At 39.5% G+C, this 72,089-nt stretch overlaps 2 protein-coding genes across 2 annotated transcripts; one reads left to right on the top strand and one right to left on the bottom strand.

The window, feature by feature from the left end:
- Window positions 1-4,519: 4,519 nt before the first annotated feature.
- Window positions 4,520-30,413, top strand: LOC139709474 (uncharacterized). The gene is made up of 12 exons (XM_071621435.1): window positions 4,520-4,748; window positions 9,879-9,958; window positions 10,505-10,559; window positions 11,796-11,905; window positions 12,470-12,573; window positions 13,149-13,242; window positions 13,895-15,068; window positions 22,317-22,422; window positions 23,167-23,258; window positions 27,811-28,085; window positions 28,693-29,224; window positions 30,163-30,413. Exons 1-12 carry the CDS (start codon window positions 4,634-4,636, stop codon window positions 30,411-30,413), a joined length of 2,988 nt encoding a protein of 995 aa, XP_071477536.1. The 5' UTR covers window positions 4,520-4,633.
- A 25,223-nt stretch (window positions 30,414-55,636) lies between these two features.
- LOC139709476 (dnaJ homolog subfamily C member 1-like) lies at window positions 55,637-71,679 on the bottom strand. The gene is made up of 10 exons (XM_071621436.1): window positions 71,482-71,679; window positions 68,175-68,276; window positions 67,606-67,652; window positions 65,215-65,386; window positions 63,170-63,628; window positions 62,428-62,547; window positions 59,899-59,965; window positions 58,766-59,035; window positions 58,241-58,383; window positions 55,637-55,736 (listed from the first exon to the last, which is right to left on the bottom strand). Exons 1-10 carry the CDS (start codon window positions 71,677-71,679, stop codon window positions 55,662-55,664), a joined length of 1,653 nt encoding a protein of 550 aa, XP_071477537.1. The 3' UTR covers window positions 55,637-55,661.
- Window positions 71,680-72,089: the final 410 nt, after the last annotated feature.

Genomic DNA, 72,089 nt, shown 5'->3' on the forward strand with positions numbered 1-72,089 from the left:
TAATGATAATAATGATAAAATAATATTAATAATGATAATAATAATAATAATAATAATAATAATAATAATAATGATAATAATGATAAAATAATATTAATAATGATAATAATAATAATAATAATAATAATAATAATAATGATAATAATGATGATGATAATAATAATGATAATAATAATGATGATAATGATGATGATAATAATGATAATAATAATGATGATAATAATAATGATAATAGTAATGATTATAATAATGATAATGATAATAATAATGATAAAATGGTAATACTACTACTACTACTTCTAATATTATCATTATTATTATTATTGATGATATCTTATGATGAACAATAATGCATCATGTAATTAGTGATATTTGATGTCATGTCTGCTAACTCTTGATGCAGTTATCACAACAGTCAATGCAAGAGACAAAAGAGTACTCTATGCATGCCACTTCCATGAAAATTTAATACCCCATTAAAAAAAAACAACAACAACAACAAACCAACCCAATTTATGTCTATAGCACATCACATGCAGCTCACATTATGAGCAGATACATATATCTGTGATAACAGCGATGATAATCATAGTTAGGTGAAGAGGAATAAAAAGATGAGTACAACTGTATTTCGTAGTACATGTATCTGAGAATAAAGACCAAATGTTTGTTCTGAAAGCCATTCATAAATATTATGCAATGTGTATGTCTGTTGTCATAGATTCTTATCGATGTGCTTTCACAAACCGTGTAAAAGGATGGAGTCAAATGTAAAGTCAGGTTTGTAGATTTATATTATTTTCTGAAATCAATCAAAGTGAAATAATTATATTGATTAGTACTAAAGATGAAATCACACTTTATTAATGAAGATAGTGAGATGTGTCGTTTTTCTGGACTCGGCGGTTTCATGTTTTTTGTTTTTGTGTGTGTGTGTGTGTTTGTATGTAAGTTTTGGTAGGTTGCCTGCATCAGTAATTGCTTGTGTGTGGGTGTGTATGTGTATGTTCAGGATAAAATGGATTGTTGGACGCCAGGAAGGCATGATGTTGTGATTTCATGTGTAGCGGTAACATATACAGTGGCGGATCTAGAGGGGGGCACACTGGGCATGCCCCCCCCCCTCTCTATTTGTTGTTAAAACAAAAGAAATAAAAAGAACTTAATGAGATGAAACCCGGAAGTAGCAACACAAATATTATTTGCACCCCCCCCCCTTTACAGAGTTCCTGGATCCGCCCCTGATATAGGCCTATCCAAGAGTGTTTGAGCCTGTGTCATGTCAAGTATGGATCCCCTCATCGATCAGCTCCTCCAAAACACATGTATTTGGGTTGTAATACATTGTAGTTCATTATTTGATGTGATTATGATTATGAATGTGAGCACATGGTTCATCAGTTGTCTTAATTCCCACATGTCAATACTATAGTACTGTATTTGCAAACCCCTTCAAGTTCATAAACTTTACTTTGCAAGGGCTGCGGAATGTTTTTGAGAATGGGGGGGAGGGGGTTTCAAGGACAATAGAATCTAAGGAAGGGACCCTTGGAAATTCATGGGAGTTTTGATATTTTTTTTTTTCACCTGACAAGCCCAAAACGGGGGGGGGGGGGGGGGGCGAGGGGGGGAGATCAGGGCTGCAGCCCCAACTGCCCCACTCCCCCCCCCCCCCCCCCCCACCCAGTTCCGCTGCCACTGCTTTGATAACTCGCAATGACCTTTGCAGGAATTGTATACCCTTCGACAATGGCAGCTGTATACCTATCGGACATTTTGAGGCAAACATAAAAAGATGTGACTCATAACAAATCACCAAATTTAATATAATCAAATTCTACAGCTATAGCATTGCAGCAGATAACAAATGATTCCATGTCGGGTGTTTTATATCCAGGGCCCATTTGTGTTCTGAATGAAAGAATCAATGAATGGGTAAAATGAATAGATTAAATTGATGTGACATTGTAGAAGGTGTAGAAACTCCTTCGTGATGTGTCTACTGGAGCACTTTTTTTGTTTTATGACAGCGTATTTCTTCATCTTTGTCTTCATCTTTAGCTTCACCCCCTTTCCTTGTCATAATTATTCAAGAACCACGGAACGGGGCTGAAGTTCCCAGTCCCTCCCCCCCCCCCCCCCTCCCCCCTGCACACACACGTCTTACTCATTCTCACACTGCAATTCGGCTCTTTAAAACAGAAATGAAAAAAAAATGAAAAAAAAACAAAAAAAAAACCCCTTTGATATTAAAAGACTGCACCTCGGATTATTCGTACAAGGGACCAGGTGGGGGGAAGGGGGTTGACCAACCAACCATACCACCCCCCCTCCCCTATACACTTTCAAGAAACATTCTGCGTTCGATACCGTGTTATTGTACGGCCTGTGTAATACGAGTATTAAAGAAGAAAATAATCCACCCAAAAAATAAATAAACTTCAAAAGAAAGAAAAATATAATTATTTTCTACAGAATGATACAAAAATGACGAAAATCGGATAAGAAATTAGGCATTTGGAAATTAGGCATAAGAAAATATTGGCATTTGGAAATTCAGATTTTTTTTTTGTGTGGAAAACATTTAATGACCAGTCCTTGTGAATATTCAAACGAGTGAGTTGATAATGCCATACCCTTACAATTTTCATACATAGATATAGGCCTAATATGTTATGTGTGAAATTCAGAAAAATATATTTCTAGCTAATACAAGTAAAAGCATGTTCCCATACCAAGATACATCAGAGTTAACGTTTGTTCTTCTTTATTTTGGGTGGATTTAAGACAAGTTTTATATTTATATAGCTGAAATATGAGATTTTTGTCATTTCTGTATATGAAATGAATAAGAAATTGTGAGAGCTTGACATCGTCAACTTGCTGATTTGTATAAGGACTGGTCCAGAAATGTTTTCCGAAAAAATGTGAAAGTTTAGAATGTCATATCTTCCTTATTTCATGTCCGATTTTTGTCATTTTTGTATCGTTCTGTAGGGAATATTTTTTCTCTTTCTTTTGAAGTTTATTTATTCTTTTGGTGGATTTTTGTCTTTAGGGCATATTCTCCCGCTGCTATACTCTTCTTCTTCCTTTCCTTCTTTTGATCCTCTTCTTCCTCCTCGCTCTCCCTCCTCTTCCTTTTCAACCTTCTTCTTCTCATCATCATCCTTCTGTGTCATATATTTTCATTATTTTTGCTTTTCATTGCATTTACGGATCTGCCCCAGAGTACAATGTTAATCTGCTGACACTCTATAATCCTCCCAGATGTTTAAGATCATCCGATTGTTGATTGTTTTCTGTTCCATAAAACGAAGAAATCATGGTGGATCGGTTATTTGCACACGGTTGTGCTGGACCTTATACAGGTCTGTGGAATCAGTTGCCTCAAGCCACCCGTTACATTTTGAATGTTGACTGCTTATCTTTAAAGTTGCCCTCAAAACGCATTTTGTTTACAACGGCTTTCCCTCAGAATTGTACATTATGTAATTTCTTATTTTTCATTATTATTGTTTCATTTATTTCCATGTACGGGTGTGTATAATGATTTTTGTATTTCATAATTCACTTTTCCAACTGCGCCTTGAGCACATTAGTCATGTAGAATAGGCGCATTGTAAGTACCCTGTTATAATTTTAGTTTAGGTCCTATCTGGTCGAATGCCATTTACTGACCATTGCAAGTCGAATAGAGCCAGTCATATCGTGGGAATTAATAGTGCACATGAGTGGGCAGAAATAATAATAAAGATTTCTCTCCCTATACGTTTTCCCATATTAGGAAATAGGAATCAACGTACGTCTCCACTATATGCCCTGTTTGATCGAACTTTAGTGAAAATACTGGACTTGAAAGGCGAGAAAAGGGAATGGACACAACAACTTTTTCATTTCTTTTTATTCTCACGTGCATTACCGCGGTACGAAGCAGAAGGATCCTCTAAACCGTTTATTCGTGTGTGTGTTTCCCCCCCCCCCCCCCTCTCTCTCTCCCATCAACTCCATCATTATGCACGGGAAAATGTTAATGGTTATTCTAGCAATGGAATCGGGAAATGTAGAATCTCTTAACATTCTATGTCAGGAGGGAGGTTGTCGACGAGGCTGTTACAAAATCTAACAGAGAGGAGAAAAAGCTCTGCTCCAAACATGGTCCATGCTCCAAACTAATAACACACAAGATGATCGCCGGAAGAACCGTGGCTTTGTGTTTGGAAAGTTCTCCTTTCACTGTCTTCCTGTGATGCCCTCAGGTTGAAATGATGTCAGTGTTGGTGTCATATTCGCATGCATGTTTAGTTAAAGTATTTTTTTCTTTTCGAAGATTATGGCGAGCAAGTTCAACAACACTCGGCGACTTTCAAGATCGCGAGCTCATTCCCAGGATCGAGCGTGCGGATGTTGCAGTTGTACAAAGTTCATTGACCCCGCTTCCCTGGCGGCGTTGAATTTCTATCCCATCATGCAATTCTAGGCCATTGCGCATGCGAAGTGAGTGGCGCAAGCACAAAATAGGAAAATCCCTGAGCTTGAAGTCGAAAGAAGGCATCAAATTATGAAGTTACAGGGGCCTGAAGGGTAGCCAGGCCTTACTGGTCTGTCCTCCATATTCTGCCCCGTCTAACAGATGAAAATGAAGGAGATGGTTGGTGGTTGCTGCGTTTGTGGCGACGAGCGCGGATGGACTGAAAACCCGCTAGTTTACTGCGACGGACATGGTTGTAATGTTGCTGTACACCAAGGTAGGTGATTCCCATTGGTTTCGCACGCTCACGTACTGGAAGCTTCAATACATGCATGACCGACGCGATACAAGTGTGACTGGTGTGACTGATACGAATGTTTGTGTATGGGACCCTGGTGGTGTGTAGACACTGAGATTCAAAGACTGCAAAGGGCCAGTCTCATGATGAGAACAACGTTGTAAAGTACTGTAGGCAACTGTTTCAATGGAATACTACTGTTGAGTGTTGGCTGAAGACATCACACATGTCCTCAAAGTGTAATCTCTCAAGTTAACTCAGCTTAGTCCGTTTAGACTGCTGTTTCAAAATTGAAGTTTGAACAGTTTGTTGAGTTACGTTACCCTCGAACAAATTCTTGCCTGGGCCTGGGTGTCTGTCTGAAACTGTTTTGCCTGAGTCAGGCTGCCTCCTGGTGGTGGTGGTGGTGGTGCAGGTGACGTGGGTTGAAGGCGGTCTGTAGACTGCTCTATCTAGCAGAGAGAGAGTTAGCTTCGGAGCAAATTGTCAAGTTACAATTGTAGACCCTACTGTACTAGTGTGAGTACAGGCTACATTTTTTGTAGTCTACAATGTAGCTACAAATTGGACACACTGTACACTGTGGCCTGTAACGTTAGACTGTTGTCTGTAGTATGTGCTGTGCTCTGTATATTTTTGTTTTAAGTTTTACATTCTGGCTGTATCAACATCAGATTATGTTCAATCATGTAATGTTACACATACCACAACAGTAACAACACTAACAGTTACAACCGTACACACAGAATCACAGTGTACGTGTAACAGGAGGGCCATTCTCATTGCAAAATTTTGTGAGTGAAACTCTGCAAAATTAACACCATGGCATTAGGATCTATAACTTAGTGCTCATTCCCACTGACTGTGCAACAAAACTTTGCACGATTTTGCACCCGGGGAATAACAACTAAAATTTTGCAACAAACTGTACCTGCGTGAAGGGTAATCGAAAAGCTGGCATGCAGTTCGGTTTGCACAGGTTTGACACAACAGAAAAAAACTTTCAGTTGTACTTGCACATGTACAGCTGTAACGTTAGGTATTCTACATTTGTACACATGCACCGCGACTAGTCCGTTCCTGATCACATGCATTTGTTTTTGTGTTTATTCCAATACATCAGATCATAGGTGTACATGTACATGTACTTCTACTCTGCACACACTCTAAAGTCTCTTCCTCTGTTGTTCTGTTACTATGTTAGTTGTAACTATGGGAAGGTTATGCAAATCTTTGTTAATTCACAGTGACTCTATGGGATCATCAGATTCCACTTTACCCACGAAGAGAATGAATGTCAATTAAGATTTTCTTTAGGTACTTGCTGGCAAGATCAAGGCTGTGTTAATACACTTGATGCCATTGCTAGTCCCACTCGGGAGTACACAGGCAAATGTCCGATGATTGGTGTGGTCAGTACACTGATTTTGTTCGTGTCCTTGTATTCTCCACTTGTAGATTTTCTCCCTCCACTTAGCTACAATGTAGTACACTTGTTCTCTCTCTTGCTTTCGTTGTCAAAGTTGTCAAAATTTTGAGAGATGAACAGGAAATGTGCGGAAGTCACATGACAAACTTCCCAAATTTATCTGTGGTACTTGTGCATTTAGGAATTTTCAAAACAATTCACTGCAGCAAACTGCGTAAAGTGTGAAATTTTGCAATCCTGCTTGTAAATTTTTCTGGGGAAGTTTCGGGAGGTGTGTTGTAAAGTTGCTAAGTAACCTTCAAACCCAAACTTTTCAAAATTTTTAGAATAACTTTTATTATAAAAACCAATTCCTGTAGGAAATTTTTGCGGTGTTGAAATTTTCGTGCATTTCGTGCAACGAGAAACTACCGCGAAAATAAAAGCGCGCGAATGTATATATTTGCTTGCCATATGTTCCAGTAGTTGATGTCTTGATTGCACAGAATGAAAAACATGCAAGAGTCTTCTTAACCGGTCGCGCGCGAAAATATCCACTTTGACAGTATAGGTTATGTGGTACAAATATTTAGCTGCATGCCTCTAAAGACTGATGGTGGCAATAAAAAAGAAATTTAAAGTGAATGCCATGATGCTCAATGCTCAAGCAAGTCTTTGTTGAGGATGTTTCACCGAAATCTAAAACTCCAGGCATGTTTTCTACCTGTTCTCTGTCTTGGGAAGGTGTATGATTACAAATATAGGTGCAAACTGGAAATGTAGGATGCAACTGAAGTTAACCTAAACTTCCACATCATAGCATAAACTCTGGTCCTGTAGTAATGATACTGTCCATGTACAGAAAAAAAAAAAACCCTAAAAAACCTCCCCAAAACAAACCCACCGTATTACCTGACTAGAGTTCTACGTAAGTCAAATTTTTGTAGAATTATCATTGTTCTTGTACAACTGTAGGCAACAGTTCAAGTACATGTAATGTGCAGTTTAAAGTTTCCAGGTTAGCATGCCTATGGGTACAGTGACTGGGCGATCGTTAACGGCCAGTTAACAATCGCCCCGTCACTGTACAGTACACTTTTGTACTCTTAAATGAATCCCACAAGGATTGTAACAATCATCTCCCAGCATTCCCACTGATTCCCACTGATCAGTTACTAGCCATGCCTTTAATAACACTGGCACTGGCTGGCATTCCCAGACCAGTGAAAATCACTGGCAGTAACTTTTCAGGAATTGCCAAAAAATCTGGTCCGACATGACCAGTTTAAAAAAGGGATAGTATCATTGTCAGGGCAAGTCAAAAGAAGGATCGGGACCGGTAAATCTTTCATCGCAACTGATTGGCAAATTGCCCTACAACTGTATATCAATGTACACGTGTAAATGAGCACTGTATTGCATTTGTAATTGGCATTAATCAACTCCATGAAGAACTTCTTGAATTTGAAGGACCAGCAAATTGTAGGTTTGGACCTGTACAAAATGGAAAACTACATACCACATCCACACTGTACATGTAGGTTTCTTCTGGTCCGACAGGGACAAGTCGCACCAGTACAAATGTAGGGGAAAAAATGGTTAGTGTGCAGCCCTGCTGCATCTGTACTGTAGGTGTCAAAAAGTTTCAAAGGCAGAGTAGTGTACATGTAGTATTCCTTGTAGAACCATTCTGCAGCTGTAGTCTGACAGCCACACACAGTGTAGGAGAATCTTTCATTCCAAATCCACAGGTTCCCTTGAATGATTTGATAGCTTCTTCAGTACTAACAGTACCCACCCAAATGTCGTGGAACAGAGGGTACACTGTAGTCTAGAGATGTGACAGTATCATGAGTGCTTTGTTACACTTGTACATGGCAGTGTACAGGTACATTTATGCCAAAGTGGCCCCACATTTCCGTCAAAAACTGCACCATTGCATTTTAAACAATTCGGGTTAAACATAGCAATATATGTGACCGTGCACCTCAAAACGAACATAAAGTCGCACACACTGATTTTGCGTGAGGACTGAAAATAAGTGAAATGGGTCAACCTAGCCGAACTTGACTTTTTCATATTTTCTGAAAGAGCGGGTCTTCTTTTACATTATGCTAAAATTTGGTATCATAAAACGGGCAGGAAAGTGTGTGTTTTTAGCAGTTTATCTCAAACATTTTTGTTAGAATAGTGTGATTAGGTGTGTCTTTAGAATCCCTTTTTCATTTCTGAAAAACCTTGTCCGCACTCTTCTCATTCAACTCTAATAACTTTTGAAAGGATAGTGCTACTGCTTTGAAAGTTGGCATTGATTATGGACAGAATGTGTTAATGAGGCACGCTTAATTTCAGTTTAATCAAATAATCCCTTCATTTTTGTTACTCTGGTGGTTTACTTCCTGTTTTTTGTCCCATCCTTCGCACAGCCAGCACGGTTTGGTAAAGATTAGGCGCTTGAATAGACACTGTACTTCAGAGCCTCTTTTCTCAGTTCACACTTTTCCTGAGTTTGTGCTTTCTTTCCAATATCTAGATACACACACATTTAGGTTAGGAGAGTCCATTTGATTTGAGTTATATATCATTTTAAAGCTTAAAGTCTGCTCTTTCAGAACATGGTCTTAACTAAAAATTCATGTCTGGCGACTTTGTGTTTGTTTTGAGGTGCAGGGTCACATATTGACCTACAAGTTTGTACATGTAGTTTTACAATCTAAATAAAAAGAAAAGACAGAATGTCAATAACAACTGATGCTGTGTGAAATTCCTCTTCCCCAACCCCACCCCTCCCTATGATTTGAAGATGGCAGAGTTTCACACAGGTAATTGGTGTTGGTTGAAAATACACACAATAACATAACAATACGCCTTCACGAAGTTCCATTAATCAGTGCCTATGGAACAATGTGATGGTGTATTTGTGTGTTATACTTGCTCAAGAAGTTTAGTCTAGGAAGATGATACAGCTGTAGTACATCTTGTATTTCAGGTACAGTTGAACCTCTCGTATCCGGACAAGTCGGGACCGGGGCTCATCCGGATAAGGGATTTGGCCGGATACGGGAGACTCAATGCTTTATACATGTACATATACATACACATGTACTGATGTAGCCCATTGTAGTACCACATGTAGTAATGTGTATACTGCAACCTTTTCATTGTTACATTTGGGGATGTTTCGGGATGTTGAAATGTCTGAAGGTAAGCAATTTGGAAGGAAATTTGATGCAATGTATGTTAATCATATTGGAAGTAATATGTAATTCATGTGTGTTTGGGTAGGAGTTCTCAAGGAGTTAGGAATCCCCTTTTCTTCCCGTAATTATTTTTTTAAAAAAATCACGGCGAGATTGCGTCCGGATAATAGAGAGATCCGGATAAAGGGAGGCCGGATAATAGAGGTTCAACTGTACAATGTTTGTATGCTTTTCTGTAGAAATAATGTATTTGGGATGATGTCTCACATTATGGACAAAAATGAGATATAAGATATGAACTTTTCATTTGATGAATTTTGAGTATTAAAGTTCTCAATCCCTTTAGTGAAACAAGTCCCTGCAATTGCTCAGAACTCTTGATAAGTACAATATACAGTAACCTGTTACAGGAATAGATGTACATTTAAAGTTTAAAAAGTTATGTTTGTACACTGTATTTCATAATTCTTTTGTTTTTTTTTTTTTATTTTGGATTCACAGCATGCTATGGCATTGTATCAGTGCCGACAGGGCCTTGGTTTTGCCGTAAATGTGAATCTCAGGAAAGGGCAGCCCGTGTGGTAAGTTGTTTTGCCTCGAATTGTTCTCTGTAAGTTTCCGTTAAAAAAGGGGGAAAATATAAATTTTATAAAGAAAAGTGTATACTGTCTGTTTATCTATCTTCTTCTTCTTCTTCTTCTTTTTTTTGGTATTTCTAAGTAGGAAGTTTTGATTTCTTTCACTATCCCCCTTTCACTGTATTATGTCATTCATGTACATGTATGTGTAAATGATTTCTTGCAAGATAAAACATCAAATTTTAGTGCTCGTTGATTGATAGTAGAAAAAAAAAAGAAATCAAATTGGCCACAAGTGCAGTTGAATATATTGTGTGTTGTAATGTACATGTACATTGTACTACAGTGGTTGCTTGGTCGCTTGTTTAGCAAAGTACACTGTACACATATCAGTCTGCTCCCCAATTGTCCCCCAAACAGTATTCCTTGTTTCTGAGATGATTACACTGTACCTTGCTGTCAGTAACTGTAGGTAAGGGACAATTGAATATTACTCACAACTCTTCTCTTTCCGTGCCCTTGCTCCCCCCCCCCCCCCTTCATCTCCAGAGATGCGAACTATGTCCACAGAGGGAAGGTGCATTAAAGAGGACAGACAATGGAGGTAAGCGGAGATGACAATTTTTAATAGATGAATAGAACAATACTCCACACTGAATGTCATAGTGTTGGTTACAACATATTATTAGCCAGTCAAACAGACTGCCCAATTAAGAGACTGAAGGATTGGATTTACACTCATAAGAAAATGTTAAACTTTTTCCTAATCAGTAGATGTGCCACATTATTGTGGAGACTTTTGTTCTGTGAGGTGATGAGAAAGCCTTGAAAGTTTGTACTCCAAATACATTGATGTCTTTCTGATAAAGAAAAATATTGAAGAAGACAAGGTGTGACTGTAACTGTACTCTGTTGGCATATCATTGCATGCAGCTGAATTTTGTTTATAAATACACTGCTTTTAGAAGTGCTACGACTTGTAAGTGTAGGCAGCTTGCATTGTGTCTTGCATGTGTGCATACGTGTACAGCGTACACTGGCTGTACGTACATATTTGTACATGCGACTGGTGCTCATCCTTGCTTCAAGGTAGAGCATGGATATCAGCTTTTGAGCCAGGTCCAACTGTCTTGCTTATTTTTGTTATCAAGTGACCTGACATTGTTTATGTAAGACAGATAGTCCAGCGATCTGTCTTTCAATGCCAAACATGACTAGATGGTAATCTGGGCATTTGTTATGGGAACACCAGAGAATTACTTTTGGTTCCTTGTTTGTATTTTTTTGTTTTGTTTTTAATGGGGTTGCCGAGGATGATATTCTTCTTTCAAAAGTAATGAAGATTTGCCAAGAGAATTCTCATTTTCTGTGTTTATTTGGGTTTTGTTTCATGTTTTCGGAAGTTCATAATGTTTTGATGACATGAGAAGCAGAAAGGGAGGTTGGGTTGCATATACGCTGTAGATCATGATATATTTCGAATGTTGTTTTTCTTTTGTACAGTATCAGCTTTGAGACTTTAATGCCTGTCCTAGGTCATGATGCTTAAGATGCTGAGATGAAGCATAAAGCATTCAATAATGATGGTTAGATTACAGCGGGTTGGAATTATATCAAGTCTTGTCTACTCTGTGTTTGTTTGGTTGTCTAGTTTTGTTTGCAATCCTAGTAGTACTGTACATTGTTGCAGAGCCAGGATATAAAGTGTAAATATCAAAAAGTATAATAATCAATCCTAGTTTTATCACCTAGTAAATTCTCTGTTGCTGTAGGCTGTGGGTGTGCTTTAATGATTAATGCCTTGTGTTATATTCATTAATCTTTGTATGATTCCTTTCAGGTTGGGCTCATGTGGTTTGTGCACTGTATATACCTGAGGTGTGCTTTGGAAACGTCTCCACGATGGAACCCATTTTGCTGAATATGGTACCCCACGAGAGATACAATAAGGTACCAATGTTGATAGAAACTGATTTTTTTTTTTTTCTGATCAATTCTTACACTATTTTTTTCATTCTATTAGTGTCATAGTGAGATCATGAGATGAACCCCCTTTTCATTGTAACTGAATGTCCTGATTCTGGACGAATGACCCGGAAGTAGTGTGCTTGATATTTTGTTTGTTTGCAATGGAATCTGTACTTGGACTGAGATTGTGTGTAGTCTTGAATGTAGATAATTGTGAACTTCACTAAAATGAATGACCAAATAAAAAGTTCTGAATTTAGATGGTTATACACATGTACTTGTACTTGTAAGTAAAGGGATTTTGTCTTCGTACAATATGTGATTGCAGAAATGATACAGTTGATTATTATACAAATCAGTTGCATTACTTATTAAGGAAACGTTAATGTCATGGATATTCAGGAAACATAATATTTCTTTCTTTCTGTTTTTAGTCTGCTTGTTTACCATTTCCTATCAATATTTTGAAAAGTCTTGTAAATCTGATCTCTCTTCATCTCCCATCCCTTACACAAAAACAAACAAACGACCCCTTTCCATGTCCAGTCATGCTTCCTCTGTGAAACGAAGGGAAGAGAATCGAAGGCAACGTCTGGCTGCTGCATGACTTGCAATCGCAACGGCTGTCGACAGTCTTTCCACGTCACATGGTGAGACCCCACCCCGTCCTGCAGTTGACCATTTTATTTAAAGAAAACCTTTGGGTGACGATGAGATATAAATTACAAAAGGGGAGATGCTACAGACTACTTGATGGTGCATACATCGAGAAAATTATTTTGAGAAGTACCAATTTGTATCTGCTCAGTCCAAATCTGTCACTTGTTCCAAATTATCTATCATGAGGTTTTTACTACGGCATTGCATACAAAAATGTGTTCTAATGATAATGCAAAAGGTAGGTATTTGATGAGGTATTCTTTGCCATTAGTTTACATGAACTATTTTGTGAGAATGCATGGGTATAACAAAATTCTTTGCCCGTAACAAAACATTAAAAAACCTTCCACAATCATACAATCATGTTTTATCCTATTGCTGACTGACATTTGACCAGCCCGTGTGATATTAAAGCATGTGACACAACTTGTACAGTGTAATTTTCTGAGGACTTAACACTTACAGTACTAGGACTTGTTGTGGTTGATCAAACTGGATGTTGCGAAATGTGGCCAGTGAGATTGTTATACTCGTCAAATTACTCTCATTCTAACCGTTCTTGCAGTGCTCAGCAAGAGGGGCTTCTGTGCGAAGAAGCCGGCCAGCACAATGACAATGTCAAGTACACTGGCTACTGCAACTACCACTACCAGAAGCTGGTGAGAAAAGCCTTCTCTTTCATGTTGTGTTTGATGGTGGCATTGCCTTAGTTGATGTTTCTTGATGCCTATATGTGTGTGCGCGTGTATGTGCATGTTTGGGAGGGTCTGTGTGTGTAAGTGTGCCTGTATGCATGTTTGGGATTGGGAGGGTGATGTGTTTTATTACTAACCTAATTGACATTACAACGGTGTTTAAGTAATAGTTTGTGAGTTCGCCAGACATCCAAGAGCCCATACAAGAAGTACCACAATTTGACATGGAGCAGTTCAGGGATGAGTACTTGCAGGTGTGATGGGGAATAGAGATACGGGATGGGGGTGGGGGTGGGAGCTGAGAGGTGTGAGAATCACTCTGTGGTACCTCTCAACAGAAACACCAGCTTAACCAAAAAGAAAGAAAGGAAAAAAACAACACAAGAACAGTGTGTCACAGAGAAGTGTGTGCGAAAGTGTTATTTGAAAACCAATGAAAAAAGTTCAGAGAAAAAACAAACAGTATTTCATGATATGCAAAGAATTGTTAATATAATCGCAATTAATTCTGAAAAAAAAAAAATTGTTTTTTACTGATGTTTTGCAGTTTTATCAACAGTATTTAATCATTTTCATGTCTTTCCTTTTATTTGTTGGTTTTCCCATTTTTCTCTAGAAGAAGGATAAAGACATCAAGACAATCCCTCCTTTCAGGCCATTTGGAAGCAACTACAGCACTCCAGAGAAGGAGAAAGGGCAAGCCGACAGGCCCTCAGACAAAACCAAAGCAGACCTGAAGGAGAGGCACCGTACCAAGTCTGAGAAGAAGGTTCGAACATTTGAGGTGTGCCCTGTTTATAATGCCAAAGACAGTAATGACAGTGGAGCACAAACCACGGTCGGCAACTTGTCCTCCGGACACAGTGCAAAATTCACCAATGCAAACTTCACGGAAACCATGATTGTCCCCTCGACGGCAATATCAGAGGAGACAACGAGTAATGCTGGTGGTGGGGACAGCTCACTCATCCTGAAATTCAGGAGAAACACAGTGACTTCTGGAAATGGACAGAAGAGTAAAAAAGGCGGCTCAGGAAAAAGTGGTAGTGCTGAAATGGTGGCGGGGGCGGGGAGCAACGCTGCTGCACCGGAGGAGGAGTGTAGTAGCGAGGGTGGGGAACACAACTCTGTGACCGAGGAGGGGACCCAATCCCCAGCCCCCTCGGTGGAGAATGTTCCGAGCAATGCCAAAAGCGGGAAGGGGAGGAAGGCGGCTTCGCGGGAGCCCTCCCGCACCCCAACTCCGTCGTCGGTGTCCACGACGCCGATGGTCATCACGGAAACCGTCATGGTCAAGGATCTGCCGCCAGTGGCAGAGCCAGAAGCCATGGTCGTCGATCCCGACCGCGTGACGCCGGTCAGCAACAGTTCAGCATCAGGCGCGACGGGCAGTGGCAATACACCAGTGGATGTGGAGAAGGTGGGTTCGCCGTCCACCTCGCCACCCCCAGACATCAAGGGTGAGGATACGAAAAAAGCCGTGGAGGAGGACCGCAAGGACAAGCAGATGATCCTCGGCAGCGGGAGCGAGAAGCACGAAAAGAAGAAGCACAGGAGACAGAACAAAGAGAGCAAGATGAACTCGCGGAGCCGCAGGGACCACAACGGCGACGAGGACTACGGCAGCAAGAAGCGCCGGCGGTCCAGCAGCGGTGCCGCACTGGCCAGCCCGCTGACGCGCGAGGTCAGTCTCTATTCCTTCGGTCAGCGTGGAGTGATGTCTCAGGGATTGGCGCCCTCTCTTGGTGCTGATGGGTCGGGCAACTCAAATAACTCGTCCACAAATCCAGGTGAGCCACTTACCCTGGTGCGATTGTCATTTATCATGCAGAATGACTTTATTGGACCCGGATTTCATTTTGATGTCATGGTATTTTGCCTCTGCTTCCAATGGTTTTTAATCTAAAATGGTTGTTCAGAGAACAAGGGCCACATTGTGTAAAATATATCCTGTAATGTGTGATACTAGTAATAACAGGAATTACATGGCAACAAGTACAAAATGTAAGATCTCATTGCTGATGGATTTGATACTTGGTTTTTACCTGAAAGTACTTAAAGCTCCAGATTCATGTTGCATGTGCACTTCAAGTGTTTAGGAATTGATTTTGTGCCACTCTTCCGTTTCAACAGCTACAGTACGCGCAATAGAAAACGCCCGACGAAAGTGCGTCCAAATTTCGTCCCAACGCTTTTTTCGTTGTTGATTTCGTCGGGGACGTTTTCAACGCTTTTTGCGTCCAGACTTCATGGACGGATTTTGGACGAATTCGACGAATTCAACGAAATCCCCGAACGCTTTTCCGAAGCTGTGGACGCTTTCAACGCTTTCGACGCTTTCAACCCTTTCAACGCTTTCAACCCTCTGTACACATCACACACACAGCTACACTGTATACAAAGTTAGCTCGAATCGCGAATCGCTAGCTCTCCCTTCGTCGAAGTTGTCTAGGTTTCCCGTCCATTTCTCTCATTTTCTCTCTTTTGCTTTCGTATCAATGTATCCCTTTCTTTTCAGAGTACAATCATACTTCTGAGAGTTTAGTTTTCTCATTTTTATTAAGTGATTACCTTGTTTGCAACAATTTGGGGTGAGTTTTTGTTCGAGTGTTTGTTGAGTTTTTCGATTGAACGATTTGTCGATTATCTTCGTGTGTGCGAGGACATCGTACCCACTCGTTTGTTTCCGTGTAAGTATTTTTACCGTAAAGTGTCTTCATCGTTCGTCTTCACGCATCGGGTTTTCACCTAGTTTTCCTCATCGTAGTTTTCCACATCCATTTTTTTTTTTCCGGTGTAAGATACTCTGTGTATTTTCTGCTACGGTAAAATGCCATCGTCAATAGTTTTTGTGTATTCATCGTAGTTTTCCACCTCCATTTCATTTTTGTGTGCCAGATGTGTAGCTAGGTCTGCGATGTCTGAATCGTTTACAGGTTTGTTTTGAGAGGGATTTTGAGGGTTTCGCGGTGGATGAGATTGACTGGAATGATAGTGATAATAATAATGATTCTACTATCTAGTGGTGTTGATATACGAGCTCTTTTGATGATGCAATTTATTTCGTGTGACCGACCATCATGACGTTGGCGATGACGAGTACGAAACGAGTAGCCTACACATGTACAATGTAGGCCTGTAAGACGAGAGTGACACTGACGACATGGCCTGGCCCTGGGGGGCGGTTTTAGTGTTGGCTCGCTCGATCGTGCACTGGAGTGGTCTAGAGACCTGCATTTTATTTTTTCATTTAATTGTATCCTTTTGCCTTTTTCACTCTGGTTTACTGCTACCAAAATGTATGTCTCTGAAGAAACTCAACCAGAAGTTAGACAATATGTTTGCACATCAAGCCCAAGTCTGTCAATTGCGATGTTCCTACTCCTTTTTAACTCGAAATCCCATTTTCTTTGCTCATTTTTCCACTGATAAATTATTTAGAACTGTACTGCATTTCTGATGAATTGCTTTTGTGTTATATCAAGAGCCTGCTGAGTAGGTGTTTCATTCTATCCTTTCAATTATCTTTCTATCACTTTCTTCTTTGACCCTGGATGGAAAAGAAAAACCCTATCTTGCCATGTAAAGACAGAACACATACCATCATGAAATATCATGACATTACTAAAGTAATAAAAGAAATAGGAAAGCGATGAAAATTCTTGTTTGTAAAATCATAAATCAAAGGTGATTTCATATGAACCAGCTCTTTGAAACGTATTTAATTTGCCTATTGATACTTGCTTTGCAAGTACACTGCATACGTTTTCTCTCCCATGGACTTTGTTTCCCCCCTTTTTTATGTGCTTTAATGATTATTATTCTAGTTTGTTTTGTCAATATCATCATTATTGCTGTATCATTATTACCATACTTTGATATGGTTAATTGCATTTGTTGATTGACTCTCACTTTCATTTCGTTGCCTCCTCTTTGTACTTGTGCAGATCCTTTCTAGGGCTTGCTGTTTGCTCACCCCCCCCCCCCCCCTTTGCTGTTGCTATTTCACTCTTTACCTTTCTTTATCTCTCTGTTGTTCCTTATCTTGTTTGATGTTGCCTCCATATTCATCCTTTTCCTTCAATGGTTGCCCCCTGGCCCTCACGACTATTACTAACCTTCCCCTGCCTTTTGTCTGTCCATCCTCCTGCTCTAATCCCCCTCCCTTTACCTGTTGGGCTCCTTGCCCATGACATCCTACCCTCTCCTTTTGTTTTCTTTGTTTCGTGTCCCTTGCCTGTTCCTGACTGTTCTTGTTGTGTGAAGTCGCTTTACATGTATGTGGTTGCTTTTTCTGCCTATTTGCCATTTTGCTTCTGACGAAGATTCTGCTATGATCGAAAGCTTAGGTCCCTTTTGACTCTATCCTAAAAACATTCATGTACACTCCCAAAACTTGCTGGGCTGTAGTAATGGAAACTTCATTATCTAGCATGGGAGGGGAATGCGTTCATTTTCTCAAGAGAGCATTTGTGTGAGAGAATGCAAAACTTGATTGAGTGTTGCCAAGTTGTTTTCAAGCTTCTTCATTTTATTTGATCTTAAGCATAATCACTTTCGTAAGTACATGTACAGTATTACGATTTCTTCTCCCCTGACTGTAATCGGAAAGTTCGCCATAACGATGATCGCTAATGTGTTTGGATGTGCCGATATGGGAAACACGTGGTTCAAAGGAATGCACCATGTGCTACTGCAAGTTTAATGGATAGAATGCGCCATAGGCTTAGTTACGGTAAACAGTTTACGTTCGATGCGAATGATTATTACGTCTTTCAGGATCGAGGAATAATACACACAAAACATGCAAACAAACAAATCCACGAACGAGTGTTGATAACCAAAATTCATATAATGAAAAGTAATAGGCAGTTTTGATGAGCGTGAAATTAATTGTCATAATTTTGCTGTTTAATCGGGTGGTGGCTGCATCACATAGGACATCGCAGTGAATTTGTCTAGGCATATGAGACATTTCATATATTTCTGTGATTGCATTTTTGAGTGATTAATCAATTCCTTTTAACAGTTCGGGAACATATAAATGCATTGTACTTAGATCAAGTACACAATAATCGACGGTTCGATGTATGCGCCTAAAGAAAGGCGAAAGAATCAGAACATCTTTGCAATGATTCCTTTAACTCAACTCACCAGCGAGTTCTTCGATCGATATTAGACCAGTGCGCGCATTCTCTTCGACTGGCACCTGGGGTCTGGCACGCACCTGGTTTTGTGGAAATTTCCACAAAGGGAGAGGGTGGGGTTTTTCCAATCCCAAGAGACCGCATTACACAAGAAGACAATCTCGTCGCTTCTATTATTTTCCGTCGCTTGTGTTTCCCCCTTATTCTTTGCTAATAATGAACATTTAGGTTGAACTTGATGATGGTTGTTCACACGTGGTTCCTTTTGTTGTGAGGTGTAGGTATTTTCTTTTTTATCATTCTTGGGAGGGGAAAGAAGAGTAAAAGAGGGAAAACTCATTTAAATAAACGAAGGGCACGTACGCTCAGCATCCACGGCAAGCCGTCTTTTACATCAGCATCGTTGATTATCATCACCATCATCAGGCATCACTCCGATAATTTTGTCCTTTTCTTATAAACATTTAGAAACACGATCACCATCACTCGAGATAAACACGTAGCAGTGGCAGATCCAGAGGGGGCGCATGAGGCGCACGCCCCCTTTATTTATCGTTAAAAGAAAAGAAAAAAAAAAAAAGAAGTGAAACCCGGAAGTGGCACCAGAAATATTACAGAATTCCTGGATCCGCCCCTGCCTGTACGAAAATAAATGATAACAAAGTATCGACAACCTCCCCGACAACTACATAAACATTACCACAGAGCACACCGAAGCGGCTGGGGTCAAACACCCTTCGAAATACTGCAGCAAAGCGGGAAATCGCCGTTACTAAAATGCATATGTACACAGTGCGAGGCAATTGAAAGAATTACCTTTAAATAAGATTATTTCAGAATATAAAGGGAACAAATTAAGTGATATGAAACGAAAGAAATCGTATACCAAACGAGAGGTATGAGAAACGACCTCCAATATTATAGGCCCTTAGCCGCAGCATATCAACAAACATGAGTAGGCACACGGAATATGCGTGTTTGGGATTCCTCCCTTCTATATTTCTTTCCTGAACTACTAGTATTCCCAATGCCCGAATAAAATAATGACTAGTTTGTTACTCTGATTTCTTCTTCTGAGGTAAGAAGTTTGTTCATCCGAAAACGAAAGGATTGACACTCCGAAAGTTTGCTAATCGGACAATGCCCCCCCCCCCCAAAAAAAAAAAAACAGCCCACAAAATGCTCGTTAATCAAATTATTGGTTAATAATAGTGAAAGACGATAATAATGATAATAATAATAATAATGATAATAGTAATAATAATAATAATAATATAACAAAAGACAGAAATAAAACAATATATGGCCCTATAGCAATTACCCGCAGCATGATTACATTTTCGAATCAACAAACATGGATAGGCACAAGGAATATGCGTGTTTCGGATTCGAAATAACGCCGTAACCATCGGAATAGCGCACCCGTTTTCTTTTTAGGAATAATGAGCACCAAGGAAATAAATGAATTATTTCAAACTATAAGAATCCAACGTAATTCTTGCCTTAATGATTTTCCTCCCTTCTATATTTCTTTCCTGAACTATTCCCAATGCCCGAATAAAATAATGACTAGTTTGTTACTCTGAAAGTGGTGTTGTGAGTAAAGGAAGTTCGTTTATCCGAAAACGAAAGGATTGACACTCCGAAGGTTTGCTAATCGAACAATGACAAAAAAAAATAATAATAATAGATTTTATTTTCACACTAGGTACGAACGTCTGCAAGGTGTAGGGAATTTGCGTGTTACGGAACATTTTATCAGTTTCGCATCAGCGAACTTTACGTGGGTACTACAAAAATGCCTCCCCCCCCCCTAAAAAAAAAAAAAAAAAAGTATTACACCAACACTTGAGCATAACAACAAACAAGAAAGCTAACAAACAAATAAACAACTTAAGATTTAATCTCATTTAGCTGCTTTGAATATTTCACGTTCCGTCTGTATATTATACTTCTTTTCAGAATTATCTCTCGCTTCCCGCTTCACAACTAGGAAATAAACGATGTCATGCTACAAGTATATAAGAATTAAACTTATTGTCTTGCTCTAATATAGAATTCATTATTCCAAAAGTTCGTTTATCCGTGAATACAAAAGGCTCGATACTACAGTACTACGAAGGTTTGCTTATCCGACAATAACGCACCTACCCAATCACAAACATTCATGCATTTTCGGATTATGAATCATAATATAATTTGACTATCACATTTACGAACATCTATACTAGTATTTCGTGTAGGGAAGTCGCGTGTATCTGAACGTTTCATTTTCGTACTAACGAACCTTTATATGGGTGCATGGGTACAACGAACATGACCCTCACCCCCCCCCCCCAAAAAAAAAAGAAAGAAAGAAAGAAAGAAAGAGCTTAGTCAAACTAAGAATCAGTCAGAATTAGTCGCTTTGAAAATTCCACGTACCGTCTGAATTATCTCTCTGTCCAATAAAGAAATAAACGATATGAAACTAAGAATTAAACTTATTGTCTTGTTTTAAATATTTTTTTTTTGCTTTTCTGATTCAATAAAAAAACGGGCAATGTAACGCGCAATTGCTGAAGAAAGAAAATATATTTAATGACCAAATAACGGCGAACAAATCCTAATTTCTTTTTTCCTCTTTTGGGGGTTAATTTTCTTTCTAATACTCAAATGGATTTTACGTACACGCAATTTTAGTGAAACCATTTTCTTTTTGGTCGGCATTCTACGATAAGGTTCCTGTGGGTTCCCGCTCGCCAAAATTGCGTGATTTCTCTTAAATACTATGATCCCGAATGATCTCTGATTGGTAATTTAGTCTATTTCATGATCAACAGTTGTTTATTTTCTGCTTGTAAAAAAAAAAAAAAAAAAAACCACCACATGAACTACTCGTACTAGTACATCGTACATATCTCTGTTTCGTTCAGCCAGTCTCACCTGCCTGGTTCAGCCCACAGAACGTGGTTCAGGCGAGCGAGCCATGCCATAGCAATGGCGACGCACACACGGCGCACTCGCCTTTCCCACCACGTGCACTTTCCCTGGTTAATACGGTTACATGCAGCCAGCAGCATGAAATGTGATGTATCAGGTGACTTACTAAATGCAGTGATAACGGTACCGTACTTACAGCTAGGGTAAGGGAAACTAAAACTTTTACAAATTGCTTCAATGAAAACGGCATCGATATATGTATACATGTTACCATTTTAATATTATCATGTGTATCAGGTGAATTCCACGCCTGTCTACAGTTCTCATTCCGACCGCTGTGCTACTTGCTGAGTCTTGCAGTGTGATTCTTGCCGGCTGGCTAGTGGATGTGGCCACTACACACACGTGTATTCCATGTGCGCCTTGGATCACGGACGCTTCTAACGAAATTTGGACGAAACTGCCGAGCTCCGAACACGCATTTTCCGAACGAGCAACGCATTTGCCGAACGGAATTGAGCGGGCGGTCGTGCGTGAAATGCGTCCACAAAGCGTCCACAAAGCGTCAGAATCGTTGCTACTGGATCGATAACGAAAGTTCGTCCAAATTTCGTCCAGATTTCGTTGCTACTGGATCGATAACGAACTTTCGTTGGAAAACGAAATTGACGGAGGCGTTTCTTATTGCGCGTACTGTACTGTATTGTGTGTTGCAGCCCTTTGTATCGCTTTAAGAGTTGGAAGGGTTCTATACTGTATGATATTACGCGAAGAAGAATAGCATGACATGAATTGTGATAAGTGTTCCATCTTTACTGGTCAGGAATAATGTGGAATGCCATAGTACTATTTCGCAAACTACTAGTGATGTTTCAAGAGAGAGTGTTGCCTTACTTGCTGTTCATTTCAAAGTCCATAACCTTCAGTTTGCTACAGATCCTGATCAAACCTCTCCCTTTTTAATCCCAGATGAGCTGGCAATTCACGATGTCTTCAGCACAGCTGGCCAGAGTGGTCTACTCATCGGTCCCCCAAGACCTGGGTCTGTCAGACAGAGCCAGCAGTCCTCGTCAGGGTGAGCACCACACTCCATTTTTACACCATTCTTAGAGAAATACATGTACAAACCATTTGCACAGACTTGCAAATCTTTGTAATACCATCTCCCCCCCCCCCCTTTTGTGATGTCTGTAAGACTACATATTTCCATTTCATTGACTGTGTATTAGTGTCTCTTGAAATCACACAGAAGACCCCTGACAGTACGGAATGCAAGGAATGGGACAGGAGTATCATATGTCAAAGATGTGAAGAAAGACTATATTTTGTTGACTCTCCTTTGGAATATTTGATGCTTTGCTTTAGTGTAAAAAATCTTGGTTGATTTGCTTTGCAATGAAACTATATTGTCAAGTGTCTCTCCGCAAGTGTTGTGAACAGACGAGGTGTGATTGATATTGGTGTATGTGACCCATATTTCATGAGTGAGAATTTGTCAATATTCTCTTTAACACATATTCGTGTACAAATTTCAGTGAAGACATAAGAAATTTCATCGATGAAGTGTGAGACTACTGTAAAAGAATCATCTAAATATGTGAACCCTTTGTACTTGTCTCACAATTTGGAGCAATAACCAGATTCTTCAAAAAACAATGACTGAGTCTTCTCTAGTGAATGTTAAGAGCATGTTGTTGAACTCAACTGCAAGATTATGAAAACAGTGTAGGCCCTGATAAGGATGAAGAATACCTAGGTAAAGAATGTTTAAGTGACCTTAATACAATAATTCCTATCTTCCTGTCTTCGAACTGTGCAGGCCCTCAATGCCAGCGACCATGGAGCAATTGTTGGAGCGGCAGTGGGACCAGAGTTCAGAGTTTTTAATGCAGCAATCTTCCCACCTGGACAGTGAGTATATGCCAGTGAGGTCCACGAGGGGTTTTAGCATGTCGCTGCGACATGCTAAAATTTTTGCGCGACATCCTTCAAAACTTGCGACATTCTAAGCGCCATGCCAATAAAACTGCGACATGCTAAAAGTAACTAACTCGCAAATGACTTACGAGAGTGCTCCTTGTTGAAAGGAGCAGCAGTTTACAAGCGCCAAAAGTTTATCCACAGTCACCGCACCGATCACAACACAACGCGGCTCAACAACAAGCTATCAGTACAGTCTCGCACAACACCACATCACACACTTGCTCACTATCTCCCTCACCTCCCTGCTCACATGTGTATGCTATGGGATTGCACTCTGATTCGGGATCCACACACACAGCAATTTTTTGTGAAGTAACACCTATGCAGCGGCACAGACAGCCGCCTGTATGCATGTGAGAGGGAGAGAGAGGACGGAAAGAGAGGGTCGGAGGCCAAGGGAGGCTGAGGAAGGCTGACACGTGCTCGCTTGTTGTCACGCTTGTTGTCGGGTTACGCAAAAACAAACGATATGAAATGCATGCCCCCCTTCGCCAAAGGTTGTATTTTATATATATATATTTTTTTTTTTTGCTGCTTTGGTTTGTTTGTTCGTTTGTCTGCCTGTCTGTCTCTCTATTCGCAAAATAAGTCAAAAGTTGGGAACAGATTAGGATGAAATTTCAGGAACAGTTGGTTGGTAAAATGGCGCAAGGAACAGATGATTAAATTTTGGTAGTGAGAAGGATTTATGATACCACTGGAATTCAACGTCAGGATATCCAGGATTTTTTCTTAGACTTTGTTTCGTATATTTGAAAGGATTCGTATCAATTCTATAGGAAGCTTGCCATCGGCAATAGCAATTACGCAAAATTAGATGCGTTCAAAGCATTGCCGCAGAGAGAAAATTACCTCCATCTTTCGTAAAAAAAAAATCAAAAACAAAAACGAACGATGGAGTAAGCAAATGCAAATTGTTTAATCTTTTTTTTTTTTTGGTAGATTCAGCGGGTTATTTTTTCTCTAAAAAGCCATGCGTTCCATTTGAACCTTCAGTAAGTTAGATTTTACTCGAGCGCCGAAGTTGAATTTATCCCAAGGATCTCGTCGCAATACCGAGTTTCCAATGTGTATTCATTTTCGCGTAGCTTTCGGTGCTGCAAAATTTTGCTAGGGCCTAAGTTTACTACTAAACTAATTTCTGTCGTTTCTCACACCTCGTTTGGTACGATTTCTTCCCTTTTATATCACTTTATCCGTTCCCTTTATACTTTGAAGTAATTAAACGTAATTCCGTGTCTCGCACTGTTATTTTTGTATCGGCGATTTCTCCGCTTCGCTGCAATACTTTTTCGAATCGAAGCGACGGAGCTCGGAGTTTGATCCCAGCAGCCGCTTCGATGTGCTGTTTGTTGTATTTTCTAAATAAAAATGTTTGTGTTGTTGGGAGGTGTTGATACTTTGTATTTGTTATTTATTTTCCTAGGTATTTATCTCGAGGGATTAGGGCCTATGCGTGTTTCTTAATGTTGATAGGAAAAGGCTAAAATGATCTTGAGTGATGTCTGATGGTGATGATGATAACTATGCTGGTGACTGGTGTAAAAAGACGGATTCCTGTGAATGCTGAGCGTACGTGACGTTTGTTTATTTCCCTTTCCCTCTTACTCTTCTATCCCCCTTTTAATACTCTCCTTTCCCCTCTCAAGAATGATAAAAAAAGAAATTACATACACCTCACAACAAAAAGAACCACGTGCTATAGCAACCTTCGTAAAGTTCAATCTAAATGTTCAATATCAGCAAAGAATAAGGGGAAAGCACGAATGACAATAAATAAAAGCGAAGAGATTGTGTATGCAGTCTCTTCGGCTAGAAGAAACTTGACACCCCACCCCTCTCCCTTGTGGAAATTTCCACAAAAGCAGGTGCCACACCCAGGTGCGTGCCAGACGAAAGAATGCGCGCACTGGAATAAACAGCGTGTAAATATCCTGGAAATATCGATCGAAGAACCAGCTCATTAGTTGAATTAAAGGAATCATTGCAAAGATATCATGATTCTATTTCTATAGCCTTTCTTTTGGCGCATAGTAGGAAACATCGAACAGTCGATTATAGTGTACTTGATCGAATATCTAATGTTCCCTGAACAATAAAAAAAGGATTGATTATTCAGTCAATTAAAAATGCAATCACAGAAATACATGAATTAAAGGTCTCGTATGACCAGACAAATTCACTACGAGTACAATTGTAGGTCCAGTGAGATGCAGTCATCACCTGGTTTAATACAACGTGTAATGACAATTAATTCCAGTTCACGCTCATCAAAACTGCTTATTACTTTTCAAAGTTTTGGCTATCAACATTCGTTCGTGGGTGTATTTTGTTTGTTTGTTTGTTTGTTTGTTTGTTTGTTTGTTTTGTGTGTTTTTCTCTCGTGAAAGGCGTAATGATTTCTTCGTATCGAACGTAAACTGCATGTTTACCGTAAACAAGCCATTCAGCTCAGCTCAGCTATGGCGCATTCGATCCATCGAACTTGCAGTAACCTCTTACAGGCAGGATCGAGCACATGGCGCATTCCTTTAAAGTGAAAACTAAGTTTCGGTAAGTGCTGGAGAACCCGTCTAGCACCATTTCATTTTGAACGTGAAGCCATGTGTTTGCATCGGCGCTTTCACACACAGCGCGGCATTTTGCGATCATCGTTATAGCAGAATTTCCGATTCCAGTCAGGGGAAAAGGAATTGGAATACTTCTGAAAATACTGATATTTAAAATCCAATAAAATAAAAAAGCCTGAAAACAATGCATGATTATGTTTAAATAGTAAACAATAATTGGAAACACAGAACAGAGTTTTGCATCCACTCACACAGAAGCTCTCTTGAGAAGATGAAAGCATTCCCCGTCCCCTGCTAGATAGTGGAAGCTTCCATAATCAGCCCAGCAAGTTTTTGGAGGTACATACAGTTGTACTTGCACTTGTACACATTCATTGCGAGAAAGCAATCAATCAACGCTGAACATTGCGTAGTTTGGCATCTTTATCGTGCTGGTGACCAGCTCGATCCTTCGGCATGTGTCATAACGTTATGTTTAGAGCCTGTAGGCCTCATAAGTTGACAAGTTTAATTCAAAATAGCAAAAAAGAAAAAAAAAAAGGAGATTGAAAAAATATGAATTCTGGTGGGAAAATACGAATTTTGCAGCTGCTGAGTACTAATTTTTGCTTCCAAAGGTTGGCAGCTCTGTACTTTGGAAATTTAATTTCTCTCTGGAAAGGCTTATTGTGGATAGAATTACCTAGATCTGAGTTTTTGTTAAATGTCATTCAAGTTAACTAAACGTCTGTTTACCAGTAGGCTGCAAAAGTGCAGTTCTCACTTTTCTACACTCATCTCATCTACTTTGTGAGTACACAGTTATCTTGGCATTTCAATGTGAAACCAGGGAGGTGGCTCCTCCCTGGTGAAACTGAAAGTAAATAATATTAAAGACAGTCAGTGTGCTGTACTGTAGTACAAGTTCAAGATGTCCTTGTCATTTATCATAGCATCCCCATTGAGGAGTATATCTATTCAAGATATATTCAAAAGGTCTTATGAGTAAGGAGTAGGACGATATATTAACATTTCAAGAACAATTTAAAATCTTATGTCATAATCAAACAATTAACATAATTTTTCAAATATTAATGATTTTTATCCTGGCATTGCAGAGTGATCATGGTGATCAAAGTGTTCAAAATAAGGCTAAGATAGCACCAGAGAGCATCTAGAACCCCAGAGCTGGACCCCGGCCGCAAGGGACTTCGCGCTTCGCGCTCGTGATGTGCGCTTCGCGCACATACTTTCATGCGCAATATCACTTTTTTCCCCCTGCAACATGCTAAAATTTCAAGTTGTGGACCACCCTGTATGCCCAGTTAACAGCTTACCGACCCCCCCCCCCCCACACACACACACACATACACACCCTATATTTTACCCACATGCAACTTCCATTTCTTTCCATGTTATACTGTCCGTTAGGTTGATTCAGTTAGAGGTTGAATTATATCACACTACCAAATTCCAAGAATATAATTTTCCCTAGCTGTCTATTTGTCAGCTACAAACAGTTTCTTCCTGCCTGGAGAACAAATATTCACACACTTGTGCTTAAACTAAGAAAATTTATACCTTATTGCAAAATTAAGAAAAGTCACAGATTTGTTTTTTTTGAACAGAGGAACAGAGTATTTTGTAAGAGATGTTAGAATTATGTTCCTACAGAAAGTTCATAATATGACATGACATTATAGGGGGGGGGGGGGGAATTGGTGGAATAGTCATTAGTTTTGCAGAAAATGTTTGTCCTGTATTTTCATGATATGATGGCTGCAATTTAAAAATACATTTCCTCTGTGACGGAAGTTCTTTGTGTTGTGACCTGTTTGTTTGGTTTATTTGTAGTATTCAGACATTCTTCACAGCAAGCTCCTGATGAGTAAACTTTTTGTTGTGTCCTCTGCTTTCCTATCCTATCCCAGTCGCCTCCCTGCTGTCCTGCCTCCACCAACTCCGCCAGGAGAACCTACGGCTGGAGCAGCACATCAGCACCCTGCTCCAGCGCCGGGACCACCTGTTGGCTGTCAACGCCCGTCTCTCCCTGCCCCTCACCCAGGGGGGCGCCACGCCCAACGCCATGGGGCTGGGCCTCGGTCCCGGCCCTGGCGGGGATACCAACAGCCCCGGTTCGGTGGGCAGCGCATCAAACTCGCGCAGTCCGCGCTTCAACAATGTGCTGCACAATGCTCAGGGGCAGGTTGGTGTAGTATGCTTGGTTTTTGACGTGGTATACCATGTAGTGTTTGCGGATTAGATATCATAAATTGATTTATCACCTCTGTCAGTGTGATGTTAGGACCTATGCACACATTGTAGAGCTCCTATGTGTGTCCTGTATACCAGGATATAACGAGAAATGTAATCGTAATCATCCTTTTCTTTTCTGTGAGGGCTCTGAGGAAGATGATGTGCTAAACCATGATGTATTATGTTGAAGCAAAACATGTAAACAAAGCGTTTTGTTTTGTTAATATCTGGCCAGAAGCCATCCAATAGTGTTGAAAAATTTGAATAAATTCCTTTGATTGAAGGAGCACATTACAAGAAACCCACCATACTAATATTTTGTCTTTGCTAAAATTTTCAGGGCATGTCAGAAGGTTGTGAAATGAGATGCACATATGAAACTGTGATATAAAATCAAATGTATTATGTAATGTTTTGTAAACAGATAGTCAAGAACAAACACAAGAAAATCTCCTGTCCATACACAGTCACTGTAGGCCTGTAGCAAAATATTTGCTCTTCCTGGAGATGCATTTGTATCCATTTTCAAGAGCTGTTTTCTGTGAATGTTTCTGTAGGATTTAATGAGCAGCTACAGCAGCACACACAGCCTCAACCAGTCACTGAACCAGTCATTGAACCATTCCCTAAACCAGTCATCCCTGAGCCTGTCGGGAAGCCCCGCCCACGTCCAGGCCCTCAACCAATCGCCGAGTTCGTCTCTCAACCAGCCCCACCACCCCACCTTGACCAATCACGTGGCCCAGCTTGGCAGCGGTTCGAACCCCGTCACTCTGAACCACTCGACACCCATGGGCCTATCAATATCCTCTCTCTCTACCGGCACGACGACTACCACCACCATCACCACCACTACCACCACAGGAAGCAGCCCCTCCCTTGGCAGTGGGGTGCACACCAATGCTGCGTTCTCTGCTGGAGCCAGTCACCGGTTAGCAGCGGGTCTCGTCGGGCACCCCATGGGCCCAGAGGCGTCGGCCCTGCCTGCCAGCGCCCAGCACCTGCATTCCACTCCGAGTCATGGAATGAGGTCTTCACCCAGCAGCCACCTCATGAGTGTGAACCATGGAAGATCAACCCCATCCTCGGGTGAGTAACCCTTTCAAGCCAAATTATAGTTTTCTTATGCCTACAGAACTGTTGTATTTTTCACTCCAAGATGTACACGTATGCATAAGAAATTTGTGGATAATGCTGCAATAATACAATTTCAGTTGGGTAGTGAGAAAATGCAAAGTATTTGCAAGAAAACTTTGCCAGAAGTCCACAATATCAGAACTTACCTCTATCGTGGTTGCTGCATATATTTTCATGATCGATCATCGATAATTGGCAAATCAGGCTACAGAGATCTTCTGTGCTAGAGTGAATCACATTCAGCTTGTTGGAAAATATGATTGCAAGGGCATGATCGATCATCATGTAACGTTCTACAGTCCCACAATGCTGAATGGGGAGGGCTATTGTGGAATAGAAGTTACACAATTGAAATTATGTTTACACTTTGGTTCTTGAAATAGTCCAAAACAACTCAACATACTGGCAAATCGCATCAGCCAGGCAAGTTTTTTGGTAGATTTGGATGTATTGCAAGCAATGGTGGAAGATGAAATTTTGAGCTTTTCTGAGAACCATGTTTTAGCTTTGACGCCTTTATCCACAGCTGTCTCTATGTCTATGTGTATGTGTATGAGTGTTGGTGTGTACCTTGGTATGTGCAGGTGTCCACATTTATTGATGGTTTGTAATGTCTTTGTATACCTCGTTCTTAGCACACCTACAGTACATCAACCTACTCTGAACTAAAATCTCTGATAATAGCGTGAATTTTTACAACTCCTTCATAACTTGGTTAGTCTAGATTAATCAAGGTTAGTACTGTGCTTTGCCAAATATTACAATTTATTTCAAACAAATGTTCTGCTCATCAAAGAAGCAAATTTGTTGATCTGCTATTTTGTTTTATCACAAGTCTGTCACTATTTTTAAATCTTGTTTTATGAATTTCCTGTTTTGCTCCCAAGCAGGAAGAACCACACCAAGCAGAGGACAAGGAAGAGAGAGTGGAGGAGGAGGAGGGGGTGGAGGAGGAGGTGGTGGGGGCGGGGGGAGTCGCCCATCATCCGGTCAGGGGGGTGCCAAGTCACAGGTGAGCGGTCCCAGCAGGTCGGGAACGCTAGGGGCGCGGTCATCCCCCAGCATGGGCGGCGGAGGGCTGGTGTCGACGACGGGTAGCATCACGGCCGGTACACCTGCCTCAAGACTGACAGATGGGTAAGGCTCTCTGCTTCCGAAGGGACTAAATATTCTGTATCGATTTGACACCCCAATGTTGTGCTAAAGGAAGAAAGTCAGTAATACACAATTATACAATCTAATATCTGTTATACACTGTAAACATTTATCTTAGTTGCTATGCACTGCACTATCTAGGGTGATTATCCATCCGGATCATTACTGAGATGTGATTTTCGTTCCCGCCACAGCTCTGGGGATGCGTTGCCGGGCATCGGTCGGGAGAAGGTTCCCGGAGAGAGGGGACCCGCCAAGGACCTGGCCTCCTCAGGAGGAGCCGTGGGCGGTGCAACGGCGGCACCGGGGCATGGCATTGGAATGTACCATTCGCACCCAGTCCCACATCACATGGCAGCCGGGCACAGCAGACACCTTACACCGGTGAGTACACCTATGGCTGCGTTTAACACCAGATGTACTCAGGGTAGGTCTCACTCTTGAGGTGCTTTTAGAAGATAACAAATGTTCCGAATGCAGCCAAGACAAATATGACAGCAGCTCATTAATTTCCTATGCCAAGAGGGAAAGTTCCAGTGCAGGTGTAGGATTTGTGTTTTGACATTCACGATACAACAGTATGTTGAAAATGCAAATTTTGTTGCTGTGCTTATAAATGTTGACTAATATCTGTTGAGTGAGGGAGTTGAAAAAAGAGTGTATCTTTTCACAGATAGATCAAGACTGAAATGTATTATCCAAAATTTTATGAAGCCAAGTTATTGTGTATTGCATCAAACTCATGCAATGCAAGTCACACTTGTTATGTGTGAGTATGTTTCGTACTAACAAAACAAGTTGATTCAGCAGTTTACTGTGTTCTTTGATATGTGAACATGAATTTGCTTCGTACTCACTGATATTTTATCTTTTAATGAAACTAACGAGAGAAGTCATACTTCTGTACTTTTTGTGGTGGGAGCATTTGTAGACAAATTAAAAGAAGTCTACCATCATTGACTTTGGCATAGTTCCTGTATCTTTATATCAAACCTTGAATACAGCTGGTGTGGGGAGGAAGGTATGAACACACAGGGCTCAAGATATCTATGCCATGCCTTCTAACGATGTAGCCATTTGAGGTTTCTTGTTGAAGCAATGTTTTGTAGGTTGATACAGTACACACATGTATGTTATGCTGCTTGGTTCTGAAGTCATAGGCGGTTCCAGATTTTTTTTTTTTTCCCATCAGAAAGAGAATCTTAGTTTCAGGTGCAGGAAATGTAGGTACTCCTTAGCAGCATCATCTCTGTCAGTGTAAGAAGATCCTCTGTTTTGATAGCATTCTGAGCAATGCATTATCTGAAAAGTAACAACAAAACTGTGCTGGGGAGCTTGACTCTCATAAGAAGTCATGTGACCAGGCACTGCATGTTTTGCAACATGATCACTCGGGCCAGTCATTCCCGAGCGAAGGCAAGCTGCGATGTAGTCTGTGAGCCTTAGTGAGGATTGTGCACGTGGCCATTGCCCTTAAAAGGAGGACACTCCCCATTGTCAGATATGTATTATGCTGGGCTTGACTGGATGAAGAATAACAGTGGTCTTCTCTTGTAAATTCCTTGGAAATTCCAAAGAGGTGCACCTTGCAGAGTGCGCCATCACCTTTACAGTAGCGTGTGCCCGACTTGCGATGTCAATTTTAGGATGGCAATGAGAACCTGCTGAAATAAAAACGAATCTACTTTCGTTGAAAAGAACAGCAAAACTGAAGACCGATGTGAAGTTTTTATGTCCATGAATATCATAAATGAGCTGCTACTTTAAGTATCACCAAACCTGATTCTGTGTAAGACCCAATCTTATTTAAGTTTCGAGACAATCTGATAATTCATTTCCTGCCGTAATATGGATTGTGAGTATTGTGTCGATCCTGTTAAATGTCAAATTCCCTTTAGTTGAGAGTGTTTTGCTTTTGACATATTGTAGAGTAAAAGAGTTTTGTATTAGAGTTCGAAGGAATTTTAGTAGCATTACAGTTTTGCAAGATGTGTGTTAAAATATACGATGTGTAACCTGTTGAGGACGAGTCCCGAGTATACTCAGGCAAGTGTCTATGGGAAATGCGTGTTGTGAGATCAGCCCATCCTCAACGGGTTCAAGGCATTTAGAGATAGTCTTATTGTGTAGGAGCTTGGTGAAGGGGCAAGGACTTTGTAAGAGGGGGGCGGAATTTGACGTTGGTCCATTGTGTGTGTTGACAGGAGCAGCAGCATCTCATATATCAGATGATGCAGTCCTCTTCCCAAGCGCAGCATCACCACCACCACCATCACCACCACCATAGCGGGGGAGGAGGAGGAGGAGGAGGAGGTGGGGGAGGAGGGGGAGGAAGTAGCCAGCGCCATGCAGCAAACAACCCCTCGTCCGGTCCTCCCCCTCCTCCAATGAACTCTGGGGCCCCCTCCAGCGCCGGCCCCCCAAACGGTGACATGGTGCGTGGCCAGGCCCCTCTCTCATCAAAGGTTAGCTGTTAGCTGGCTGGGAAATGTGGTGGTATTGTTGTTGTTGTTTTTTTAAATTCTCATATTTTTTTAGTAGTACACACCCGTGCCACTGTGGCTGCTCTGTATGCATGGTGATGTTACATTCCATCGTGTCATGTGACCAGCTTGAATGTCTGCAAAGCTGTGTTCACATTTCAAGGGTGTTGTCATCTCTGAATGTCATTCACTTGCATCCAAGAACCTACCAGTGCTGTTCCACACTAGGTGTGCCTTGAAAAAGAAAGCATGATTGATTATTTGTGATGCTATATATTTATTCATTCATCCATCTATTTATTTTTGCATGTGAAAGGTGCATATCAACCCCATGTTGTATGTCCCATGTGAAAGCATGTCTATGGAGTTTATATTCATTGGTTGTCATGTTCGTAGTCAGTTGGTCTGGAGTATTAACCTCTTCAGTGCACTCTTGGAGCATGTTTATGGAGTATGTGTTACCTGGTAATTAATGTTCTGTAAGCGAGGCATGCAATTAATTCCCCTGGTACTCTGTCTGCTACCTCCTTCTTTCAAGGACAAAGGACTGAGAATTGAAAAAAAAGATCCAAGCAATATAAGGGTGTGCATGTCTTCCGGCTTTGGATTTCAATCCACAGTGAACCGCAGGATGCAAATGTGCTGGCAGTGTAAACATTTAAATGGTTTGCACGTTCACTATCCATTATACAGATAATGTGAGTTTGAATGACGTGGATGTAGCCCTTCTCTGTGGAACAAATGTTGACATGTTAGGAAATATATTGCAGTATCACATTGTCCCTTTGCCTTTACGGTTTTCGAGGTTTGTGGGGAGCATTTCTTTCTTTCTGTTTCCAAAGTGGTAGACTTTATTCAGGGTTGAACACTAACCCATTTTTTTTTACTGGTCTGACCTGTCTGTGTCAGACCAGTAGATACCCAGCTTTTCCATTTTTTACTGGTCTGAACCATAAAATTTACTGGTCATGTTCTCTTTTTTGACTTGCCTCAACAATGCTATTTTTGTTTTCATTTTTTACTGGTCATGTTGGATCAATTAATTTGGCTATTCCTGAAAAATTACTGGCTCGACAGTGGTTTTTACTGACCTGGGATTGTCAGACCAGTGCCAGTGTTAAGCATAGCTTTATTGATACACAGGTACAATGTAGTCACATTGAATGTGTCATGTGAACAAGGTCACTTCCATTTTTCTTTGAGTTTTGCATCAAAGAGGAAAGGCTACAATGTTACTCCCAGTCCAAATTTACTGAGAAATGAACACTGCTGTCAAGAAGAATTTAGCAGATGAGAGATTGATACTTCAAGAAGTTCAATGATGGAAAGACTAAATAAATAAGAAAGTAGTAGAGGAAGATATTTGGATAAAATTGGTAGACCATTTAATTGTGACTAAGGATTCATTCTGGAGCACCAAATATCTGCTTTCCGTGGAGTTACATATTTATGCAATGTGCGTAATTCCATGTCCTGATTATGTGAAATTGTGCCTATCGCCTATATAGAAAGTGTGTGGTCATATCTAAACCCTCATGGACAAACTAAAAATTCCAAGAGATTTTCTATTTATCCGTAAGATTTTTATGGCAAACAGGCCAATGTGCATTGTACATCAGGATTATATTCCATCATTGACATGCTACCTTAGTGTATGGTATGGGGACAAAAAATATAATCACGATGATGTTTTAATACAGACATTGATCAGTTGGCTCTCAGAATCAGCATCCAACAGCCGACTCGGATCATGTGTGAACATATGTGACCCTGCATCACAAAACCAACAGAAAGTCGCCAGACATGGATTTTTAGTTAAGGGCAGATTCTGAAAGAGCAGACTCTAAGCTTAAAATGATGTATGAAACTCAATTTAAATGGACTCTCCTAACCTATCTGAATATTGGACAGAAAGCACGCACTGTGGAAAAGTGAACTGAGAAAAGAGGCTCTGAAGTACAAAGTACAGGGTCTATTCAAGCGCTTAATCTTTACCAAACCATGCTAGCTGTGCAATGAATGGGACAAAAAGCAAGATGTAGATCAGAGGAGGAGCAACAATGGAGGGATAATCAGATTAAGCTGAAATTTAGCAGGCTCTATTTACACATTCTGTCCGTGATTGATGCCAACTTTCAAAGCAGTAGTGGTATCTTTTCAAAAGTTATTAGAGCTGAAAGTGAAGAGTGTGTGCACAAAGGATTTCCAAGAAATTAAAAGGGGTCTCTAAGACATACCTGATCTCATTACTTTACACAAAAATGGGTTGTAGAAAAAACTGCTAAAAACACACTTTCTCATTCACTTTATGATCCCAAACTTTGGAGTAATGTAGAAGAAGAATAGCTCTTTCAGAAAATATGAAAAACCCAAGATTGTCTTGGTTGAGCCATTTCATCTTTTTTAAGTCCTCACATGAAATCAAGGATGCGATTTTTTGTTTGTTTTGTGATGCACGGTCACATATAGTGTATGAAAAAATCATATTTTCTTCTAGTCTTTTTAAGGAGCCTCAGTAATGTCTGTCGCTTTCTTTGTCATATGAAGACTTTTTTTTTTTTCTGACAGCAGTTTAAGGTGTCCATTAAGTGGCATTTCAAACTTAAGCTCATAGAGGCCTCCATCATGGTTATGCACTTGTGAATTTCCGCCGTATCAGGGTTTGGTTGTAAATGCTTGAAATCGATATGCACACAATACAAATATAGTAGTATTGGACTTTATTTTTGTCTGTGATTTGTCATACTGTCTGAACCTTGTTTTCTTGCTTGCAGGTTTGCAAGGCATGTCCATTTTTGAATAGGCTGTCTTATGCCATGTGTGTTTGTAAGAAATGTGGCATGTCTCTCCTTCAGTTATGCCTGCTGTCTTTTGCATGCTAGCCGACATTCTCTTGTAATGGGATACACTGATCATTTAGTTTGAGGTTGGCATTGTAAGCCTGTTGTACACAGGGATTACAAGTGTAGCTGACTGGGCAGCAAGGCCCCTTTGTTAAAACACCCATGCTGTCTTTGTGTATGAAATTTGGATTGACCCAGATTATCAAAATTAACTGTTTTTTTAGTTGCTGTGGCAAAGGGATACACCCTGTACCATTTTTCCATGTCTGGAGTATAGTTACCTAATCCTGTATTAAAAGCTCTAATCAGTTCTATCAGCTTGTTTTGATAGGTTTGAAGATCTATTTTCAGCACATGAATGTTTTTTTTTTTTTATGTGTATGTGGTTTGTTGTTGTTATTGTTTTTGTTTTTGTTGTTGTTTTTGTCACAGAAGTAGTGGCATAAAAGGGACTGTCGTTTTGTAGGAATCTAAAATGATCTTAAAAGGATTTGAAGGAGATTACAGAAAGTACAAGTACACAAGTATGAGGAGAAGCTGATCAGCTGGTATATTCATACAGGATTTGTAGCATCAAGTGAGATTTACAAATATAATCAAATCATTTGAGGGATAGCAAAATATCATTTGAATAGCAAGTCTGAACTATGAGGAGTGAAGGTGATTGCTGCTCACAACTGGAATTAATCTTCATTGATATTGATATGGACCAATTGCTTTTAGTTTTTTTTTTTCATGGCCCCATTGCATTAAACTGTGGTAACCTTACAATTCTTGACAACTCTCCAATCAAGGGTAACTACTATACAGTGTAGCAACACTACTTCACAGCCCGTCATAGCCAAGAAATCATTGACAGTTAACTTTAATTGCAGAGTTGTCATTGATTGTTAAGATTATGCAATGGGACCTAGATATTGTTAGGGTAAAAGGGAAAGGATCCAATCTGTTTTGCATGGTAGGCAGTATTAACAACATGTAGAGCAGAGAGATGAATTAGTATGTACAGAAAAAATTGTAACTCACTAACTCACTATATCTCACTGTGTGCCCTGTGCCTTTTGCTGAAACGAGTTTGTTGCTTCTGTCTTTGTCTAACCTGCACAGAACACCAGCCGGTCGGAGCGGAGACCGCCTACCAGTGCCAAGGATAAGACCTAGGATGGCGTCCTATTTCTTCCAATGCTCCCCTGCATCTCATCAGGGGGGAATACTTCACCTATCTCAATCATGGTAGAGCCCAGACTGGATTCGTTGCCAAAGTATATCCAAGGAGAATCAGTTCTGGCTACGACCAGCGTGGAGCATCCTAGAGATCGCCTCTGCCCCGCCTCCTAAACACCTCTTCATCTCCTTCCCAGCGGCTCCGGAGAGGCGGGGGTCAAAACTGGAGGAGGTGAGACATGGAAGCAGTCTTAATCCCACGACAGCGTTTCCTCGTTAGTTTGTTCATTTCCTAGTCGCGTCGGCCCTCAAGGAAGTGGCTTTGTTGGCAGCGATGCGTCGAAAATAAGAGAGCGCACACTGCACAATCTTTCTAGAAGACAATGACGTGCTTAGCTCATCATGCTGGCTCAGCGATGATGACCTGTACCAAAATGACAGAACGGTGGAGAACGGTGGAGCAAGTGGAGCACGCGAGCCTCACAATCATATCATTGCTGTTGCCCTCTGCTCTGGGAGATGAAGTTGGGCGGGGCACTTGAGCTCCCCTGCATTCTCCGGAAGAACCCCGTTTGAGTCACCGCATCCATCTCCTCCATGGCTGTGGGGTGTGCGTGTCAGTTTTTATCTGTCCTGTCTCAATTATGACCTGTCATATCTTGCAGTTTTATTATGCTTTTTGTGTGTGTGTATGTCCAAATTGATGAGAGTGGGATGGATAGAGATACAGAGCATTGGGTAATGCTGAAAGCATAGTTGTCACATTGCAGTGAATTAAATGATGGTTAAATCTGTGCTGCAAATATAGGAATACACCTCAGAATAGTCTTACTATTTATAAGATTTGTTTTTGAATCTTCAGAACCTTAATCATTGGTGTTTGTTTGTTTGTGTGTGTTTGTGTATGTGTGTGTGTGTGTGTGTGTATGTGAGTGTACATTCTTTTAATCATGAATTGGTAAGAGAGGATGAGGTAAACTTCAGTATTTCTTAAAAATTCCTTAGATGTTAATTAAAGGCAGCTGCTACAATGTAGTCAACACCATGAAGGGATTAATTTCAAAACTAGTTTTACCTGAAACCCCCCCAAAAAGAACCTTTGAAAATCTCAATTATCTAATGTATAATCATGTGAAAAGCAAGGGCAAGATTAAAGGGCAATTGGTCCCTGTATCACAAAGATTTGCCATCAGTTTTAAAGTTAGTGTCAGATGTAAGTCATAGGCCAGTTGCATATATCATGTTATATGATGCTGTCTTATTCTCTTTAAGCTACTTTACAATGGCAGAAACTGTGATACTATAGGGAGGAATGTTATTTGACCTCATGAAACTACAATGTACATGGAAAACTTGAAATATTTCAAGGGAAGTAGGAAGACATTAACACCTTTTTTAAAGAAGAAATCTGTAGTAATATGTAAAGGAAATGTGTTTTTTTTTCATGCATATATTTCTTCTTCTTTCTTTTTTTTCCAACCAGAACAAACAAATCAGAACAGTTCTTATGTACTTGCCCAAACAAAACATTACTTGCCGTTAAAATTGATTGCAAATTAAAATTGACAGTTGGTGGTTTTCCATGTACAGTTTTCATATTTTGAATCTCTGCATATTTTGAAAAGTTTGACAGTATTTGCAATTTGATATATGACCAAATATTTTTTTTAAACTGTTGTTTGGATTAATTGTATGTTTTTACATCTGACAATAGCTCAAATGAGTGATATTACATCCCTATTGGCCATTGTTAAGTTACTCTAATATTTCCACAGGTTCCAGTATAGAGTGAACTGCATGTCAGTAATCCTTTTTTATGTGACATTGTTTGGTCATAGATCATACTTAGAATTGTTGCTATTATCAGTGGGTTTTTTTTTTCACTTTAGTGAACCCTTTGCTATGAACTATCTTGTGGGGTACGTGTATTGGCTATCATATTTTTGTTTTTGTTCACATGTTTGCATGATTTTTGTAATTTAAGGATTTGGGAGAGAGTTTGAGACGTCACCCGTACACTTGTCAAAGCTAAAAGGAGCTGTTGAGATAAGTATTATAGATTTTATTATGAAAGTGCAGTTTTTATTTTGCCACACAAATTGCTGATGCAACAAAATGAGCTCAGACCATACTGCTCAAATGTGCCGGCTCCTAAAAGGTAAACCCTTTCTGTGCCCAGGACTTTGGACAGTGTTCTCAACGCTGTGGGGTTTTCTGTGCCAAATGAGACGCAAAGCGCACAAAGGGTTTAATAAGTGTAGAACCTGCTGAGCTATAAAAAGATAGCCGCATGCACAATCTCTTGTACGTTTTTAAGTTATCCCCCTGTTATCAACTTATCCCCCTGTTGTCCAAGTGCTGAAAATGATGCCAGATTAGGACCAAAACATCTCGTTTACGGCATCCCTGAATGCTCTTTGTGGGTACTTTTTGGTGTTGATGTATTTCATGTATGTGTGTGTGTGTGTGTGTGTGTGTGTGTGTGTGTGTGTGGTTCTGTGGCAGGATCCCTGTGTAAACTCCTATAGACAACATTGTTTTGTTTTGGGTTTTTTTTTTCCACTCCCAAGTGTGTTTGTGTGAAGGGTTTTATGTAATGCTGTACAGTGGAACTTGTTATGATGAGGTCGGATATAACAAAACAGGCCTCGAATTTCGCCAGTTTTAGGGACAGGCAATTTTTGGTTTTAGGGGCACTCTCTCTCAAAAATTTTTAAGGGCAGCAAGGAAAAGTTGCAGTAAGCATGGAAATTTTTGAGAGAGGCATTGCAGCAAGTAGATAGGGCATTGCGGCAAATTTCCTTTTGCCCCCCGGGTAATTCGAGGCCTGACAAAACCCTGCAGTGACAAGATGATTTTCCAGGTCTCAATTCCCCAGATCTCTGTTTTTTGTACCCTGATATGAGAGGAAGTTGTCATGATTTTTGTCCTCATTAAAGGTTCCCTGTATACCCAATATAATAAGTAGGCAAAGAGGGAAAGGAAGAAAAGAGCAAATTGCAGCATGGCTGGCATGTTGTGCATAATATAATGACCTTTGACCTTGTGACAAACCTATGTAGCTGTCGGCAAATTCTCTTTGTGGTATGTTTAACCCGTTAAGGACGAGTCCTGAGTATACTCGGGCAGGTGTCTATGGGAAATGTATGTTGTAGCAAAATCAGTTGGTCCTCAACGGGTGAAAGACAATTTAACCACAAAGACTCCTATGGTATTGTCATAGCAAGAACCAGTCACTTTATGGAGTGTCTGACCTATAGCAACAGTTACATGCAAATGCATGTAACCTGCATTTTGACAGTGCAGAACAATTTTGAATGTAAGTTTTGCAAGATTGTATGTTCATATGTGATAGAGAAAGGAAAATCCACAAATTTTGATATATTGTGAGAGTCGTATGACTGCGGTATACAGTTCCGAAGTCACTTTAATAGAATTTAGCATTAAGGGATCGCTTTCATTTGATGGGATTGACGGTCAGTAGCAAACTTTTGTAACATATTGGGCCAGTGATGATACCTTGATACTTGAGTGTGTGTGGTAGATTTGTTGTTGTGTTTTATAGGGGATATTCTGCCCAAAGTGATGATACGTCCTTTTTGCAGGGAGTGCTGGATTAGTAATGAGCGCTGCTAAGAAGACACCCGCTGTGTTTTCTTCCTGCCCCCCTTCCCCCTGCATTCCCCCGCTCCCATTTCCCCTTCCGTCTCCTCTCCCCTCCTCCCTTAACATTATATTATACATTTCAAGGGAATCATAAAAAATGTTGTGAATTCTAAGCAAAGTTTTCAAAAAAAAGGTTTGTGGTTAAAGAAAAGAAAAGAGTTATGAAAACTCTCACATATCAGTCATTCTTGAGGAAAATGATATGTATATATGGCTTTACTTAGTCCCAAGTATTGCATTCAGAGTAGGTGGATAACATCACAGCGGGCAAGAGCGAAGCCATTCGTTAAATGTACATTGTGTATAGTATGAATAATTGTGACTACTCTCAAGTGTGTCCGTCTTTCTCCCCTCCTCTTTGTCGTTACTCTCTAGAGCCGTCTCTCGTGTGTCGCTATTTTCCATGATGTCCTTGTACATATGTAAAATACTTCTGGCTAAATAGTATTTACCACTTGACTCTTTTTTTATACTATTACCTCAGTGAAGAGAAATGTGCATACTTTGCCTGTACAGTATTGAATATAAAATGAAGATTTGTTCATCTGTGAATATGACTGTCCCTATTTGCAATGTTTCCGAAATTGATTCTAAGCATTTGAACCGGGTTTCTGTGTTGTTTTGCATTGTAGTTGTTAGCAGGACGTTTTATTCCAGCGATTGAAATAGTTGAGCTCTTCTCTCTTCTTTTTTTGATAATGCTTTCCTTTATTTTTGACAATGCATCAGCAAGAATTGTTTTTTGTTTTTTTTTATTAGAGCATGTAGGTATATATAGATAATGGCGAATGGATTATATATGTATTAATGTATCGTATTTGTCTATGTGTGTTGGTGTGTGTGAGTATGTGTGTGTTTTTTTTATGCTTCTGTGAGTCATCCATGACCACTTTCAAACCTGAACCAGTCAAGATTTAGAATAAACAAATAATACAAACTGAAACTTGAGCAGAAACAAACCACTTAACTTACATTAAACCAGTGGACGTTCGAAGGCTTTAACAGATATGTATGCTTGTTAGTGTACATGTATGTCTCGTGTGTGTTTTGTGTAAAGAGGTGCATACCCTAGTCTGTTAAAGAATTATTAGAAGTTTAGCTATGTAGTATCGTACTAAAGGAGCGTTCAGAGAGAATTAACTGAAATTTAGAAAATAACATGCAGAAAGAGCTCTCTATCTTTCCCAAATTGTGCAAGCTGCATGTTCGTGATAGTACACATGTACATCCTCAGCGTGGCCATACATAGCAACAGTCGACCAGTGGGGAATAGTTTTGTGAATTATGGCAATATTCTCAGAGACCCACAGTTGTGAAGATGTGACGGACAGGGCCGTGAGCTTGAGACCAATGTCTAAGAACGCTTTAAATCCACGTAATATAATCGAGCACTTCAAATTTCAACGTCACTTCTCATTTTATTACACATGGATCTAGAATATTCTTGTGCTAGTGTGTAGCCATACCTGCAAGCTAGATGCCTGTAGAGGTATCTTCCACACTTTCTCACATGTGGATAGCATGTGGCATCAGGAAGTGTTTCTCCCAAGCATCCAATATGGCATGCCTGGGACTAAAGAGGTTTTCAAGTAGAGGTCTGTGCATGAAGTACATTGTATGTATGTTGTCAAGGGATGTTAGCAAGAGGTACATGCATATAATGTTCTCAAGGGGTGTCAATACCATGTGGTGAATGCATCATTAATTTGTATACAGAGCTCTGAAGATCCCAATCGCATGAAGATCTGATTCCACATTCAGCCACATCTAGCTTTAAAACCAAAAATTGGGTTTTGAATCGACAAATTGCACTCAGACAGCGATGTGTGCTTGGTACTAATCTATTTCAGTTAATGCACGCACACAAAAAATGGAATGAATGAGTGCACTGGCGTTTCTAAGAGACTACAATTTGTATGTTGTGTAGCTCAGATGTAGTAGCCTTGCTTCTCTGTCTGAGCTTTGTATAATCTTTGACATGCTCGCCTCTGCGGGAAATGTGACAAAACAATGCACAGAATCATTGCAGCGGTGAATCGCTGGAATTTTGAAGAATTTACACCGGATTGTTTCCACTGCACGTAAAGCAAAGTGACGAGTGTGCCATACAAGCAGGATGTATCATACAAAATGTCACGTTATATGCTTGCGGTTGTTAATTACAGGTCAGTGATAACATATGGCTCACGTCAGCACAATGTCATTATAAGGAAGTGAACCCTGCTGTATTTCAACTCGCACTCCTAAAAAAGAAAAAAGAAAAAAAGAAGGGAAAGGAATGGGTGATTGATGATCAAGAAGTTGCTACGCGTACTACAACATGTATGAATATGCATTTTCTGTTATTTGTTCACAATGTCTGTGAGGCAGGAATTTCATCGGTTGAGTATTACCGTCTAGTCATCACCAAATTGGCACCTCCAAATTTCATTGCATTTTCTTTTCATATCGGAAAGAGGTAAAGATGGAACTTGCTAAATTCATTATACAGTCAACCTTACCAAAGTCAATTCTATTTGTACTGAAGAAATAGCTTCAACTCAGAGAAAATTTGACTTATGAGGGATAAAGAGAAGAGGACTTCAAAAGACCTTTGACTTAGGCGATTATTCGACTTATGCGAGGTCGACTTAAACAAGGTTGACTGTACATGTATCTACAGAAAATCAAAAGGAAATCACAGGAAAAAAAATGCCAATTCGAGAATATGAAGTTCATATTTTTATGCCTTCACCCAAAGGGTGCCGGAGGCATTATTTGAAATGTATTGCTTTGCAAATGTAAAAATTTTCACCAGTATATATTTAGCATAATACAGTGTATTTAACAATTTCGTGAGAGGCCCATGAGAATTCTGCACCCAAAATAAACAATATTCTATTAAAGTGAATATCGAAAGGCTCATGTGGAAGAGAATAGTTACTCCACCATAAAGAACATTTCAAATGAACACTGAAAATTAAGATAAAAAGATACTACACTTAACTTGGACTTTGGGGACAGTACGTTGGTAATGGGCGTAGCGCGTATCCTCCTTGCCCCCACTCCCCGCCCACCTGTCACTTATGCAAGCAGGTGCTTACATCCCTCATAATGTACACCCGCTCAGCGTCATTTACATGTCAAGCTTTTGTCCTGTATATTATTATTTTTTTTTTTTACTAGAGTGCTTTCGTTTCATGAGTTACAAAGTCTAGATTTCTGTGTATGTTTGTTGTTTTGTTAACATATATTTGCATAATATACTGTATTTGTATCTAGGCTGTGCCATGATTTTTTTGTTTTGTTTTTTTATATGTTCTTCTCGAGTTGATTTTTCGTTATGTTTGAAAGGAAAGTTGGCATTCCGTACCAGAAATGAATGTATACGTGATCTGAATTATGCAAAATCAATTTGTTTCTGAAACAATGGGTAGTTATTGATTTGATTTTGTTTTGTTGTATAGTGTTTGGGTTTTGTTTTTTGTTTTTCTCTGATCATATTTCTGTGTAAATGTGTGTACTGATTTAGTCGCTTCCATAATGAAGGATGGAAATGGTGGTGTCCGTTTCTCGGATTTTTGTTGCAGTCTTCTGATTCTTCTGTTAACTCTTCTTCCTGCTGGCTTTATGCTAAGAGGAATCTTTAGGAGCGTGTGCACCTCATGTTTTACGTTGGTTTGCATGTATTTGTTTCTTTGAACGTTTTTGTTTGTTTGTCTGTTTTCCTGCCTGATGTATTCCCCATTGAATCATTGACTGAAAATGCCACTAACGTTGCTTGTGCTACACATGTATGTTGGGCGCATGCACATTTCGAGTGAAGGCAGTCATTTTATTCCCCTTCTTTCATATAGATACAATATGCAACTGAGTGATGCGGCACTTCTGTTGTTGTTGTTGTCTTTTCTCAACCCTTTATTTGCCAGGAAACTGGACAGTATGTACAGTGTACACTGCTTTGGGTTTTTTTTCTCTGCCAATCAGCATTTAAAACACACAAAGGGTTACAGATGATCCATAGATGTTGAAGAGCAAGTGCATGTAATGGCCCTTTTCCATCAGACAAGAAATGGATGAAAAGAGAGAGGGCAAAACATAATCTACTTTTAGGATTTCATTCTGTTAAAATGAAGTTATGGTGGCCATCCACAAAGATTTTGCCGAGCCCAAGGTTCAAGGCATTTGCTCTGTATGATATGAACTACCCAAAGCCCGATATAATGTTCAGTTTAGGTATAAACTAGCCTGCTTTGTTTTATGTCTGTACGCTCACATGTCAACCCAGACAGATCAAATACTTTCCGACGGCAAGTTTCTCAGTGGAAAACGGTGAGCTAGCGCAGTGAATGTCTGTTCAAGTCTGGTTGTCCCATCTCCTTTTGGTGGGTGTAACCCTCCCTCGGTAAAGTGCAAGTTTAATCCACCATTCATGTTCCTCTAGGCCACACTTGTATAGAGATGTCACCGGAGGCATTGGCACCTGTAGGATTACCCTCCACAGAGCTGCTCTAAAAAAACAGAAAAATAAATTTTCTGGAATGGGGTTGGTAATTTGTGGGACGAATGAATGATAACAGTGCAATTTGCATACAGCTGTGAAGCAAAGTTGGAAAAACTACTGTAAAAGATGCCACAAAAATTAGTAACTACATTATGCTGCATTTGGTAAATATTTATGTTTTTGTATATGATGACATGGTGCCAAATTGAAAACAAAAAGTGAAAGATTTCAGATCAAATAAAGTTGACTTCCTTTTATAATAGACACGCGCGCACACACACACAAAATCAAATTGTGTTAGATGTTGCCAGTGTGGATTGAAAATGTGGCAACTTAATAGTTTGGAAGACAAATCTTGAGTGAAATTTGGCTCAAGATTAACAAGATCACTTTTTTCTTGAAATCTAAAAATGACAAAATTCCTACATTAATGTGAATGCACTGCATGCAAATCTAGAATAATTCAAAGTATTAACTGCTGAGAGGTTTGTCATTAAAAAAAAGGAAGTTTTTATTTTCATTTCATTTCCCTGTATTGTTTATTACTATCCTCCCTTTCCCCCAAAATATTTTGACAAACTTGTCATATCTTGGTGAGCAGGAAAGGGCTAAAGCATAAAAAGTTAGCCACACGCGAGTTTAGTCCAGTGGGACTATACAGTTGTAAGGAGTGTTGTTCATGGAAGGAACAGCTCTCTTGATTTCGTGGATTTGCAGAGGGTGCAATGTTCTGTGACTTTTGTTGGAGCATTATTCGTGTCAAGCTTTGGGCAAGGCTCGAGGTTGATTCTGTCGCAGTTGCAAGTATTGAAAAGACAATGTCCTCGGCACATTTAAACTTACTCAAGCTAATGTTCTAGATAGGAGGGAAAGCGAAAATGTTGGCTGTTTTTTCTTTTATACTAAAGGATGTTCCCTGTTTCAGATATCAAAAGTTTTTGGGGAGGGAGCTGCCACGTGATTCCACTATAATTGTGTGTGTTTGAAAGAAACAATATACAAATGTACTTGACGTGGCAGTGAAATTTTTGCCTAACTCTTTTACGAGTAGAAATACCTGTTGCATTTTGTTGTTGTCTTCAGTCCTGATAAATACAGAGATTCTTGTTAATTGCGAGTTGTTTGTTGAATTTGATTTGAATTCTTTGTGCAGAATGCTGTTTGAAGACAAAACCATTTGCTTCCACCTGTCTTGTAGCCATTTCTTGACCAATCACCGATAAGCTTGTCTACCCAAAAGTTTTTTTTTTTTCTCCTTTGGCAAATACATGTATAGATACGTGAACATACGTCCTCAGAAAGTGTCGCAATGTATGTGACTCATCTTTAATAGATGGGCGGTTAATTCTGACAAGGTCCGAAATGTTCGAGTGAAAATTTGAATGGGAGGCAAGACAGTTCAAACTAAGCTGCAACATTGTGGTGAATGTGATTGCCCACCACTTGTAATATTCTCAGTTTGTGCTAGAGCGCCAGTCTGCTGTGGCAGAAGCGAAATGAATAGCTACTGTAGTCTTCCCGAGTTAGTGTTCTGTATTGTCTTCTGATTGACGCAAAGTAAAACTATTATGCATACGAAACACAAGACTGGATAGGACGCTCCTTGTGTGTTCAGAGCCGTATTGTGGCTGCAGCTATCCTGCAGGCAACACATGTACAAAGTGTTAAGTATTAATTAGACTGACTGCATGTCTTATTTCCTTACACATGTACAAATGTGTATAATCAGCAATCCATGAGGCTTCTTGAATAAGTGTTTTGCTCATTCACACTTGGTCACATTTACCAGTGCTGACTAATGCAACATCGTATGGGTTAGTCAAATACTAGTCATCCATTGGATACACTTGATCACACGTGTCATTTCTATTGTTCTCCCATGGGTGGAACATTCTGTGCTATATACCTCCTGTGTAGGGGAACATTTTTGTGAAAACACACTCTGGCAGCATTGTAACAAACTTTGGACATGCAATTTGGGTAGGCATTGCGGGCATACAACTGAAGTGTAAACGCTCTGAAGCTGCATAGAGTGCGTGCATAATTAGCTCACTGTAGGTTTTTCTTCGATGCTGCACAAAAAAGCTACCATGGCAAATGCAAGCTGAAGGTATGGGCCATTCTCAATAGTACCTTGACTAACCCATATGTTGTAGCAGATGATGACTTTTACCGTGGGGAACATTCAGAATGTTCTACCCTCTTGGGTTTGAAATGCTCTTTTAGGGAGGTCCCTCATTTACAGCAATTGTACACTACGTGTAGCATTGCAGATCCAGTGGTTGAATAATTCTGTATGTTCCCTCCCAAGCCAGTCATCAATCAATGTGTTAAGAATGAGCATCGCCGCTTTGTTCTTGCAGCCTACCACGTTATTTCTGCTATACCCCTTTCACCCTTATCTTTGCTTGCACATGAATAATAGTGGTGCAAAGCTTTGGTGCTTTTTGCGTCCAGATTTGTTGTAAATATTTTGTGTGTACAGTGCCTGTTTGTTTGTTTATTTGTACTCGTTTGTATGCTTCGAAGAACAATTTTTTTTTTCTGACTTGTAATGGTCAGGAGTATTCAAATATTGATTGAATACGTTGTACAAGTCTTAAGAGAGTGGTATCACAAATGAAAAGCATAATTTTTATGTTTGTTAGCGCTCTTGAGGAAAAAAAAAGTCATGGTTTTATACATTAAAATGGGAATAAATTATGGATCAAATTGTATACTTGAAGTCATGAAGTGGTGTGATGCAATTTGTTTGATATCGTCAATTACCTACAATGTACTTGTACTGCTAAGTGGTAGTTGTGTGCGTGTGTTTGTGTGTTTATTCGGGGGTACTGTGCTTTAAAATGAAGACCTTGCATGTACAGATTATTTATAGATGAAAGATTTTATGCTGTGATTTTTGTGTGAAGAGACCCCAAAGTAATCATAAATCTTCAGAGTTGAATGTTATCTCGACAGTTAGTTAGAATCTTGTTACGCAAGCCCACATAAAATGTAATCTGCACTGGAAGTGATATTACTCCCAGACTCCTTTTCTTCTGAAGAAATCCATAGTACAATGTACATTGATACATGTACCTTTCTTTGGAGTGGTCACTTTCTCAGTGACTCTGCTCTGTGTGCTGTTGTGCAAAACAAATAATGTTGACAACCATACAGCCATGTGAAGCTTTCGTATTGCTGTGTGTAAATGTTTGTGAATGCGTGTGTCTTTGAAATTCGAGTTTGTGAATAAAATATACTCTGTAGTGATGTCATGTTTGTGCCAGGAGATGGATGGTGATGCGGAGGGGAAGAATTTCAGCTTTGGTTTAGTGCTCCTTTGTTGGAGATTTCTAGCCTTTTATCTGCAAAGCGGTGCAGCAAATTTCAAATATGACTATTAAAGGTATCATAGATTAAGGATATTACATATACTCTAAAGTGAGCGCTGCAAGTTGTAAACACCAGAATTACACCTCCATCTCCACATACATCTCTACACAAAAGAGGTATGTATGCCATCCTTTTTTGTCACTCTCTCAAATGTAAGTTTGTTTTCAATACAGTGTAGCAGACGACCAAGCAATCACACATTACGGCACAACAGGTCTACAAAGAATATATATTTATTCCTAGATGCTGCCTTGGCGATCGATACACTCACTTCACCTAACTCAAGTTTTGCTCCTAACAAAAAGCAAAAGAAATGCTTAATTGGGCAAGGCAAGGCAGTTTACGTAAAACTCACTACATGTATTGCTAACAAGTCAAAACTCTAAATGTTCATATCTAAAAAAAAAAACAAAACAAAAACAACAACAACAACAAAACCCAAGAAAAAATGGAATCTGCAGCACAATAAATGGGGGCATGATTCCAACAGAAACGTACTGAAACATATTTGTCATCATACAGAAAATAAATATATTGCTTGTTTTGGTCATACAGTGTACCATTGTTTTGTTCACTTTTTCTTAGACATCCCATCAATATCAACACATGACATAACTACCTCCGCCAAGGGAGGAGGTTTATGTTTTCATTACTGTCGGTTTGTTTGCTTGTTGGTTGTTTTGTTTGTCCGTGTGCACAATAACTCAAAAAGTTGTGAATGGATTTGGATGAAACTTGCAGGAAAGATTGAGAATGACACAAGGAAGGGATGATTCAATTTTAGCAGTGATCCGGAAATTTTTATGGATTTTATGAAGGATTTTCGATATTTTGGCAGGTAGGGTCAATGAACTTTTGGGGTCAAGATGCAGTTTCGAGGTTTTCATATGTGCACTACAGTGTATTAAAAACGTGCATACTCCAGTTTCTGCTAGGGCGAGGTGCGCCACGCAGCTCTGGGTTGATGACATAACAAAAGGCTTCTATATTGGGGAATCAGGCGATTTTCAGCATGCATACATATGGGTGGAAATCATTGATCTCTATGGAAGAACAAGATCTTTGGTGAAAAGTAGCTGCTTGGCGGAGGTCTGCGCTCTCAGAGTGCTTCTGTAGTTTACATTTCTGTGTTTATCTCTTCTGACAACATTTTCCTGCCAAAGGAGACTGTTTTGGGAATGTTTCTCACAAACAACGGGCTCTGATTGGTTTCTTCACTGGGAAATATAACCAATTCAAGCATGTATAATATCACACTTAAATTCTCACAAAGAGCAGAGCCCAAACCAGGTGAAGCAGTCTGTCCAATGTACTAGTACTCTCTTCAGGAAAGCAAAGAAATAAATACTCTATAGTTTGGGCTTGATGAGCAACAGTCAGTCAACCATGGCAAACATTCACATTGAGCAGCATAAAAGAAAATCTCAGTTACTACCACACTTTAGAGGGTCTGTGCAACATATGAAGAGTTTTATCGCAAAACGAGCTGACTCCATTCTTGTTAAGTTGAGATATTTGTGATTAAAGCTGAAAAAAAAAAGAAAATAAGAAAATACAGGATATTTTTAATCATAACTTCTAGAATATTCCTTGTTATGTCATAAGTGCGGTATTACTGGAAAGGTTTAATTTTGCTCTATCTGATGATGGACTTACTTTGAAAAGTTTAAAAATGGCGCTTAGCTCATTTTGCAAAAAAAAACTCTTCATATTTTGGTACAACTAATGCTTTGACTTTACAAAGCTACACGCTCTTGAGCAGTTAGCACTGGCTTTACATGTGTCAGGTTTTCTGTGTGTCAAATAATTATAGACCCGGTAGCGTGGGAAGGCTGTGGGGTGGGAAGGCAGTGGCCTGGTTGAATCAACCCTTACTCACTGCTCACCGGGGTACATTAAAAACTGTGACTAGTGCATGCGTACTAAAATGCAACTGTCTGTTGGCGAGTACATATTTGCACCAAAGCGTACACTCTTCAGAAACATTCAACTCAAGTCTACAGGCTGCATACATGTACAATAAAGCAGTCATTAACCCTAAAAAGGCGGGGGGGGGGGGGGTTTTGAATCAACCCCCCCGTCAACATTTTTCGCGACTACTCCGCCGCGCGAAATGTTTTGACCGCGCCGTTCGCTGACTTTTTACTTTCAAGTCTCGCGCATCTTTTGACACCATTTTCGCGAAAGTCGTGCATACCGTTACGACGCTGCATGACGTTTATACATGCCTGTCAGACCGAAAATGGCTCAAAAACATGATTTTGTGTATAAAGTCTATGCATGTGGAGTTTTCTCCTCTTATTCATAAAGATATGATTATTTTCACTTTCATAAGCTGAAACTAATTAATTTTGGCATAATTATGCTTGAAATAGGTTCTGTCATAAATTTTGCGGAAAAAGAATGATAAAACAAGAGGTCGAAAAAACAGAGAAATACATAAGAAATTCATAAAACAATAAAATACATAAGAAACTGATTTTGATACATTTTTTCTTTAAGTACATTGTTAGGAATGCTACAAAGAATGTTTACACCATAAATTAGGATTCTAGGAGCTTTAATTTCCGATTTAGAGCAAAATTTATGATTTTATGCATATATTAGCATATTAATATTATGACGAAAATTTCCATTTCTTTTTGTATAGCTTCGTAGATTACGCCACAGGTAATGCACGTGACAAATTTCATGGCGATTGCGCGATCGACGGCCGAGATCTCGGGGGGGGGGGGGGGGGGGGGGGGGGGTTGAATCAACCCCTCCCCGGCCACAGAACACCCAAAAAAGCCCGGCCTGGTTAGGGTTAAATGGGGATTCCTGGATATATCCAAGTTGGCCAGCATTCCAATTGTGTGGTCTTCCCCATGTTACGTACCAGTTCTTTAATGTATTATACACTCCTGTCTAAAGCGTTACAGTATTTTGTTGGTATTCCACTTCAGTCTCTGTACTAGATTTAATGCATGCATGCACATACATGTACATATAGTAATACTTGCATTGCCTATTAGAGGTGTAATATAACATTTGACATCCCTGCTGGAGTTATATTTTCCCCAAAGAGATGATTATATTTTCCAAAAGGACACAGCGACGAGTTTGAACTATTGCCTTGGGGGGAAGTATACACTTGTACCTCCCAAGAGACTGTCCAGTGTTGTACAAACGACGACGCAATAGTCACATTATACAACACATGTACAGATCCTTGTTATCTGATTGGATGAATGTGGGTCACATGACATTCAGAAGAATCAGCTATCCCATGGTCACCCTTAATGGCAGTGCAAAAGACGTCTATTGAATGGTACATATTGTAAATCAAGCAAGCAAGCCATGCAATAGATCCTAGGACACACTAAACTTGTGTATCGTAAAGCATTAATACTGAGAGCCAGATCTGCAGCTGTAGATCTAGGCTGACTGTTAGTCCTCCTCCTAGATAGGATGAACGTTAGATCTGTTTTGGTCTAGACAAGGCCTGTATCGTGTGTTATATAAAACAAATATAACATTTTATCATTCATGCAATGGTTCAAATTTTACATTCAGTGCAAGTTTAACTAATCTATTCAACTCCGCTTCGGGTTGTTGAACAGAATGGTTAAACTTGCATGCTCGTGAAATATTCAGAACCATCGTACTAAAAAAAATTGAATATTTGTATACTATAAAATATGGTCTATAAAAATACATATCACTGCATTCTAGCCCTGTCCCCAGGCAGTCAATTCCTTGAGGATATATAACCTGACGAGACACCACTGATCGCAATTCAGTGATTTTGATCCTAGCTACATTAGTCACCTGATTGCATCACGACCAATCACTGACCAGTATTTATGTAGACCATCTGAAATAGGCATATCGTCGCTGGGGTGACAAGACCTCGTATCTCAAAAATGTCAATTTTTTTTTTTTTAGCTTAATGGTCAAATAATGAGTCAAGTGATGTCTTGGCCAAATCCCAACTGTCTCACTTCAAAAATGAAGTCACCATGACATGTCAAAGGAAAGGCTTTCCCATTCACTATAGTGCTTTGGCCTTCATGTTTTTTTGCTCTCCTGAACATTTGACATTTTTGAGATACGAGGTTTTGTCACCCCAGCAACGATATGTATATATATATATATATATATATATATATATTTATATATATATATATACATATACAGTTCGACCTCGATTATCCGGCCATGTCGGGACCAGCGCTCATCCGGATAAGCGAATTGGCCGGATATGGGAGACACAATGTTAATGTATATAGCTGCCGTCCAAACTGCCGTCCCAGTGCACTGGCAGCTAGGCAGGCAGCGTACCCCGCAACGGTGGTGTAATCTATGCTAGCCTGCGCAAAATTGTAGCCCCTTCTTCACAAAAATAGAGTATATCTTTATGTGAAAATCATACATGTTTTACCTCATTGGATATTGAGAAACCTATCATGCACATCTCATGAAATTAGTGAAATAGATCCATGAAAAGATGTTAAAGTCACTGTTTTTTCTCAATTTTTGGATGAAAAAAAAAAGTCCTTCACTGCGTGAACGTGTCCGGATTATAGAGATTTCCGGATAAAAGGAGGCCGGATAATCAGGGTCGAACTGTATATACATATTGTGGTTACTTTGTGGTTTTATAGAGTGTAGAACTGAAACCTTATCAATGAACAGCAAGAAGTGAAAGTTATCTCATATGATATTGTTGAGTTGATACTCTTTATATAAAGAAAGGAAAGAAAGACATAGAGACAGAGTGCGGAAGAGATCACAAAAGCTGTCAAAAATGTCTGGATAGCTGCTACTGTTATTCATTCCCCACTGCAGGAGACACAAACCAAGTCCTTTCTACAAAGAAGGGTTTGCAGAAGGGAAGTATCACACACTTTAGTGTATGATCTAGAATACATTCATCATAAAAATCCCTGATTTTCTCAAGTGCATTGTATTTTGTGAAGGTCTATTAAACAAATGCTAGTATGAAGTAGAAATGCACATAACAGGGGCAGTACATGCATTTGGAGGGGGCACATAGTCTACGTAAAATAGTGCATGATGGAGCATGCACTCTCAGTTAAAGTATGAAATCAAGTGTAGGTAAAGCACTGATTCGTCATGCAAGAATTCATGCTAACATTACTGGCCATGCACTTTGAATAGTGACTGCCATGCTGCGTTAATTCAACTGTACATGTATTCACCAATACACTAATTCCTTTAACTTTGCACAAAATAAGGTTTTGCTGCACTTCCTGGGTGATTGAAGAGATGGTATAGTTTCGGTTGAGATGGGGCTTCAGGTTTCTGATTTTTTTGACGATGATTTTTTTTTTTTTTTGAGATGAGAAACCTCTCCTAAAGTATGAAAGAGCATTTCAAAAAGAAATTCAAAGTTTATTTGATGAAAATTAGGTTTTAAATGGCTGAGATATCCAAAACAAACCAATCTTAATTTCTAATGGTGGGACCCACCTTCTATTAGGTTCCTTTTGTTTTACTTTGTTCCTGGACATCTCAGCCATTTCAAAACCGATTTTCATCAAATACAGTGTAAACGTTGAATTCCTTTTAGAATCGTATGCTCTGTAACATTTGATAAAGTGGTTTCTAAGCATCTCCCTATAAGTTTAAAATTGAATCCTCATTTGAACCAATACTACATGTATACCATCCCTTTAAACCGCACATTTGATCTGTCAGTTTAGGGTAGAGAAAATATAATACAGTGAGACTGTAACCTGGTTTCAAGTCTCGGGGAAAGAGTTTGCAAGGTCACGTTTCAAATTTCACTTGCTGATGGTTTGCCCTAATAAATGTGTAGTTATGATGACACAAACATATCAATGAGAAAATGGCGCAAGTTCTACCCAAGTTCCTGCTATGCTGCCCTTTCGTTACTTAATATAATAATAATATATAATCACAGGCAAATTAACCCTAACTAGGCCGGGCTATTTAATTAGATCATAGAGCCGGGAGGAGGGGGGGTACTCGGCCGTCGACCGCGCGATCGCGACGAAAATTGGCACACACATTGCCTATTACGTAATCTACTGTACCACGAAGTTAAAGTTTTACAAAATTATCATTTATGTTAAATTATGCTAATCTATGCATAATGATGCATGAAATCAGACAATTTTGTATAAATCACTAAATAAAGCTCAAAATGGGCACATTTCTTGTGTAAATATTCTTTTTAGTGTCTTGAGCAAATATATTAAAAAGAAAAATATTGCGGCAACAGAAAAAATTTCTGAAGTATTTTATTGTTTTTTAAATTTCTAATGTATTTCTTTGTTTTTTCGACTTTACGTTTTCCATTGTTTTTTCAATGAAACTTGTCCGCGACATTGTTCTGAACAAGAAAATATGCTATTAATTGATTTTAATCAATAAAACCCCAAAATAATCATGCTTTTATGAAATTTGCCCATAAACACAGTTTGCATTGAAATTGTACACAAATTCACGTTTTTGAGCAATTTTTGGTCTGACATGCATGTACATGTGTATGCGCAACTTCGGAACCGCGCGCCCGGGCATCGCAAATCTGGTGTCAAAAGATGCGGGAGACCCAAAAGAAAAAATTCATGAAACGTCGCGGCGATAGCTTTTTGCGTTAGCGGTACATTGCGCGGAACGTTGATGGGGGGGCCTCGGACCCCACCCCCCGGCCTAGTTAGGGTTAAAGGAGGAAAGAGAGAGAAAAAAAGAAGGCTGCCTGAACTATTCTTGTACGGTCCACAGTGTTCACTCCCCACTCCTCCCCCCCCCCCCCCCAAAGATTTGACAGGGAACAGGAGAGTAGCACAAAGAACTGAAAAGAACATGACAAAGCATGATATAAAAAAATATGTTTTGCACAATTGATGCAAATGACACCGAAGAATTTTTCCAACTAATGTGACCTTCACCATGTCTTATGATCACTTACATACAATGTATCAAGAACAGTTTACCCACGGTACACAATAAAATCATAACGGCACAAGGTCTACTTAAAGGAAAAGAACAAAAACAAGTAAAAGAAGAAAGGATCACAATGGCAGAGGTCCTCTGTGGCAGTTGATACATGACATGAATGAGTTGTAACAAGGCACGGGGAATGATGAGCCTCGGTCAGAAAAAAAAGAAAAAAGAGTTGTCCACATCGGGCACAGGGGTCTTGTGACACGTCATTGCATAATCACATCCAATGACTCCTCTTCCTATCACCTCTGGACGGGGCCCTTCTTCTTCCGCTTGACAATCTCAACCAGCTCCTTGTAGCGTGCTATACACTCCTCCTAGAGAGAAAGAGACAGGGGGAAAATGAAAAATTAAAAATGTTCATACACATTTTTACCCATCAAGAACTCGGAGGGATTTCGCACCAAAATGTATCAATTTTATTGACTGCATGCTCGATCACTGGAGATAGACGCTGTAAATATGTTGTCGTTGTCGTGCGTACTTGTAGCAAAGAGTATGTGCACCTAGCAAGTATTCATACACTACACTGTATATAATATCAAAAGCAAAAGATGGCTTGCCGTACCCGTGTTGACCAGTTTTATGCACTTGGCAAGAAAAGGCTAGCCATGCATCAGCACCACGCATCAGTAAAAACTGATGCATGGTTTCATCTATGGCAAGCCAAAAAGAGAGACTTGCATATTGTCAGAAATATGATTAAAACAATGAATTTCAGGAAAAATTTGTCACTGTTCTATAAAACAAATGATGTATGTGTCTTTCGGTGCGTCAGAATTGTGTGCAAGTGGTAACTATGGAATTTTGCCTAAACCTACTCAGCTTCGCCTTGTGGGTTAAGCATTCCATAGTTACCTTCCTATTGACACACTCATACCAGTCCATTTGAACATTGAATAGTCACACTATGTGTAACTATCATCCATGTGTTCGCGCACACACATGATAGTGTGTGCAACACATACCACATCTCCAAAGAGCCACTTCTGAGCCATCGTTAAGTATGAATCTTTAAACAGTGTAAAGCACCACTTGAAATGAGTGAATATCACTTCATGCAACTCCACTTTCGTTTGATAGCAGACATTTCCTGTTTAAATGACAATACAAGCCAATCATAAAGCAACACACAACATCCACTCCGTGACAAGTGCCTGTAAAACAAAAACGCAACAAACAAATGATCCAAACTGAACGACCAAATATATCGCAGACTTCACACCCGCTATTTATACTTTTGGATTCGTGCGATTAACACAAACTCGTGCAAATGATACAATCTTGTCTATTTTGTTTTGCTTGCTTTTTTTTCCCACACTGCTGTTTAAGTTGAAACACGGTCTGACTGTTCACATTAAGATGAACCCTCTGCCCGAATTTCTATTAAAAGAAAAAAAAAATGCATTCCTCATTACATGCAATCTTGCGGCACACACACAAAAAAAAAAACAATACCAGGTACATAGTCACCAGATGAGATTTTTCAGGTTTAGTCAGATTTCCACAGACAAGATTTTGGGTTAAAGTTTAGCTCATCAAAATTGGATATTCCGAGCCACTTGCTTATAATTGATTAAAAACCTAATCTCTACTAATTGCCACCTGTGAAAAAAGAGTCTTTGATGTTCGTGGTCTACTATAGTGCACCGACTCATGCAATATTGTGCATGCTGAGGGATTTAAACCTCCATATCAAACTGGTATGACTGGATCATCAACCTATCCTGAACCTCGGCATGCTCATTTACATACGTGTACTTCTACACTTGCTCCACTTGGTCCTACATGTATATAGGTATTGAAAGGTTTGGATATGGTTGGTCCTCAGTTATTTCTTCTCCCTGTCCTAATTACTTAAGTGATATCCTTGGATGATAGGTGAGGGTTGGAACCTCAACAGCATACTCCCCTCAAACCATAACTTTATACACATACACATTTCACAGTATGAATTAGACAGAGAGTGCAAATTCAAAGCCTCAATGCAGATGCTACCAGCAAAAAGGGATATCCCCCGAAGTTGGTCATACCTGCAACAAAGATTTTAACACCATAGTATAGAATATGCAGACAGCAAAATTGGATATAGGCAGATCTCCCAACCTTATCTAACTGAAAAATAGGGATGATTTAGCTAAGAAATAGGAAAGAAAGAGCAGTTCCCATAGAAGTGTGAAGTCAAATTATCAAGAAAAATAGGAAACTCCTATGAAACAAAAGCTGGGGACGGTCAAAATGCAGATTCTTTCCTCTATATTCAGAATGAGTGAGAAGGTCTATATAGGGGGTCACTGTCTAGTGGTCTAAAACAATGTTTCTCTCCAGAAGCAACTACAGACTGCTTTGACAACAGTTCATTCCCAAATCACACATAACCCAGCCCCCCCCCCCCCCCAACACACACACTATGCAGACACCCACAAACAAATGAGTTGATATAGTGTTGATGAGTTGATTCTGCTTCCTACAAAACATTTGTACCTCACAAGAGCAACATATTCCTGTTTCAGTTCCTGTGTATTGTTGGTTTGTTTGGTTTTGTACAGGAAAACCACCTTTCCTACTCATTTGAAGGTGATGTTTTGATGTTGATGGTGGTGTAATGGAAGAATTTATCTCATAAAACGATTTCCCTGTGAAAGTTTTTGAGACAGTCCTGAATCACAAACTTAATCACCCGCGATCGGTAGATTATCTTACAAATCCCGACTCGCGAAAATATCATCATGCTCATAAAATATGTGGCATCAACAGTTTGGAGTGATGCAACAGTAGGATGAGGATCTGAGAAAATTGTTGATAGATTTCCTGACGGTACCTTTGTTTTGCCAGGTACCGTGTCTGCAATTTTGTCCCATCGGCCCTCGCTGCCTCGGGGGAAGACCTGCATGGCTTTCTCCAGAATTTTCTGCTGTCGCTGCGTCCACGCACAACTTTCCACACCAGAATGGACCAGAGTGTCTGAAATCATAGGTATCACAAACCACAAATTAGAAACACGTATGTACAACTTCAAGTTGATAAACTCAACTGGAGATGCATGAGCTAAGTTCTCATAGTGGATGGAGTAGTTAGCAGCAGCAAGAATTGGCAGATCTTGCAATGTACTGTCAAAGAAGTAATTGGCATATATGAATAATCCAAATGTCCCATTTTCATGCTTTTATGCTGTTGCTGTTTTCTCCCATCTATTCATATTGGTTTGCCAAGTTTGCATCTTGCTAAGTTGCATGACTTGAAAACTTATTTTCTCGTATTTGATGAAGAAAATATCATACTGGTACTAAATATTATAACAACATACTGGTAGGCAGCTCTGGTGGTCCAGGGACGCGACACATACCAACATCCTGATCGTCTGCACGGCCCTCGTCTCTCGCTGCTATCGTGTCATTGTGGTTCTCACCACCAGACTGCTGGGCAATCATCAAGGTCCTGTCTACATTCCTCACTGGCCTTGCGGGCCTTCTCCGTTTCTCGCCACCCGAGGGCGCGGCAGAGCCATCCAACTGAAGGTCGTCCCACTCGCTGGCCGAGAGCATGGTGATGTCATCCGACAGGGTCATTCCACTTTTCTTGCTGGTGACTGCATGGCTAACACCTCCTGTTATACCTACAAGATGACAGCCAAAATACTATACAGGTGGGTCTAAGGGGACAAGAGACAGTGTCCCTCATACTGAAGATAAAATGCATGCTCAAAGCATGAAGCAGTCACACACTTGCAAACTCTTTTGTTACACACATCATCTAGAGTAGAGATGAGAGCAAACATGAGCTAGGTGTGCAGTAAGCCAACCTTTTGTAAGCACAGAACCAAAAGGAGCACCAAAATTGATGTTCATTAATGAAACAAAAATCAACTTTATAAAATCATCAAATGATAGGATTTAAGAAGTTAGAATGGAATGATATACTATGACCTACACTTACATCTGAAAGATATTTATTAACAGGCTAAATCATTGGACTTGTCAGGCTGAATAAAACAATTTCAAAATCTTCACAGTATCTGTATATCTATCAAATGTCTCCGCACTTTAAAAGTACTACCCCTCCATGACCTCGTGGAAAATGAGACTTTTGAGACTTTGTTTATCACTGAGGGCACTTAATCAGCTACACTGTTCAATATTTGAATAGCATAAAAGAAGCAGTCAGATATTTGTTTCCTTTCTTGTTATACGAGATGCTGCCTGAAGCATATGATGCATCACACGTTACCCCGGGGTATCGCATGTTGGCTTTAATCTGGTACACCAACACAGTTAAAGCCATGAATATGCAAGACTTGTTGACAGTGAAACATGATGATGCACAGGCTACAACTTTATGATACCCTGCACACGATATTAACAGCATGGGAAAAAAGTCAACAGATGAATTTTTAAGTTGCATGACGATTTCATCAAAACACTGGTTACTTCCAATGCGTCAAGCACTGAACTTGCAACAACCAGGACGGTGCTTGTTTACCTTGATATGCAGCATCAACATTTGTGGCAAACTTTTGGGTCTTCAGCTGTTTGGCTTTCTTGGTAACCTGCCACACAGAAAAAAAGAAAAAAGAATGGATTATAACAGTGGAGAAATGACAATAGTCAAGAGGTGAATTTGGTGTTTGATTTTGGTCTGTTTGTTTGTTTGTTCATTTGTCTAATATTTATTTGTCCTTGTGAACAAATCTCTATCAATAGGAATGGAAATCAGTTTGCCTATTTAGTGCAGTCTCTCTCTCTCTCTCTCTTCCTAACAAATGCAAATATGTGATCTCCTGGCTCAAAACCCACAAAAAGTAGGCCAAAATGAATTGTCACTTTTCAATCACTCAAATCAAATTACTCTCCCAGGTAAGACAAACTTAACTAGAAATGTCGCTATGGCGACTGGTATGCCTCCGCCATAATGCATGATTCTCCTAATAGGTCTAGATAGTACATGTGGACAATGTGTGATTACATTTTCTCAAAATTGGCAAAATAATAAAATGACAAGTATGTCACAAATGTGTTGAATGTTCACCTTCCTTGACCTAGGTTTAACTGCATGAATAGGAGAGCATGTATTTGGGATTTAAGGACTTTAACTTGACTTTGACCCATTCATACGTTAAATGCATTGAGTAATTTTCAACAAAGTACAACTTCTGTATTGAATAGTAAATTGTTGCCATTTCCATCTGGCCTTTGACCCTAAAATTCATAAGATAATCACTGTCAGGCAGAACATGCATAAATATGTAGTACGTTTCAAGATAACTTGAGCCACTTCCGAGATAGGGAGGAAAAATTTAGTTCAGCACTTTCACTAGATCTTTGACCTTTTGACCTTTCAGGCAAAAACAAAAGAAAAAAAAACTTTTCAGAGAATCTCTATTAGGTTATACATGCATACACCAAGTGTAAAAAAAATCCTGCTGGCATTGCGTAAACATGAGGGAAATAGTAAAATTTTGAAGTGTTGCCCTTGACCTTTGACCCCATGAACCCTAAATCTCTAGATAATCACTACCAGTGAGTACATGTATATATACTATGTTCCATGAAGATACCTTGAACAATTTCCAAGGTACAGAGAAAAAAGGTGAAGTTTTAATATTTTTACTTGACTTTCTGACCTTTGACCTTTGACCTCATGACCCAAACTTTCACCAGAGAATCTTAAATCGGGTAATACATGTATACACTAAGTTTCAAGAAAACATCTTCAGGCATTGCATAGTGTATGGTGGAAATAGTGAAATTTTATGTATTTGACCTTGACCTTTTGATCTTTGACCTTTGACTTCATGACCCAAACTTTCACCAGAGAATCTTAATTGGGTAATACATGTATACACTAAGTTTCAAGAAAATATCTTCAGGCATTGCATAGATATGGTGGAAATAGTGAAATTTTATGTATTTGACCGTGACCTTTTGACCTTTGCCCTTGAGCATGTGCACCTAAAAGTTGATAGGCACAAATTCACCCCATAATACACATACATGCCAAGTTTCATTGGGATACCTCAAAAGGTTTTGATAGTTACCCTGTCCACAAAAATCATTACAGACGGACGGAAGGACGGACGGACGGACGGACGGACAACCCGAAAACATAATGCCTCCGGCACCACTTCGTGGCGGAGGCATAAAAACTGTTCAAGAGAGCAAAAACAACAACAACAACAACAACAACAACAACAACCAAACAAACAAACAAACAAACAAACAAACAAAAACATTGCAACCAAAGCACTATCAAATGGGACGGACTTTCCTTTGACACGCCATGGTGGCTTTATTTTTGGGGTAAGACAGCTAGGACTTGGACAAGACATCACTTAACTGATCATCTGACCATTAATCAAAAAAAGTCATTTTCACCAAAATATGAGATACATCTTGTCACCCCAGTGAAGATATGTTGATAGAAATGATTGAGTGCAAACATCTATGTAAAACAAAGCAACAAATAACACATATCATGGCATATCAACATCTGTCCTGCATGTGATACACTGTTCAAAGTCCTTCCTAACATGCACAACAACACTGCATGATCTCCACTGGTTGAAATCACTATCAAAGCTCTGGTTTAACCCTTTATGTGCCAAGACATTTATTTTGCCAAGCTTTTTTTTTTTTTAATCTGCATTTGATAAGCCTTCAAAACTTGACCTTGTTGTAAAGCCAGCAAGCCCACTCAGGTGTAGTATTCTAGTAATGTGTCTTTGTCTGATGGGAAAGCTATGATGACAAAATACGGATTAAGGGAATTAGGTAATCTCAATTCATTGACTGTTAGTTTGCAGACATCTGTACCAATCGGCAAAGAAAGCACTTCAGTGGGTGTTCCAATAAAACAAACCAAGTACAGTAAGGATTAAGCTCCAAATCTGCTCACATGTAGACACAACCATGTATTGACATGTTGAGCCAGAGCTTGGAGGATGTGTGATACACGCAAGCAAAGTGAAGGGCTCACTAAAGTCTGGAGCATCTGCATACCACTCCAACGTACCATGTCCACAGGTTTGTTGAGCTCCGTGGCAATCTTCGTCCACCTGTCTGTAGTTCCTCCAGGATACTTGGACATGCACTTCACAAGGCTGGACACTTCATATGCTGACCAGTCCAGGTTCTACCAATAATAAGTGAAAAAACCAGACTCTTAGGCTTGTATGTGACTCCAAGTGACTGTGCAATCACCCTCACATTACATCCTATTATCTAGAGCAGTGCAACTTGATTGCCATCTCAATATTCTGTTGGTTTTCTTTTTTTTTTGGGGGGGGGGGGGGGAGAAGGGTTGAGAGTTATGTAGTTGTTACAGCAACAGCAGACATTATACCTTTTTGTATTAAACCATATTTCCTCAATGAGATAAGTAAGCGTCTATTCAATATGAATTGCAAAAAGTAGAATTCATGACAGAACTCCTTTTCCATCTTTTCTCCATTTTTTCTCTCTAAGCAATACATTCTACGCTACGTGCACGTCAGTGAAACATATCTACATTCATCTCATTACTTTCATGCAGAAGGCCAAGAATGACATTTTGTATTTTTAAAAGTGAAACATACACTGTAACATTGTTTTTTTTTTTACCCCCCAAAATCCTACGGTACCCATTTTATCATCAAATCAGCGTGATAACCGTTCCAGTAAAACTTTTTTCTTACACTGCTTTACACGAGTTTTGCTGCATTCATACAACAAAAAACTTTCAACATATACATTACATTGTTCTCCAACCGACAAACCTGGGTCACATCAGTGCTGTTCTGCTGGTTGGATGTAACATCACCATTGGACAACGAGACTCCATCACCCGTGGCCATTGTCACTGCTGCACCGATGGAGCGGTCATAGTCATACAGGGCTGGATCCAGGCGCTGCTTCTCCCTCGGCCCTCCTCTGTCCCTTTCCCTCTCTTCTTCTTCCTCCTCGTCCTCTTCCTCCTTCAACTCTTCTCCTATCCCTTTCCTCCTTGCCTTCCAGTTCTCCACCAGACCATGGGATGCGCCCGGGAGGCCGCGCACCATCGAGACAACGGCGCACCCCAGCCTCCATGGGAGGAGGTCTGCGAGGATGGGCTTGGGGACAAAGGTCGGGTCATCTTCGGGTGACGGGGTGGCCGCCGGCTCACTGGTCACCTGGCTGCTGGCCTGCCTGTTGACTTTTTTGCTCTTTTTTATTCTCTTTGGCTTGATGAGTGCTTCCTAATGGACAGATCAGATAAACATGCATCTATCTAATGTACCTGATGTCTCCTACATGCTTCTTTTCCTAAGGAATATACAGGTACATTGTATTTCTCACCTACACCATAGAATGTGGAATATTAAAATCTCACTGTGATGGATACACACAGCTGCCAAATTGTTGTAGCAAATACAGACGACAAACACAAGATAGAACTGTGTGTAGATATATCTATCCTTTAAATTCTATTTCCACATAACAAATACGCAAAGAAGGCTCTCAGGCAAAAGATACATGTATCCCTTTTGCTGTAAATGGTTATCACCATATATATGTAAACAAATGCAGTGCACAAAGCAAAATTGTCAACATCTCACAATCATCATTCTGGAGTGAATACAGTCAATTTGCGTATTCAAGTCGACCTCGCATAAGTCGAATAATCGCCTAAGTCGAAGGTCTTTTCACATCCTCTTTATATTCTATTGATTACAATCCCTCAAGTCAAGTTTTCTCTAAGTCGAAGCTATTTCTTCAGTCCAAATAGATTTCACTTATAAAGCAAGGTTGACTGTACTCTGAGGTTCCTTGGTTGGGAAATCCCTCATTGACCATCAAGAAAAAGTGATCTGGAAGTACCGGTACCAGTTACTTCATTTCTCTTTCATGCACTATGATAACGAAAGAAACCGAAACTGGAGCAATTCTACTGCAGCAGGGTCGTCTGGGATGCATCCGCTTCTCACGCCATCACTACGGCATGTTTGTCAGCCACAAGCACACAGCCCTTCAATAACATCTCAAGGAAGTTTGTTACCCTTGAATGCTGATGTTTCTGAACAACTTTGATATTAAAGTATTGACCAACACCCCTAACAGACATCACTCAGAATCTAACCAGCACATCTACACCTCATGTACTACACTCGGACCATGTACAAAAGAATTTACGTAAATATTCTTAACATCCGGGCAACCACTTAAGACTTTTCTTAAAATCATAAAACGAGATCTGGGACATATATGGAGAACATGAAAATATAACTGCATCCAGCACCCCTGCGGGTATTGGTTACCCTGTGCCAACACTTGACACTGGTATAGCATTACATGTAAGACCTCCAGTGCCTATAGATGATACAAAATGATGTGTTAAAGCAGAAAAAAAAAAGATGAACAGTATACAATTCACCAGATTAGTCTTCAGATCACACATTATATACACATACTAAATACGTTGTACACATATTTATGTACCTGATAAACATACTGTATTCAAACACTATACAGGTTGTACAAAGGTAAATTGTATGCACAGCATACAGACATACTTTTAAATGCAACTTGTACACTTGTACATACTGGTATATTGCAATCATACATAAATACGTGTACATGTACACAAAGATTCATAAATAGGCCTACATATATGACTGTACACATTTATATTCAAATACTGTACACAACCACATATACACACAACACAACTACTTACATACATACAAATACAAACATCCATGGAAGCTCTACATGTATGGAAAGCTAGTAATTGGAGCCACAAGGACATGGGGCAAAAGGTTTTTCCATCTAATATTCCACTTACCAGCTCCAGCTTCCTTTCGAAGTACATGGACCAGAGGACCAGGTAGTGACCGACGGTCAGGATACCAGACAGCAGCATGGTGAGTTCGAGGAGGCCCATCTTGCGCACCCGCCGGTAGTAGAACACCGGCTGCCGCCAGTCAGGAAGGCCATGCTCCAGAATCTCATCGTATCTGTCACCGTAATCATCATGATAACAAAATCAATTCTAATCATTATTTACAAATTTGGGAATACCTTCATATTTAATATTTCACTGTGATGCTTGGCATAAACATTGAGCACACTCTCTTCATGATTAATAAAATTATCAACACAATTACTGTTTTCAAAATTTTGCGGGGTTTTCATTCATATTTTCATGTACTTCATGAGCCGAAAAATAAGGGGGGGGGGGGGGGAAGAACAGCGGTTAAGGAAAAAAATGGGTCTACAAAAACTGCAAAAGACAGTACTTTCATTCAGTTTCCTCTCCGAAAATTCAGACTATGATTTTACTTTTTAGAAGACCAACTCCTCACAATATACTGCAAACTAGAAATTGACATTGCTGATCAAAAACAAACACATAGGTACATGAATTTCTCAAGGCTTAGCAGGAAATTGACTCAATCAACTTTTTGTGGATGTGTCTTGTCTCCTCACCTTAACTACATTCAGAGCTAGGCAAATGCTTTACACATTTTTTATTTCTTTCTGAAAATTCTCTCTATAGTATAACCTGCGTATTTTAATTACTGACATACTATAATGTACATGTCACAGGATATTCATAAATGTGCACACTACAGTGTATTCACACCACTTCTGTGAGATATGTGACTTTGCATCACAAAAATCATTTGGGTATCATTTAATTTCTTGCTAGGTCTGGCAATTTGTGTTTGGGTTAACAGTGCTCGTTTCTATTTCTCTTTTCTTACCCAGGGTAAACCACTTCTAACTAATATTTCTTCCATCTACGTAACATTTTTTTTTTCTCAAAAATCAAAATCATTGTTTAAAGACGTTCGAACACCATTTTTCTGCCATCTTTCATTTTTCTTTAGTTTCCACTTATGAAGCACATGAAAGCCTGCATGAAACCTCGTGAGAACTTTTCAACACAGACTACAGCAGTGATACCTTACCATGAATAGAAGGTACATAATGGCCTAATGCTAGTTTCACAATCATCTTCAAATAGTCCTTTGATAGCAGTTTCTATTGCATCTTATCTAATACCCAATTGAATTATGCATGCAAACAAAAGACTAGTCTATCATACTTTGATAGTCATGCCCTTCAATGCCTCTTTGCAGAAACTCGATATTCCAGTATAGAATTGCTATCACTCAGTTGGTGTGGAATAGGAACATCTCATTTGAATTTATATTCTACAGTAAAATCTCATTTGAAATTATATTTTAAAGTAAAGGTGAGAATTTCTTTGAGAATCTAACCTGAACTATCAAAACAAAAACAAAAAAGTCCTATTTTGCACCTTTATTGTGCTCCTGTTTTGTGCTAAAATGCACACCTTATGTCAGACTGTTAAAAAGAAAAAAAAAAAGCAACAACACCATATTGTATCAATGCAGTATGGTAGGGCCACAATATTCAACCCAATATTTCAGGAAACTGAGGCAATGCAAACCTTTATGGAACCAATTGTAGCCTGCATGTAATGAACCATGAAATTCATGGCAATTCAAATGGCATATCCCATTCTGCCATTATTGATTTGCCCGTGTTCAACAAAGCATTTTAACATCCATGGGAAATTGCACTTTCACTGCCATATTTTCTATAAGAGCATGTCTTTGCTATGCTCTAAAATATACTCTACCTGAAACCTTTCTCTTGTAGATCTCTGAACTTGACAACTGCAACCCTTTCTGTGCCTGGGACTTTGTACAGTGTGCTGTGCAAGATTATGGGATTTTCTGTGCCAATCGGCACTCAAAGCGCACCAAGGGTTTTTAAAAGTCATTTCCTTACAGCTTTTTCTAGTCCATGATATGATATCATATTAAAGAACTGGCAAGTCCCATTTCTTCTCAAATTTTTGAGTTTGTTTATTTGTTGTTGTAATTGTTAGAATCTGTTTCTGCTTCTGACAAAAAATCATCAAGTTAATGTACAACAGAAGATTACACACATATGCACACATAAGTGAACAACCTGGTGGACAGTTTGAGAACAACTTGTTCTTACGTTTTGCTTTTTGTTTTTGACTTTTTTGTATGAGATCTGTTAATCTTGCAAGGGAGGCCTGATGAACTTTAAACACAAAGTCCTATTCTGATAATCACTGTATTCATACAGTAATATTTGCTCAGCTGCTCCACAATCTCTACCAGTATACACAATGTACATTTGTCTCTCCTTTCCCTGTGATACAATTACTTACTTTTTCCTTCTTTCTTCATCTCTAAGAACCTCTGAAACAGCTACAAGCTGAAAAAGAACATTTAGAAAAATGAAATCATGTCTTAATGAGTCAAAGGTAAAAAACAAAAACAAACAAACAAACAAACAAAAAAGTAATCAAAATTTGATGTCGTGTGTCCTTTAAAATCAAATTTAATTCTGGCATGTGGTGGGAGACCTACAATGTATCACAAGAAATTAAAATGTTTTAATATAAAAATACACAACCATTTAGAGTTGAGGTGCCCATTACATACAAAAGCACACATGTGGCTCATCCCCATACTACACTAAGAAAGTTGCAGACATGCAAGCTGACACTAAAAAGTACTACAATTTATAAGGTAAATGCAGAGAAAGATAATGCAATATTTTCATGTTTGTTCAAGAATCAAAACTTTGAGATCTCTACTTCTCTACTAGTACCATACTGGTATCAGATTGTTTAAATTTGGCCATGGGATCAGTCAAAGGATATCATGTATGGAAATAGTGATATACAGAATAGACTAGAAATCTATGGACAAAAAGAAAATTATATTAGTTTACCATTCTAAATTTTTCTTCAGCATCCTCTTCTTTGTTCTTGTCAGGATGATGCTGTAACGTGAGGCGACGGTATGCTCGGCGGATTTCTGCTGGACTAGCATTCTAGGATAGAATCAGAAAGAAGGGAAAGGGATTCAATCAAAACGAGACTGGTTTTCCTTTACTGTAAATCTTCTGCTAATTAGTATGCTTTGTCTCACTGACTGGTACCCTGTTAAAACGATAATTCAATGACATTGTGTGGATTTTATTGAACAGATCTTTGTGTGTCGCTGCTGCATTGTTTCATACACAGTCTGAATGGGTTTGTCCAACATTCAGGTTAAGTTTGCTATTTTTTATTGTTGTTCTTGTAAATTACAATGTACCTTCTGCTTTATCGGGGGGGGGGGGGGGGGGAATTCAACTGTATGACGATCAAGTAGCATGTTCATCTACTGTACTGCACAATGTATGAAAACCAACTGGAAGGACTGAATTGACCAATCATTTGTGACCGTGCATCACAAAACAAACAAAAAGTCGCACACACTGATTTTTTGTGAGGACTGAAAAATAGGTGAAATGGGTCAACCAAGCCGATCTTAACTTTTTCATATTTTCTGGAAGAGCAAGTCTTCTTCTACATTATGCTAAAATTTGGGATCATAAAACGGGCTGGAAAGTGTGTTTTCTAGCAGTTTATCTCAAATATTTTTTGGCAGAATAGTGTGATTAAGTTTGTCTTTAGAGTCCTCTTTTTATTTCTTAAAAACCTTGTACACACTTGCCACTTTTAACTCCTTATCTTTTGAAAGGATGATGCTACTGCTTTAAAAGTTGCCATTAATTAAGGACAGAGTGTGTTGATAAGCCATGCTTAATTTCAGTTTGATCTGATAATCCCGTCATTGTTGTTACTCCAGCGGCTTACATCCTGTTTTTTGTCCCATTCATCACACAGCTAGCATGGCTTGGTAAAGATTAAGCGCTTGAATAGACACTGTACTTCAGAGCCTCTTTTCTCAGTTCACTCTTTTCCTGAGTGTGTGCTTTCTTTCCAATATTTTTTTTTTTTTTCATTTAGATAGGTTAGAAGAGTCCATTTGCTTTGAGTTATACATCATTCTAAAGCTTAAAGGGATAGTACAGTATTGGTGGAGCTGAGGATTTGGCTTTTAACCTTTTGCGAGATACCAAGAAATCACTTATGAAATAGTACAAAGCATGCCATTCTAAGAGCAATTCAAAGTTAATCTGATGAAAATTGGTTTTGGAATGGCTGAGACATCCAAAAACAAAGTGAAACAAAGCGATCGTGAAAAGGTGTGGGTCCCACACTTTATCAGAATCGCTCTTTTTGGATATCTCAGCCACTTCATAACCAATTTTCATCAAATAAACGTTGAATTCCTCTTGGAATTACATGCTCTTTCATATTTCATAGGAGGTTTCTCATTATCCCACCCAAAAATGCTAAAAACCTGAATTTAGGTCTCAACCAAAACTGTACGAGCCCTTTAACATCTGCTCTTTCAGAATCTGCTCTTAACTAAAATTTCATGTCTGGCGACTTTTTGTTTGTTTTGTGGTGCAGGGTCACATTTGCAGTATCCACAAATTTAGTAATCACACGGGTTTGGAAGTGAATTTAAAATATAATTTATGGAGCCTGAGCTTTCAATCCTAGTAGAATCTTCATCAATGGCAGAATGAAAAATATTATGGGTAACAGACACATACATTTGTATGGCTGACAGAAAACAAAACATGCACTGTCTGAGATGAGAGGGGCTTTCTCCACATCCTCTCTGTTTTGTCTATCTTGTTTCAGTTTATTTTGTTCCAGTCCAAATTTTGTTTGCATTGTTAAATACTTCACTTGCATTCCTTTTTGTTCAGCCAATCTTGTGCACATCATCAACCTACAATGTACCATCATTATGTGCAAGCATACAATGCAAAATATTGAGTGGACTTGAGACATGAATAGAGCATCTTTACTTTGCAAATGGGTTGCCTTCTTCATAATGTTACTGGGATCAGACAAGGCTTTAGACCAGTTTTTTCTTTTGGCGGCCCGACAAAGATATTTGGAGGCCTAACTGTAACTGGGCCACCAACACATACCGCCACCGGTACTAACGGTAGTCATCTTTACTTTTAAAAAATGGTGGCCCAGCACAGAGCTGTTTTTGGTGGCCCCGAGTAAAATTTGGGATGAAAATATCACAGATTTTCTTTTTTTTTTCTTTGAATTTCAGGCCCTTTAATTGTAGTTTTCTCTGATGGACCATTGGCGTTATGTATACATGTATCACACCTGCGATTAAACTCTTCATTAAAATATTCACACACACTATCACACAAGGTGACACAGACATGTGCACATGCTTGTAATTTTTTCTATCACACTATAGTTGCTGTTTGTCCTTCGGCTTCTCACTACCTGTCTCACTCCTTCCAAGGGGTGGCCTAATTCACCCCATTTTGCAGATTCACTTTTTTTCAAAAATTCAATAAGCTTATTCTAAAATCAATAATATCACAAATATGAGCCTTTTGTAGAAATATGAACTTGATGAAGTAACATTAACAACCCGGGTCCGAGACATGAGTGTCCCATCTGAATATAAAAGTGCCATATCATCACTACGACACTAACGTTAGTGTTCTAACGCTAACAAGTTAGAGGTCAGTAATCGTCAGGACTGAAGGATGCAGAATAAACAGAAGAAGAAGAAGTCTAAGTTAGGTAACGTATAAATTACCTGTAAATAGATACCTCTAACAAGAGTCTAATACATGGAATATTTATCCCACTTCACTCCACTCTCCCCTATTAAACAGTTAACGTTACATACGGTATAGCGTTAGACCTAACTGCGACCAGCCCCAACACGCAGCTCCCACAGTGTGTAAACCGTATACCAAGTGAATACGGAGCGTCCCGGGGTTACGTTAGACCTAAAGTTTACATGTATTTTGTAGCAAGTAAAATTCCTAACAGACTACCAACAAAGTTTGCCTCTTTGAAAGTTGAAGATACCAAACAATGAATCATGAAACTGGCTTTACTTCTAGCTATCTGTAAAATCATAACGAAAGCTAAGTTGAGGTGCAGTTAAATATTGTGCTGATTGTTACGTGTGACACATGGACGAACGGACACGACAGCTCAGCACAGCAGGTAGTATGATCCATCGGGCCGTAAGCGGTACTTTCACGTTGCCTCGGCCGACAGGTAGGGCAAGAGCTGCCAGTCGTGATCCGCTTACATTTTCTGCAAGCAGCAGGACATGATATTTAGGACGCTCGTAGAACTCACCTGGTCTAAACCGAGAACATCGTAGAAATTCTGTTGAACTTCTTCCACTAAATCAAACAATTCTAAATCAGCTGAATCCCATGCCTGTGCCGGTCGCAGCAAGAACGCAATGATGAATATGGTCCAGACGAATTGACATTTCCGACAGAGATCTAGATTCCACATTGTAGAATTGACAAATCGTCTGCTGCTCGCCATGTTGGCAATCGGAAATATCGACAAATTTTGGTGAAGCGACCTCTAGAGGCCGAAAATACAAACTTCTAATTTTTTGTTTTACTAGGCCGGGTATTCTGTTTTGTCTTGTCTTGTTTTGTTTTGTTTTATTTGTTTTTTAACTGGCAGGTACACGAAGGTAGGTGTATGCCGAATATTTTGCGACGTTTTTATTTTCGCGGATTTCGCGAGTTGGTGCTATTCTGACTCTCCTTATTCTGACATGAAGGCAACATGCACGCATACACCATAGAAATCCAGTTCTATGGCATACAAACTGTACACTCGGTTCAATACCAGTAAATTGTTCTCATGTAACATATACATTAGGGGAACCATACATTATTGTATTGTTCCAATATGCAAATCTGAAGCATCAGCGCGGAAATTCT

This window comes from Diadema antillarum, unplaced genomic scaffold, assembly GCF_040938485.1.
Source record: "Diadema antillarum isolate AM-2024a unplaced genomic scaffold, OU_Dant_1.0 seq00001438_RagTag, whole genome shotgun sequence".
Taxonomy (NCBI): Eukaryota; Metazoa; Echinodermata; class Echinoidea; order Diadematoida; family Diadematidae; genus Diadema; species Diadema antillarum.

What these genes read in the sequence shown, in the direction of transcription:
- LOC139709474 (XM_071621435.1), top strand. Translation starts at nt 4,634, where the DNA reads ATGAAAATGAAGGAGATGGTTGGTGGTTGCTGCGTTTGTGGCGACGAG. An exon ending in TAACTCGTCCACAAATCCAG is followed by an intron (nt 15,069 to 22,316) that starts GTGAGCCACTTA and finishes TTTTAATCCCAG; the next exon opens with ATGAGCTGGCAATTCACGAT. An exon ending in AAGATCAACCCCATCCTCGG is followed by an intron (nt 29,225 to 30,162) that starts GTGAGTAACCCT and finishes GCTCCCAAGCAG; the next exon opens with GAAGAACCACACCAAGCAGA.
- LOC139709476 (XM_071621436.1), bottom strand. Translation starts at nt 71,679, where the DNA reads ATGGCGAGCAGCAGACGATTTGTCAATTCTACAATGTGGAATCTAGAT. An exon ending in GATGAAGAAAGAAGGAAAAA is followed by an intron (nt 65,387 to 67,605) that starts GTAAGTAATTGT and finishes TTACGGTGACAG; the next exon opens with ATACGATGAGATTCTGGAGC. An exon ending in CGGTACCTGGCAAAACAAAG is followed by an intron (nt 55,737 to 58,240) that starts GTACCGTCAGGA and finishes CTTTCTCTCTAG; the next exon opens with GAGGAGTGTATAGCACGCTA.